This window comes from Salvelinus namaycush, chromosome 2 (genome assembly GCF_016432855.1).
Source record: "Salvelinus namaycush isolate Seneca chromosome 2, SaNama_1.0, whole genome shotgun sequence".
In the NCBI taxonomy this organism is placed as follows: Eukaryota; Metazoa; Chordata; class Actinopteri; order Salmoniformes; family Salmonidae; genus Salvelinus; species Salvelinus namaycush.
This window is the reverse complement of record NC_052308.1, coordinates 63,211,815-63,282,386: the sequence shown is the minus strand read 5'-3', so window position 1 is coordinate 63,282,386 and position 70,572 is coordinate 63,211,815. Positions and strand designations below refer to the sequence as shown.

Below are 70,572 nucleotides of genomic sequence, written 5' to 3'. Positions count from 1 at the left end.
CAAAGTGTCCCAGAGCAAGGAGCCATACGAGAGGAAGATAGAGAATGAAGAGATCAACGTACTGGACAGGGTGGGTTCATCTTCATATTATTTATCATCCAGTAACGCTGGCTCCTTCCTCTTTTGCGTTGATTACTTCAGCTCATCAAAGAAATACTGCAATGTTGAAATGACTTGACCACCATGATGTTGATTTGTGATGTGATTTAACCAGCATGCACAGGAGCTGTCGGAGCTCCGCCTGGGGGTGGAGCAGGTGACAGAGCGGGAGTTGGAAATGGCCAAGCGGCTGGAGGACGTCATTGTCCAAAGCCAAGATCAGAATGCAGTCTTGTTGGCTGAGGTTAACGAACTGCGGAATCTTCTGGCTGCCCGTGAGGAACAGCTCGCCAGTGCCACTTTCAGGTGAGACAGCGGAGTAAGAGGGACAGATCGAAATGTCATGACATTTCATTCACAACCTTTCAAATGAATGAGAGTTTATTTGGTTTGAACATGAACTAAAATGCAGTTGTTAATCGGCGTCATAGGCTGGGGGTTATCGAGGAGGAGAGGGAGGAGGATGAGAGGAAGCTGAACGTCGCCGTGGCAGCAGCTGAGCGAATGAACGTACTGGTAAGACTGGAGATATCTACCACAATCATTAAGATAAAAGATGAGTCATTACGAGTGTTTAGGCTATATATTAATTTTTGTTTCTCTTAGCTGGTAAAATGACTTGAAAAACTAAACTAAATGGAGCCGTTTGTTGCTGTGTGTTCTCAGGAGGAGCAGTTTGCAGACCTGCTGAAGGACAGGCACCAGCTTAGTGGAGACTACACCGGTGACCAGAACAACACACAGTACCCTGGGATCGGGGCCAATCATGTCAACAGCAACTGAAGTCAGACTGGCAGCACAGAGTTGTAATATAGACACATGTGTAGTTTAGTCCCCATAGCTTTCATGTTCTTCCAAATACAAAAACACCCAGAATAATGTCATTATGCCTGACGGTTGGCTTACTTTCAGAAATACAGTAAATGTATACATGAATCTTAAACGGTGTCCAATTGCAAAAACAGAAATGAACTAAAAAGTCACAGGTATGCTAAGCCTGTTTAACATAGCACTTACTGTGTACACTGTACTTGAAATATTTGTGGAATATTAGTTGATTTGACAGAAACAGACGGATCTAATGTGAGTGTAGAAACCTAAACATCAATAATAGCCTACGGTAAGAACAATTTCCCTCTCTGCAGTTTAACCAAATGAATGTAAGGATACCACACCTTGATATGTAATTAAATACATCTTTGCCCTCTTGATTCACCACTTCTCAGAATGTTGTCCATTTTCCATCCGTTCTGAATGCAGATATACAATTTCTGTTAACTTAATTTAATAAATAAAACTCAAATAAGCAATGTACCGTTCAACGTGTTTGTGTGAACTTGTGTTGTGTGTGACTAGGTGTTCTACTTGTTAAGAATGACTAAATTACTATTGCTGAATTACAAAATAAACAATGTCCATGCAAGGAGTCAGAGAATAGTTTAATTGGTTTATTTGAGAGTATATGCAGGTATACGCTGTATACCCACTTTTTTGTGGGCATTGTGTATACTCACTTCTTAATCCCCAGTGACGCATATCAAAGTAGCGTAGAGGAGGTATACGCTGTATCATTTAATAAGGCTGATGGAACATATCAGAATGTCTAGCTTAAAATGTTGATAAACTATTATTTCTTCACATTTTAATTAAGCACAGCAATGTGCACCTGGCAGTAGGCCTACGCACAAATGTTCCAAAATGTAATTGCGGGAAAAATTGTTCTATAATCATTTCATGGACAGAGACAAAATATTTGTTAGAAATGTAGAAAGAAAAGGGTTCTAAAGATGCAACAACTGTCATGGGTTGCTAATATGACTAGGATAATGCCTTTGGCAACTAGACGATTAAATAAAGTTCATTTGAAAACGCAATAGAACAGGAGAGCGCATGTGAGGAAGTCTTAAAATAAGTCTATCCACGTTTCTATGGTGAGATTTTGGCTTTAGGCTACTTTGAAGTAAGACATGCCTCATAATATGAAGAAAAAAGTACAGGTTTCAAACAATTAAGGAACAGGAAAAATATAGTGATGCTAATAATAGGTTAGGACGAATTTTTTCGTTTCGCCTGGTATAATTCTCAATCAGAGGCAGGTGTCGTTAGTTGTCTCTGATTGAGAATCATACTTAGGTAGCCTTTTTTCACCTGGGTTTCGTGGGTGGTTATTTTCCGTGTCAGTGTTTGTCCCACACGGAACTGGTTCGGTTTTAGTTCGTTCACTTTATTGTTTTGTATTTCAGTGTTCAGTTTTGTTCCATTAAATATTCATCATGAACACTTACCACGCTGCGCTTTGGTCCTCCTCTCTTTCTCCAGACGAAGATCGTTACACTGCGACCTGGCCAAGATAAAGCAAAACAGTGCAACAAAAACAACAACACAGAGTTACACATAAACAAATGTACAGTCAATAACACAAAAGAAAAGAAAGAAATCTATGTACAGTGTGTGCAAATGTAGAAGAGTAGGGAGGTAGGCAATAAATAGGCCCTAGAGGCGAAAATAACTACAATTTAGCATTAATACTGGAGTGATAGATGTGCAAGTAGAGATACTGGGGTGCAAAAGAGCAAGAGGGTAAGTAATAATATGGGGATGAGGTAGTCGGGTGTGCTGTTTACAGATTGGCTGTGTACATGTACAGTGATCGGTAAGCTGCTCAGACAGCTGATGCTTAAAGTTAGAGAGGAAGATATAGGACTCCAGCGTCAGAGATTTTAGCAATTCGTTCCAGTCATTGGCAGCAGAGAACTGTAAGGAAAGGCGGCCAAAGTAAGTGTTGGCTTTGGGGATGACCAGTGCAATGTACCTGCTGGAGCGCGTGCTACGGGTAGGTGTTGCTATGGTGACCAGAGATAAGGCAGGGCTTCACCTAGCAAAGACTTATAGATGACCTGGCGCCAGTGGGTTTGGCGACGGATATGTAGTGAGGGCCAGCCATCGAGAGCATACAGGTTGCAGTGGTGGGTAGTATATGGGGCTTTGGTGATAAAACAGATGGCACTGTGATAGACTACATCCAGTTTGTTGAGTAGAGTGTTGGGGGCTATTTTGTAAATGACATTGCCGAAGTCAAGGATCGGTAGGATAGTCAGTTTTACGAGGGTGTGTTTGGCAGCATGAGTGAAGGAGGCTTTGTTGCGAAATAGGAAGCCGATTCTAGATTGGAGATGCTTAATGTGAGTCTGGAAGGAGAGTTTACAGTCTAACCAGAAACCTTAGTATTTGTAGTTGTCCACATATTCTAGGTCAGAACCATCCAGAGTAGTGATGCTAGTCGGGCGGGAGGGTGCAGACAGCAATCGGTTGAAGAGAATGCATTTAGTTTTACTTGTATTTAAGAGCAATCGGAGGCCACGGAAGGAGAGTTGTATGGCATTGAAGCTCGTCTGGAGGTTAGTTAACACAGTGTCCAAAGAAGGGCCAGATGTATACAGAATGGTGTCGTCTGCGTAGAGGTGGATCAGAGAATCACCAGCAGCTAGAGCGACATCATTGATGTATACAGAGAAGAGAGTCGGCCCGAGAATTGAACTCTGTGGCACACCCATAGAGACTGCCAAAGGTCCGGACAACAGGCCCTCCGATTTGACACACTGAACTCTATCTGAGAAGTAGTTGGTGAACCAGGCGAGGCAGTCATTTGAGAAGCCAAGGCTATTGAGTCTGCCGATAAGAATGCAGTGATTGACAGAGTCAAAAGCCTTGGCCAGGTCGATGAAGACGGCTGCACAGACTGTCTTTTATCGATGGCGGTTATGATATCGTTTAGGACCTTGAGCGTGGCTGAGGTGCGCCCATGACCAGCTCGGAAACCAGATTGCATAGCCGGAGAAGGTACGGTGGGATTCAAAATGGTCGGTGATCTGTTTATTAACTTGGCTTTCGAAGATTTTAGAAAGGCAGGGCAGGATGGATATAGGCTTATAGCAGTTTGGGTCTAGAGTGTCTCCCCCTTTGAAGAGGGCTTTCCAATCTCTAGGGATCTCAGACGACACGAAAGAGAGGTTGAATAGGCTGGTAATAGGGGTTGCAACAATTTCAGCTGATAATTTTAGAAAGAGAGGGTCCAGATTGTCTAGCCCAGCTGATTTATAGGATCCAGATTTTTTTTTCAAGTTGCTGCAGTGGGTGCTGAGATGTTTGCCAGGGTAGGGATAGCCAGGTGGATAGAATGGCCAGCTGTGGAATAATGCTTATTGAAATTATCGATTATTGTAGATTTATCGGTGGTGACAGTGTTTCCTATCCTAGTGCAGTGGGCAGCTGGAAGGAGGTGCTCTTATTCTCCATGGACTTTACAGTGTCACAAAACTTTTTGGAATTAGTGCTACAGCAAGCAAATTTCTGTTTGAAAAAGCTAGCCTTAGCTTTCCTAACTGACTGAGTATATTGGTTTCTGACTTGCAACACTGAAAAGTTGCATATCGCGGGGGCTATTCGATGCTAATGCAGAATGCCACAGGATGTTTTTGTGCTGGTCAAGGGCAGTCAAGTCTGGGGTGAACCAAGGGCTATATCTGTTCTTAGTTCTACATTTTTTGAATGGGGCATGCTTATTTAAGATGGAGATGAAAGCACTTTTGAAGAGCAGCCAGGCATCCTCTACTGACAGGATGAGGTCAATATCCTTCCAGGATACCCGGGCCAGGTTGATTAGAAAGGCCTGCTTGCTGAAGTGTTTTTGGGAGCGTTTGATAGTGATGAGGGGTGGTCGTTTGACCGCAGACCCAGTTCGCACGCAGGCAATGAGGCAGTGATTGCTGACAGCAGAGGAGTATTTAGAGGGCAGGTTGGTCAGGATGATATCTAAGAGAGTGCCCATGGTTACGGATTTTGGGTTGTACCTGGTAGGTTCCTTGATGATTTGTGTGAGTTTGAGGGCATCTAGCTTAGATTGTAGGATGGCCGGGGTGTTAAGTATGTCCCAGTTTAAGTCACCTAACAGTACGAACTGTGAAGATAGATTGGGGGCGATCAATTCCCATATGTGTCACGTTCCTGACCTGTTTTCTGTTGTTTTGTATGTGTTTAGTTGGTCAGGGCGTGAGTTGGGGTGGGTATTCTATGTTGTGTGTCTAGTTCGTCTGTTTCTGTGTTTAGCCTAATATGGTTCTCAATCAGAGACAGCTGTCAATCGTTGTCCCTGATTGAGAATCATATATAGGTGGCTTGTTTTGTGTTGGGGATTGTGGGTGGTTGTTTCCTGTCTCTGTGTTTGTGTTCTGCACCAGATAGGACTGTCTCGGCTTTCACGTTTGTTATTTTTTTATTTGTTAATGTTCATCGTTTATTATTTAATTAAACATGTTGAACACTAACTGCGCTGCATTTTGGTCCTCTCCTTCATCCCAGGAAGAAAGCCGTTACAGAACCACCCACCAACAAAGGACCAAGCAGCGTGGCTACGGGCAGCGACAGCAGCGACAGCAGGAGCAGAGAAAGGAGAAATGGACATGGGAAGAAGTTTTGGACGGCAAGGGTTGCTACACATGGGAGGAGATCCTGGCTGGAAGGGATCGCCTCCCATGGGAACAGCTGTAGGCAGTTAGGAGAGCAGAGGCATCCGGAGAGAGGAACCGGAGTTATGAAGGTACGCGGCTAGCACGGAAACCCGAGAGGAAATCCCAAGAATTTCTTGGGGGGGGGGGGGGGCTAAAGGGTAGTGTGGCGAGGGCAGGTAGGAAACCTGCGCCCACTTCCCATGCTTACCGTGGAGAGCGGGAGTACGGGCAGACACCGTGTTATGCGGAAGAGCGCACGGTGTCTCCTGTACGGGTGCATAGCCCGGTGCGGGTTATTCCACCTCCCCGCACTGGGCGGGCTAGATTGAGCATTGAGCCAAGTGCCATGAAGCCGGCTCTACATATCTGGCCTCCAGTACGTCTCCTCGGGCCGGTGTACATGGCACCAGCCTTACGCATGGTGTCCCCGGTTCGCCAACACAGCCCAGTGCGGGTTATTCAACCTCCCCGCACTGGACGGGCTACGGGGAGCATGCAACCAGGTAAGGTTGGGCAGGCTCAGTGCTCAAGGGAGCCAGTACGCCTGCACGGTCCGGTATATCCGGCGCCACCTTCCCGCCCCAGCCCAGTACCACCAGTGCCTACACCACGCACCAGGCTTCCAGTGCGTCTCCAGAGCCCTGTTCCTCCTCCACGCACTCTCCCTGTGGTGCGTGTCTCCAGCCCAGTACCACCAGTTCCGGCACCACGCACCAAGCCTCCTGTGCGTCTCCAGAGCCCTGTACGCACTGTTCCTTCTCCCCGCACTCGCCCTGAGGTGCGTGCCCTCAGCCCGGTACCACCAGTGCCGGTACCACGCACCAGGCCTATAGTGCGCTTTGAGAGTCCAGTGTGCCCTGTTCCTGCTCCCCGCACTAGCCTTGAGGTGCGTGTCTCCAGTCCGGTACCACCAGTTCCGGCACCACGCACCAGGCCTACTGTGCGCTTCAGCAGGTCAGAGTCGGCCGTCTGCCCAACGCCGCCTGCACTGCTCGTCTGTCCAGCGCCGTCTGAGCTGCCTGCCTGCCCAGCGCCGTCTGAACTGACTGCACTGCTCGTCTGCCCAACGCCGCCTGCACTGCTCATCTGTCCAGCGCCGTCTGAGCTGCCTGCCTGCCCAGCGCCGTCTGAGCCATCCGTCTGCCCAGCGCCGTCTGAGCCATCCGTCTGCCCAGCGCCGTCTGAGCCAGCCAGTCAGGAGCTGCCAGAGCCGCCAGCCAGTCAGGAGCTGCCAGAGCCGCCAGCCAGTCAGGAGCTGCCAGAGCCGCCAGCCAGTCAGGAGCTGCCAGAGCCGCCAGCCAGTCAGGAGCTGCCAGAGCCGCCAGCCAGTCATGAGCCGCCAGCCAGTCATGAGCCGCCCTACAGTCATGAGCTGCCTTCCAGTCATGAGCTGCCTTCCAGTCATGAGCTGCCTTCCAGTCATGAGCTGCCTTCCAGTCATGAGCTGCCTTCCAGTCATGAGCTGCCTTCCAGTCATGAGCTGCCCTCCAGTCATGAGCTGCCCTCCAGTCATGAGCTGCCCTCCAGTCATGAGCTGCCATTCGTCCTGAGTTGCCCCTCTGTCCTGAGTTGCCCCTCTGTCCTGAGCTACCTCTCTGTCCTGAGCTACCTCTCTGTCCTGAGCTACCTCTCTGTCCTGAGCTACCTCCTAAATCATGTGGGGGCCTTGGGGAGGATTCTCAGGCCAAGGTCGTGGGCGAGGGTCGCCACTCAAAGGACGCTAAGGAGGGGGACAAAGACAGTGGTGGAGTGGTGTCCTCGTCCACCGCCGGAGCCGCCACCGCGGACAGATGCCCACCCAGACCCTCCCCTTGAGTTTTAGGGGTGCACCCGGAGTTCGCACCTTGAGGGGGGGGGGGGGTTCTGTCACGTTCCTGACCTGTTTTCTGTTGTTTTGTATGTGTTTAGTTGGTCAGGGCGTGAGTTGGGGTGGGTATTCTATGTTGTGTGTCTAGTTCGTCTGTTTCTGTGTTCAGCCTAATATGGTTCTCAATCAGAGACAGCTGTCAATCGTTGTCCCTGATTGAGAATCATATATAGGTGGCTTGTTTTGTGTTGGGGATTGTGGGTGGTTGTTTCCTGTCTCTGTGTTTGTGTTCTGCACCAGATAGGACTGTCTCGGCTTTCACGTTTGTTATTTTGTTATTTGTTAATGTTCATCGTTTATTATTTAATTAAACATGTTGAACACTAACTGCGCTGCATTTTGGTCCTCTCCTTCATCCCAGGAAGAAAGCCGTTACAATATGGTGTCCAGGGCCCAACTAGGGGCCGAGGGGGGTCTATAACAAGCGGCAACGGTGAGAGACTTGTTTCTGGAAAGGTGGATTTTTAAAAGTAGAAGCTCGAATTGTTTTGGCACAGACCTGGATAGTATGAGAACTCTGCAGGCTAACTCCGCCCCCTTTGGCAGGTCTATCTTGTTGGAAAATGTTATAGTTAGGGATAGAAATTTCAGGATTTTTGGTGGCCTTCCTAAGCCAGAATTCAGACACGGCTAGGACATCCGGGTTGGCGGAGTGTGCTAAAGCAGTGATTAAAACAAACTTAGGGAGGAGGCTTCTAATATTAACATGCATGAAACCAATGCTTTAACGGTTACAGAAGTCAACAAATGAGAGTGCCTGGGGAATGGGAGTGATGCTGGGGGCTGCAGGGCCTGGGTTAACCTCTACATCATCAGAGGAACAAAGGAAGAGTAGGATAAGAGTATGGCTAAATTGGCATTGTAAGAGGTTTTGTCTCTAGAGGCACTATTTAAGCCAGGTGCGGTCACCGCATGTGTGGGGGGTGGAACATAAGGGCTAGCTAAGGCATATTGAGCAGGGCTCTACAGTGAAATAAGGCAAAATTTACTAACCAAAACAGCAATAGACAAGGCATATTGACATTAGGGAGAGGCATGTGTAGCCGAGTGATCATAGGGTCCAGTGAGTAGCTAGGCGAGCTGGAGGCACAACGATTCAGACAGCTAGCAGCCCGGGGATTGCTGCAGGCTATCAGATGGGCCTCAGTGTGGGTGGGGGGTGGGTCTACATTGAGGCTCTCCAATTCTGTTTCTGGAGAGCTACTTTCCTGTAGGATTTTGCTCCATCCCTAATCTAGCACACCTGATTCTAATAATTAGCTGGTTGATAAGTTGAACCAGGTTAGTTACAACTGGGGTTGGAGTGAACCTACAGGAGGTTAGCTCTCCAGACACAGGCAGCCCAATTCTGAAATGTTTTTTCCACTAATTTGTCTTAATCACATCAGATCTTTTTCAGATCTGATTGGTCAAAAACATTTTCAGAATTGGGCTGCCTGTGTGAACACAGCCAACGTCCTTTATCCGGCTTCGGTACAGTGGCAATGGTGGGCTGGGGAAGCTGAGAATCTTTGTGCTTATGGCGATGGGCTTGACCTATCTGCAGTGAACGGCCAGCTGGATAAGACCCTGCCGAAAGTGGTGTAGGGCTTCTTAACCACCAACTGTTTGGTCCTCTTGCAGAAGATTTGCTGGTACTGCACGTCTCCTGAAAAGACATGCTTGTGGTCTTATCATTTTACACTTTTTGTGGAAGAGACGTTGGGCAACACGCCTTTGTTGGTAAAGGTGTCACCCGAATGGGACCGGAAAGCGTGTTGTTTAGGGACAATGACGGGACATTTGGAGCTGCTTTAGAGAGTGAAAGTGAATGGGCTGGGTGGCTAAAGAAGGTGTGAAAAGTCTTCGTAGGCAGTTTTTACACCGTATGAATTGTTGTGTATGGGAGATTGATGAGAAATGGCACCTCAATCGCTTTCATACACAACAATGCATTTACTGTCTAAGCACAACCAAAAACCCCTTCCTCATTTCAAAATACTGTCTGTAAACACACACCCCCCCCCCCCCCCCCCCAGCACATTGACTCAATAGGAGTCCTTTGTAGAGGAATATTCTAGACATGTCTTTGTGTTTTGAGAATCTGCAGAGAGAAGAATGAGGTGGTTGTGTCATTACTGTTGTAGTCTTGACTTAAGACCTTTCAGAGTCCCTTGCTGGTTTTTGTCCCACAATCTTGTTGTGCTCCATAACGGAAAGGTGTGTCCGCTCCCTCATGCTTGTGTCGCCAAAATGCTCCCGCTTTGGGGGATTTTTCAGCAGGGTACTGTGGAATGACTCCAGATTACCTTTTTTTGTAAAACTCAGGTTAAAATGAGAAGGTACTCTGTGGTTCTCAGGCTACCTTTAACCACCTGTAACCCCATTAAAAAAATCATACAAACACTACCCAATTCATATTTATACCATGCTTACTGTAAATTGAGATATCTTAGCCATCAGCTTGTTCATATTTTGTTCAATTTACCTTCCCCTTGTGCAAAGCTAGGGGTTGGAAGCTCATGTTGGTGGAATTAGATTCTGTACCATCTACAACAAAATACAGAACATTACACAATTTAACCACCCATTAATATTATTGATCTCCATTAGACTGGCTAGCTAAGCATACTTAACATGGACATTTCAATATTGTCAGCTTGCTGTTAGCTAACTAGCGTTACTAAATTGGCACCAAGATTGCTAGCCAGCTGAGACTGTCTGAGAACTAACCATAGACGATTTATACACCTTCATCATCGCTACCAACACAGAGTAAGTTAGCTATAGTTATAGACAATTCTATTCTTAGTAACAGAGTGTTTTCCAGACAAGGGTTTACTAGATGGCTAGTTGGTAACATTAGCTAGCTTACATTAGTTAATGTCAGTCAACGATAGAACAAAGAAACAAACGTGTTTACTCTGCTGAAGGTAGCTACCAATCTAGCAGTGACTACTTCCATGGCATAGGCAAAATTGATTGACAGTGTGTATACCAAAAGATAGCTATATGATTTAGCTGATGGCTTTCAGAGTTCAATAGAGGATGATAATATTAGCTAGCTAACTTACCTAGCAAGCTAGCTAATGTCAGGTTACCTCTAACGGGAGAATCTTCCGTTTTGTTGTAAAAAATAATTAATAAAAATGGTATTGCATCACTTCTGGATTCCCCATCAATTTAGCCTGAAAATCCCTCTGATAATCTTTGGTCACGGCATCATTCTTCATAGCCGCAAGCCATTGGCAGAATCTCTGGTAGGTAGAATGGTGAAAGATACTGTAACAAATTTTCACGCTTGTTCGTAATTAGCACAGCCAGGCCCAGAATATCACATGAGCATGATTATTGAAAAAAAAATGTTAAAAAAATAAAATCTTGCCTAGAGAAGTTCTGAGATTACTGTGTGTTACTGGTCGTTTGAAGTAAACAACGCCATTATTCAATATTGTGAGCACGCCCCCTTTACCTGGCAGGCGGTATCAGCATTCGTTATGAATGCCAGACTTTGTGGTTCACTATGAGCAGAAGAATACACATGGAGTCGAAATTAAAATGTGATAGTTCTAGCTTGTGGTTTGGATAACTTAATGTTTTTAATATTGTAATGACTATATTCCGTGGCAGAGCCAGGGTGAAATTCCCCTTTAACTAGCTACAAAGTAGCCTACGTCTACTTGTTCGAATGAAATCATGATTATTTGCATCAATCCAATGGCCATTTAATTCTCCACCTCATGTCTACTTTCTTGGGGACCTGAATATTGACTGGTTTTCATCAGGCTGTCCGCTCAAGAGGAAGCTTCTTACTGTAACCGCTGCCTGTAATCTGGTTCAGGTTATTAATCAACCTACCAGGGTGTTTACAAACACTACAGGAACAAGATCATCCACATGTATCGATCATATTTTTACTAATACTGTAGAACTTTGTTCTAAAGTTGTATCCGTACCCATTGGATGCAGTGCTCACAATATAGTGGCTATATCCAGGAAAGCCAAATTTCCAACAGCTGGGCCTAAAATAGTGTATAAGAGATCATACAAAATATTTTGTTGTGACTCCTACGTGGATGATGTTAAAAATATTTGTTGGTCTGATGTGATTAATGAGGAGCATCCAGATGCTGCACTTGATGAATTTATGAAATTGTTTCTTCTAATTATTGATGAACATGCACCTGTTAAAAACTGATTGTTAGAACTGTTAAGGCTCCATGGATTAATGAGGAATTGAAAAACTGTATGGTTGAAAGAGATGGGGCAAAAGGAGTGGCTAATAAGTCTGGCTGCACGTCTGACTGGCTTACTTACTGCAAATTGAGAAATTGTGTGTAAACTCAACAAAAAGAAACTGTATCATGAAGCCAAGATCAATTAAGTAAATAATGAAATTATGGGCAGAAAGACAAATTCAACTCCATCTTTGTCACGTTCCTGACCTGTTTTCCTTTGTTATGTATTTGTTTTAGTTGGTTAGGGCGTGAATTGGGTGGGTTGGTCTAGGTTTCTATTTCTATGTGGGGTTTTGTGTTCGGCCTGGTATGATTCTCAATCAGAGACAGGTGTGTATCGTTTGTCTCTGATTGAGAGTCATACTAAGGCAGCCAGGGTTTCACTGGTGGTTTGTGGGTGTTTGTTCCTGTGTCAGCGTTTGGGCCACACAGGACTGTTGCAGGTTAGTCACGTTTGTTATTTTGTTAATTTGTAGTGTTTGTTGGTTTGCCATTAAATAATGAACACTTACCAATCCGCATCTTGGTCCGATCCATGCTCCTCCTCGTCTGAGGAGGAGAACGACATTGACAGCCGTTACAATCTTTCATCGAATCAGATGGCTTATTCATCACAAAACCATTTGATGTTGCCAATTATTTTAATGATTATTTCATTGGCAAAGTGGGCAAACTTATGCAGGAAATTCCAACAACGAACAGTGAGCAATTGTATTCATGCATAAAAAAAAACAAAATGAAAGAAAAGCATTGCAAGTTAGAATTTTGTAAAGTTAGTGTGGGAGAGGTGGAAAAATTATTTATCGATCAATAATGACAAACCTCCTGGCATTGACAACTTAGATGGAAAGCTACTGAGGATGGTAGCTGACTCTATAGCCACTCCTATCTGTCATATTTTTTTAATCTGTGCCTAGAGGAAAATCTTTGTCCTCAGGCTTGGAGGGAAGCCAAAGAAATTCCGCTACCCAAGAGCGGTAAAGCAGCCTTTACTGGTTCTAACAGCAGACGTATAAGCTTGCTGCCAACTCTTAGCAAACTGTTGGAAAAAATTGTGTTTGACCAAATACAATGCTATTTCTCTGTAAACAAATTACCAACAGACTTTTAGCATGCTTATAGAGAAGCGCACTCAACATGTAATGCACTGGCACAAATTACTGATGATTGGTTGAAAGAAATTGATAATAAGAAGATTGTGGGAGCTGTACTGTTAGATTTCAGTGCAGCCTTTGATATTATTGACCATAACCTGTTGTTGAAAAAACATAAGTGCTATGGCTTTTCAACCTCTGCTATATCGTGGATTCAGAGCCATCTATCTAGTAGAACTCAAAGGGTTTTCTTTAATGGAAGCTTCTCTAATGTCAAACATGTAAAGTGTGGTGTATCGCAGGGCAGCTCTCTAGGCCCTCTACTCTTTTCTATGTTTACCATTGACCTGCCACTGGCATTAAACAAAGCTTGTGTGTCCATGTCTGCTGATGATTCAACCATATACGCATCAGCAACCACAGCTAATGAAGTCACTGAAACCCTTAACTGTCACGCCCTGATCCGTTTCACCTGTCTTTGTGATTGTCTCCACCCACCTCCAGTAGTCACCTGTTTTCCCCATTAGTCCCCGGGTACTTATTCCCGTGTTCCATGTTTCTCTTGCCAGTTTGTCTTGCCAAGTCAACCAGTGTTTTTTCCTGTGCTCCTGCTTTTTCCTTATCTCAGTTTTGCTAGTCCTCCCGGTTTTGACCCTTGCCTGCCTTGACTCTGAACCCGCCCGCCTGACCATATTGCCTGCCCTGATCCCGAGCCTGCCTGCCACTGTATCTCCTGGACTCTGACCTAGTTTATGATCTTTTGCCTGTCCACGACCACTCTTGCCTGCCCCTTGGATTAAAATAAAGAGACTAACCATCTGCCTCCCATGTCAGCATCTGATTCTCGCCCTGTGCCTTTATATTAACAAAGAGTTGCAGTCTGTTTTGGAATGGGTATCTAGTAATAAACTGGTCCTGAACATCTCTAAAACTAAGAGCATTGTATTTGGTACAAATCATTCCTTAAGTTCTAGACCTCAGCTGAATCTGGTAATGAATGGTGTGGCTGTTGAATAGGTTGAGACTAAATTACTTAGCGTTACTTTAGATTGTCATGGTCAAAACATATAGATTCAGTGGTTGTAAAGATGGGGAGAGGTCTGGTTGTAATAAAGAGATGCTCTGCTTTTTTGACACCACACTCCAAAAAGCAAGTTCTGCAGGCTCTAGTTTTGTCTAATCTTGATTATTGTCCAGTCGTGTGGTCCAGTGCTGCAAGGAAAGACCTAGTTAAGCTGCAGCTGGCCCAGAACAGAGCGGCACGTTTTGCTCTTAATTGTAATCAGAGGGCTGATAAATACTATGCATGCCAGTCTCTATTGGCTAAGAGTTGAGACTGACTGCATCACTTCTTTTTATAAAAACCATTAATGTGTTGAAATTCCCAAATTGTTTGCATAGTCAACTTACACACAGCTGACACACACACTTATCCCACCAGACATGCCACCAGGGGTCTTTTCATAGTCCCCAAATCCAGAACAAATTCAAGAAAGCGTACAGTATTATATAGAGCCCTAATTGCATGGAACTTCCTTCCATCTCATATTGATCAAATAAACAGAACCTGGTTTCAAAAAACAGATAAACACCTCGTGGCACAACGCCTCTCCCCTATTTGACCTAGATAGTTTGTGTGTATTCATTGATATGTAGGCTACATGTGTCTTTAAAAAATTTATGTAGTTCTGTCTTTTAGCTGTTCTTGTCTATTGATGTTCTAGTGTCATTCTGTATTATATTTCATGTTTTGTGTGGACCCCAGGAAGAGTAGCTGCTGCTTTTGCAACAGCTAATGGGGAACCTAATAAAATACCAAATGTGTGCTACAGAAACACCTCTAACCAAACAGTGCTAGGTGCCTGCATTAAAAAGTATATTTTTTTATTTGATTATTCCCAGCCTTCAAGTGGTCCCGATGTGGTTTAAGAATTATTGTGGAGTAAAACATCCAATTCTGTTTGTCTATTTTTTTAAAAGTGTGATTTTCAGAGCGAAAACTAGATTTTTAAAATCTGAAACCTTTGAATTTCTGACTCAGTTGACAGCCTCATTTATCAATTTCAATAGTAGGCCTACTATTAGCCTACTTGCACAGTACAGCTTGGGTTGGCGTGACTGAAAGACCAATATGGGATTGATCATGTTAGGTCATTCAGAGTGTGTCACTGTTTGTCATAGAATTTCTCGCACATGGCGCCTTTCCTTCCGCAGGTCGAGCCAGTTGGGATTCAAACTTTTTTTTATATAATCACTTCTCCAGGCACCATTACACCACTGGGACACCCTATTTCATTGAGGTCATGTGACTATCCATGATTTCACTATCAAAACACAACTGAATCAAAAAAATTATATTTCACCTTTTTTTAACCAGGTAGGCCAGTTGAGAATAAGTTCTCATTTACTGTGACCTGGCCAAGATAAAGCAAAGCAGTGTGACAAAAAACAGAGTTATACATGGGATAAACAAACATTCAGTCAATAACACAGTAGAAAAATCTATGTACAGTGTGTGCAGATGTAGTAAGGTTAGGGAGGTAAGGCAATAAATAGGCCAACATTCCATTGAAAGCCGCTCAGAACAAGGGACAGTCAAGCCATAACCTAACTTAGCAGGTGTTAGACGCCTGAAACTAGAGCCCATACATCACGTGTCAAACTCATCCCACAGATGGCCTCTGTATGCACTCCACTCATAGCGGCTGTCGTGACTTTACTTTCATTAATCTGATGACTGTTATTTACCTAATCAAATAACTCATTAGGATTTGGGGCACCACGAGAGCGGTTCTTTAAAGAGTTACCATCTTCCGAATTAAACTCTAAAAAGGACTTCACCTATCACATCCATAAACAGTCAACTTATTAATCATAACCTCATATCATATCTGAACAGTCGTAACCTCCTGCATCTGCAAAAAACCCAGCCTTAGTTATGATTCAGTACTACACAAATTGGTTTAATTATATATTTACTAGCCAACTAAATGGTAACACAGGATAAACATACACACTTAATACATTAGAACAGGCCTGGGAAATTATTTTCCATGGAGGGCCACATCAGAATCATATTACAGTATTCTACATCATGTGTTGACAGATATCTACTGTAAATCACATCCAGATATGCTACTTTTAACTTTTTTAACATGCACAGAACTAAACCACATCCCATGTTCTCCTTTTATTTAGGTATTTTCATTATTAAACATGCAATTAACTACACGGAGGGAAAACTACTCTGTGCATTCAGCACCACGGACAGAACTCTTGTTAATGGGTATGCACAAAACACAAGAAAGAGAGAGCTCAACATTACATTTAAAACTACTCAATCAGTGTGAGGAGTGAAGTCTCTGATGGGCATTGACTAGAGCAGTGAAGTCAGGTATAGTTTCGGACGTCGCTATGCGCAGGATTGCTGAGAGTCAGTAAGAGATGATCTGTGCCTTGACTTGTTATATTTCATCACTGAAAATGTCTGTTCACATACATAGGTTGACCCAAACAGTACAAACATCTTCTGAGCATGACTCCTAATCTTTGGAAAGTTTTGTTCATTGAGAGATGCATAGAACCTCGTCAGTTACACTGGAGAACTATTCAAAACAGTCACTGCATCAGACTGAAGAGCGATAAGCTCAAGTTGCAGGTCAGTGGGAGCGTTATCCACGTTGAAGGTGAGAGGAAACCAACAGCATGTCATTTTCCAACATTTTGAAATCCTCAAAACGACGAGAAAACTCACCGTTCAAATTAAGCAGCAGCGATGTATACCTCTCCTGCTGGTACTCTGATAGGGAACATTCTAGTAGTGTCGGAAGGTGGGTGGGATTGTTGGCTTCTACTTGGCGGGTCAATAGGAGTAATTTTCCCTTGAAGGCTATGACAAGGCTGTAGCTGATGTGCAAAAAGGCCCTTCCCTTGGATTTTGGAATTCAGTTAATTCATCAGGGCCATGATGTCCATGGTGAATTTAAAAAAAACTACATTCATTTTCTACTTTCCTTTTCGTGCAATATCTAGCTAGCTACTATCTGTAACTGTGACGTGTGTCAGCCTGTCTGTCACGCCCTGACCCTAGAGAGCTTTTTATGTCTCTATTTTGGTTTGGTCAGGGTGTGATTTGGGTGTGCGTTCTATGTTCATTTTTCTATGTGTTGTATTTCTTTGTTTTGGCCGGGTATGGTTCTCAATCAGGGACAGCTGTCTGTTGTTGTCTCTGATTGGGAACCATACTTAGGTAGCATTTTCCCACCTGTGTTTTGTGGGTAGTTATTTTCTGTTTAGTGTTTTCTGCACCTGACAGGACTGTTTCGGTTTCGTTTTGCACTTTGTAATTTTATTCTAGTGTTCAGTTTAAATAAAAGTCATGAACACTTACCACGCTGCGCTTTGGACTGATTCTTCCTCTTCAGACGACGACACTCGTTACACTGTCAGTCACTGTCTGTCCTTGTGCAGTTATTTATACGTGCCTTCAAAATAAATGTCCCACAAGCGGTGGGAGTTAAATCATTACACAAAGGTGAGTATTCATTGGTCTTTTAATTTGAATAACAAATAGGTTTTTCACAACTTTACTATCGCAAATTATTTATGTGATCTGAGCATGATTCCGCGGGCCGGCCTTTGTCTAGGCCTGAATGACATTGTTTGCAACTGATGTGACACGTATTAATGCCAAAATAACAAAAACCAAGCAAGCCCCACCCAACAACAAAAAAAGCCCCACCTGCCCTGAATGATGGGTTGCCACTGGTCATTAGGCCTGTAGCCTGAATTGATGCGTCCATGCGCGCCTCTGTCTCGGCCACTCATCTCTGCCTTGACAAAAATGCAAGTGTTCTCCTCAAACCACAACGAGCATATACCACCCAGTTTCCAGTCAATTCACTAATGTTTCATGTGGCTGACATGCAGTACTGTTAAATAATGGTGCAATAGCCTATAGTTTTTTGGGGGGGATGTTGTATTAATACTTTCACCCGAGTCAGTCTTCTTCAAGGTTTTATGATAATCAAACCGAAACTGAATCAACATTCCACACAAAGCAATGATATTTACTCTCAGGTATGGCCGGGTCTCAGGTATTGCGAATTTAAGGGAAATTATGAAACACAGAAACAAAATGAATGTCATTTTTTTTATTGGTCAATTATTTTTGAGAAACCTGGCTTCCCTTGGCATCCATGAATACAGGGACATGGGGCATCTCATCCTGTGAAAGGCATTTTACAGGCATGCTGGGAACACGAGCGAGGACAGAACACGATCTTTGGGTGGGTAATACCCATGCGAGGGAGATGGGACTGTAGGGAAGAGAGTTTAGTTCAACGGTAGCTATTCTTGTGAACCCACCATGGCTACTCCCACCTCTTGTTGTTGATCTAGAAGTGATGGAGAGATTACAGAAAGATGAGGAAAGTGATGATCCATCTGATTTGTTTAATTAATAGACATCTGGATACTGTGTATCAGCATTGTGGCCATTTACAGATGGTTCAAAAGCTCCACGGACAGGACGTACTGGGTCAGCATTTGTAGTACAGGAATTTGGGGTGGCAGTCAGGAAACGTATTACAGATCATCTGGCGGTATATACGGCAGAGCTGATGGCCATACTGGCCTTGCGGCGGGTGGAGGAAGTCAAGCCAGACAGTAGTTATTTACTCTGATTCATGTGCAGTGTTTGAGTCTGCAGTCCTTTAGTACACGTAACAGACAATACCGGCTTTATGCCGTTCTACAAACCCATGGTAGGGTTAGACAGATGGGTATACAGACAAGATTGACTTGGGTCCCAGCCCATGTGTGGGTGAAGGGGAACAATGCAGTTGATGTACTGCCTAAACAAGAACTTAGTAGTGGGGATGTTGATGTTTAGCTTTCAAATGAGCAAGGCAGAGGCAAAAAGCCTGATGTGGACAGTGGTGGTGCAGAGATGGCAGGAGCAGTGGAATAGAGATACTAAGGGTAGACATTTATTCTAAGTACAGAGGAATGTCGGGAAGGGGAGGACGGCAGGAAGAGACAGAAGAGAGGGGGCTATTTTTTACAAGATTAGGGGTGGGACGCAGCCGGTTAAATAAGACTTTATGGGAAAGCATCCAACAGGAAAGTATGATTATTGCCAGGAAAAAGAAACAGTGGAGCTTGTATTGACATAGTGTGGGCAGTATGAGTGGGGAAGAGGCTGAGATCCAGTATGAGGGAGAAGTGGATACAGGAAATTAGTTTAAAGAGTATACTAAGTAGAACGTCATAATATACAGTCTACATTTTTTGTTGTCTTTTTTAAGAGAAACGGGCTGACAGGTGGAATTTTGTTTCACCCAGTCTCTGGCCCACACTCCAGTACAGTAGGCGGCGGTAATGCACCATAACGTTGGTAGCCAACTGCCGATAACCCCCCACCGAAGAAGATTCCATATGAACGCTCAGCAGAACTCGGATAAATCAGGGGACATACGTAGACTAGTACGGTTGTCAGCTGTCAGTGCACTTTACAGCCTGGTAAGTTTGATTCCTTTGGCTACTTTACTTAAAATATCATGGTTCGGGTACATTTTATTTTAAAAACACTAAAATCATGAAGGCCTAATTGTTCACTCAAGCTTTTCAAAAGGGGAAACGGTAAGGTTAGATTGAAAATAAAGTAGATAATGACTGCGCAAAGATAGTATCTTCAAAACCCATATTCCATAGCTGCACCACGGAAGCAAAGATTATCAATACGTTTCGTTTTGCTAATGCATTTTGTTTCGCCAGAGTGACGCACTGAAACTAGATTACCGTTGTACTAGCAGCAGATGTTTTTCAAAATAAGAGTCTACCTGCAAAGACATGGAAAGCTTTGACTATCCTTTTGTTTAACACTAGTTACGTACAACTGTTTTTCAAAGCATTGCAACCACCTTGGACAAATAACCTATTTTTTATATTTTATACCAGCATTTCATTTGAAAGTTCACACAAATACTGCTATGTTAATACAGTGTTGCTGGCCTTTTACTCCACCCATTCCATTGGCCACAATGCAATTTTTAATGTTCTTTAAAAAAATAATTGAACCTTTATTTAACTAGGCAAGTCAGTTAAGAACAAATTCTTATTTACAGTGACGGCCTACACTATATGAATTACATACTGGTTTATAGAGAAAAAAACCCATTTGTGCCGATGTTCCCATTTGTGCCCGATGTTCACAGTCATTGTAAAGCCCTAGTTGTTGCTTTTGTTAACCTGTGTGAAATGGCTGGGTAGTTAGTCGTTGCTCGCTAGTAGTGTTTCAAATCAGTGACCTCACTCCCTCAGACCTTGAAGTAGTTATTTCCCTTGCTCTGCAAGGGCCGCAGCTTTTATGGAGCGATTGGAGAGGGGCGGAAGCAATACTGTTACACTGACAGTAATTTCTGAAGATTAAATAATGTGATTAGAGACTAATTTAAGGAATTAAACATCTGTCCAAGATTTAAAGGTCACACTATTACGTTAACTAAACTCATTTTAATATGGTGAAGCTATTCCTGGAAAAGTTTTAATTGGACATTAATAGTCAAATCAGTGTAAAAGCAGGTGAGCTGGTTCTACTCTTTTTGGCCATTTTCTTGTGCTTTGTGGCGGGAAACTGAGCGGGTCAAGAACAACATTTCAAACCTGCTACTTTATTTACAGTCAACCCTGCTACTTTATGTACGGTCAACCCTGCTACTTTATGTACGGTCAACCCTGCTACTTATTTGTCACCCCAAAAAATATTGAAGGGATTGGGAAAACTCTTTTTTTAAATTAGGTTGAACACGTGCGTTTTGACATGTTGAAATTCAGCTAAATAAACTTTCCCCCACAAAGTTGCACTACTCCTAAGGCACCTAATTGGTGGAGTTACGCCAGTATTGTGAGCATACCAATAGCTATACCAAGTGGTCTTAATTTTTTTACTTTTTTTACAAAACAAAAAAGACCTTGCATATAAGCACCATGTAAATAGCAATTGATTACAATTTAATATCTTTAGAATGAGTTATCAACATTGCAATGTTTTGAAATGTGGGCTTTTATTTTGAAGGTTTCCATACAACGGTGATGTCATTTCTGCTGTTGTCAGAATAGTCGTTTGAACAGAATACTTACAGACAACACAGCAGCAGACAGTTGTAGTTCCATCATGGCCGACGATATGTTTTCCCTCATGAGCCTCGAAGACGAACTGAGCTGTAGCATCTGCCTATGTCCTTTCGTCTGTCCGGTGACAATTCCATGTGGACACAACTTTTGCCAAGAGTGTCTCCTAGAAACATGGAAAGACAACTACAGCTGTCCACAATGCCGGACCCACTTCACCACCAAACCAGAGCTGAAGAAGAACACCGTCCTCAGCACTGTTGTGGAAACGTTCAAAATGAAATCGAATAAAAGCGACCTCCCCAATGAGATGGGCGACTTAATCATGTGGGATGCGGTCAAGATGGAGCCCAAAGAGGTGGTTATCTTGTGCGACACCTGTATGGAAGCCAAAGCATTCAAGACCTGCCTCACCTGTATGGCGTCGTTCTGCCTTGAGCACGTGAGGCCTCATCATGAGAACCCAGTGTTTGGCGCGCATCAGCTGAACGAGCCTCTGGGCGACCTGCGCGACCGTATCTGCCCCGACCACCACAAGCTGATGGAGTTCTACTGTGTCCAACATGGCCGCTGTATCTGTGGTGTCTGTCTGCAGCAGGTGCATAAAGGCTGTACCTTCTCCAACCCTGATGAACAACGGGCACTGCAAGAGGTAAGTTTACAATACATTTTAATACACCCCATCCACGGTCAGGCATACAGTAGTGTTGTGCCAGCCCATTGCACCCATGTAGTGCATTACAATCTCTGTCTAGAGGTCTGAACCTTTTTATGAGGGAAAGGGGATATACCAGAGCCTGTCGGTTCAATGGGAGCAAATTAATCATAGTGGGCAGACCAAGCAAGGAGGTGGGCAGAGCCAAGCACGAGCTAGTGAGATCCTATTGGCTCGTTCTAGCATTTATTTGCATATTTCCGTTATGGAACGCCTACTCTGAAGTGTGTGTGTACACTAACTCAATTCGCCCTTGTACTCCTTAACGCAGTTAAGAAACTGTGGCAAAAGTTAGTCTACAACACCCAGTCCACTCTTACAGATTCTAGTTTTGTAAATGGATAAGTGAATGTTGGCCAAAATACTTCTACCACTGGGCTTCCTCTCCTCACCATATTTGGTAGTGAGTGGAAACTAACCAGATGCTTCACATTTATACATCTGGTAAAATACCTAGCATACTGTTCTGTGGGGATACCTAGTAAGTTGCTTGCACAACTGAATGCGTTCAACCAAAATGTATCTTCCGCATTTAACCCAACCCCTCTGAATCGGAAAGGTGCGGGTGGCTGCCTTAATCGATGTCCATGTCATCAGCACCCGGGGAGCAGTTGTTAGGGATTAACTGCCTTGCTCAAGGGCAGAACGGCAGATTTTTCCACCTTTCCGGCTCGGGATTCAAACCACCTTTCGGTTACTGGCCCAACGCTCTTAACCGCTAGGCTACAGGTGTACGGTCACAGGTTCAAGCCTCACGACTGACCGTTTACCCTATTTTGCTACAGAAGTCATGTGATTGATCAAATCACTAATCCTAAAAGAAAACGAATTATCCCATCTTAAGAGTTAGAAATGTTTGATTTATTTGGTTGAAGATAATATTCATTCATGTCTCATTCAGTCTGATTTGAGGGGCAAGTTGAGTCTGCTGGATGGAAAGATTGACAAGAACCAGATGGTCATCTCTCAGATGAGTGACCAGCAGAGCAAGTTGAAGGTAAGCGATCACTTTTTAAACAAATGACTCAAGAAATTGTCTTGACTACTGTATTCAGTATATAAAGCAGTTTGTAAGCTTTGAGCACCTGGAAAAACTAAATATCGAACAGTCACCGTAAGAGCAGTGTGAGATGCTGTGAGAAATATCAATTTGAGAACTCCACGTATACTTTGTCCACCTCCTCCAGGACTCTGCAGCCAGCAGGAAGAGAGCACTAGAGGATGACTACCGTCAAATCCGGGAGCTGCTGGACCGTGACGAGCGTGAGGCTCTGAACACCGTGGACCGCGAGCAGGAGAGCGGTCAGACCAAACTCCAGAACCTCATAAAGAAGTTCAACCAGAACATTGTGAAGCTTAGCGCAGCAAAAGATGGCGTCAACAGCCTGCTCAGTCAGACTCAGACCGTGGCTTTCCTACAGGTGAGTCCAGTGTAGCGGGTTGGCTTCGGTGAACTGCTCTCACTCAGGTGATGAGCAACCTCACCTGGAATCAGAAGACTTGTGTCAGCTCCCGACCTTAGCTCAGTGGGCTAACAGTCTTGAAATTACGATAGACTATAATGTATCTTATTGTTGGTTTTTACATTTCCTTTGTGACAGGCCTCAGTTGACATGCCGGCAGTGGTGGCCTTTGACCCCTATACCCCGAAGGTGAACCTGGACTCTAAGGCCGTGGCAGCCTGGCATGCCTACTCTGCAGTCCTGAGGGAGCATCTCACACATGTACTGAAACAGCCGGTAGAGGCCAGACTGCAGATACTCAAACCAGGTGTGTGTGTGTATACAAGTATATAAAACATGCTTATGGGTGGCATTTGTATGATGCCTTGTGATATTTAATTCCAAAACTTTGCATGGACATGTTCAACAATGGTGATTTTTATATTGGAGAGCAATAAGGGATCAAACAATGAGTCCAATCAATAATTCACAATCCAACATCTTATCCCTCAAATTGGTTAGCAATCTGGTGGTTTGAGGCGTTTGCTTTCCAGATTCCAATTATTATACTTAGGTATTCTAAGTGAAATAGTCACCACTAGCCGGCCTCCACCCAGTACCCTGCCCTGAACTTTAGTCACTGTTACTACACGGCTACCACCCAGTACTCAACCCTGCACCTTAGAGACTGCCGTCCTATTTACATAGTCATTGATCACCTGTCACTTTAATAATGATTACATACCGTTTTACCCACTTCATATGTATATACTATAAGGCCTATCCTATTTACCTACGGCTTTAAATACAATTTCTATTCATAATGTGTATGCACGCCATCATATATAGTGTACAAACCATTTAAAAACACCTGTTTTTTTCCATGACATGGACTGACCAGGTGAATCCAGATGAAAGCTATGATCCCTTATTGATGTCACTTGTTAAATCCACTTCAATCAGTGTAGATGAAGAGGAGACATGTAAAAAAATATATAAAAAAAATATGTTGAAGCCTTGACAATTGTGGCTTGTGTATGTGTGCCATTCAGAGGGTGAATGGGCAAGACAAAATATTTGTTCTTTTGGTAGTAGGTGCCAGGTGCACCAATTTTAGTGTCAAGAACTGCAATGCTGCTGGGTTTTTCACAGGCAGCAGTTTCCCATGTGTATCAAGAATGGTCCACCACCCAAAGGACATCCAGCCAACTTGAAACAACAACTGTGGGAAGCGTCAGCGTCAACATGGGCCAGGATCCCTGTGGAACGCTTGACACCTTGTAGAGTGGGGATGGGCATGACATCAAATCTATTATTTTTTTTAAATTTTAAATACTGTGCTACAAAGTACCAGGCACATCTTTCTCCATGGCGGCAGACAGCAGGTAGCCTAGTGGTTAGAGCGTTGGACTTGTAACCGAAAGGTTGCAAGATTGAATCCTAGAGCTGACAAGGTAAAAATGTGTCGTTCTGCCCCTGAACAAGGCAGTTAACCCACTGTTCCTAATAATTTCTTAACTGACTTGCCTAGTTAAATAAATAAAAATGCTCACTCTCCCACCAATTCATACGTATTAATTGATTTCATGGTGTGAATAGCCAAGTTTGGTTAGAGTAGCCTAGCTGTCTAGGCGCCAGCCGAACTGAAGCATGCTGACGCCTTAACATAGCCCATAGTTTCCGTTAATGATTCTCAAATAGCAATCTAGGAATTAGAATGTGTCTAATGGTTATGATCAATTATTCATGGTTGCGCACTGTTGGCATATAGATAAATGCACACATTGTCCAGTGTATTTTAATGATTATAATTTTTTCATTAGAGCCCTCAAATTATGCGAGTACTCATAACAGTGGAAAAATGTCAAATGCCCATCTCTATTGTAGAGTCCATGCCCCGACGAATTGAGGCTGTTCTGAGGGCAAAGGGGGAGTGCAACTCAATATTAGGAAGGTGTTCTTCATGTTTTGTACACTCAGTGTATTCATTTATATTCCGGACTCTGACATCGCTCGTTATTAATTCCGTTTTATTGTATTGTTATAACTGCACTGTTGGAGCTAAGAAAATAAGCCTTTCGCTACACCCGCAATAACATATGCTAAATATGTGTAAATAACCAATAAAATGTGATTTCTTCCCAACAGCTGAGAGGTTTGCTCCTCCTCTGCTGCCAAACTTCTATGAAATGGGTGAGTGCCGTTATGCCCCCTTCTTTATAACTACATAACTCCTGCTGGCATACAGTAACGGTTGTAACTTTCCAGAAACATATGGCTTTTGTATGGTTAAAAATTGTACAGCCATAATAATTTGTGAAATCAGTAATAGACTTGTTGTGGTGGTCACTCATAGCCTAATCACAACCGTGGGCACTGTATTTACTTTGATACAGTGTGACACTAAGTTTCATCTGGTCTTTGTTTCAGGAGGCATGCCACCACAAGGTCATCCGAGAATGCCTAGATCCCACAGCCCAGGAGCTCCCCTCAGGGCAAACCAGAAGAAGCCTCCACAAGATTCAAACCGAGAGAGAAGTAGGCTATTACAAGATGGGTTCGTTGTGACCGAGAGAGAAGTAGGCTATTACAAGATGGGTTCGTTGTGACCGAGAGAGAAGTAGGCTATTACAAGATGGGGTCGTTGTGACCGAGAGAGAAGTAGGCTATTACAAGATGGGTTCGCTGTGACCGAGAGAGAAGTAGGCTATTACAAGATGGGTTCGTTGTGACCGAGAGAGAAGTAGGCTATTACAAGATGGGTTCGTTGTGACCGAGAGAGAAGTAGGCTATTACAAGATGGGTTCGTTGTGACCGAGAGAGAAGTAGGCTATTACAAGATGGGGTCGTTGTGACCGAGAGAGAAGTAGGCTATTACAAGATGGGTTCGTTGTGACCGAGAGAGAAGTAGGCTATTACAAGATGGGGTCGTTGTGACCGAGAGAGAAGTAGGCTATTACAAGATGGGTTCGTTGTGACCGAGAGAGAAGTAGGCTATTACAAGATGGGGTCGTTGTGACCGAGAGAGAAGTAGGCTATTACAAGATGGGGTCGTTGTGACCGAGAGAGAAGTAGGCTATTACAAGATGGGTTCGTTGTGACCGAGAGAGAAGTAGGCTATTACAAGATGGGTTCGTTGTGACCGAGAGAGAAGTAGGCTATTACAAGATGGGGTCGTTGTGACCGAGAGAGAAGTAGGCTATTACAAGATGGGGTCGTTGTGACCGAGAGAGAAGTAGGCTATTACAAGATGGGTTCGTTGTGACCGAGAGAGAAGTAGGCTATTACAAGATGGGTTCGTTGTGACCGAGAGAGAAGTAGGCTATTACAAGATGGGTTCGTTGTGACCGAGAGAGAAGTAGGCTATTACAAGATGGGTTCGTTGTGACCGAGAGAGAAGTAGGCTATTACAAGATGGGTTCGTTGTGACCGAGAGAGAAGTAGGCTATTACAAGATGGGTTCGTTGTGGCCTTGTAGCCTGATAAAGATTCCCTTTTTAGTGTGTCTAGGTACATTTTACCAAGACACTACATAGAATACGATACACCGACTAGGTTTTTCCGTTTCCTTATCAGAGCAGAAAAAAACAGGACAAATACAGCTTGTTCTCGTCAGTCAGAAACATCTGTGACATGAATGGTTCATAAACCAGATAGCAGACTGTTATACTGTCAGTAAAGACTTACTGCCAATTCTACCACTCTATTTACACCTCGAAAGGATCAACTATGACCCTCAGTTACTTTTTTGATCCTACATCTCTCAACCATTTCTCCCTTTCAGAGTCAGACAAACGAGATCACAAGGAATGGAAAGAACATAAGGCTGACAGTGAGAACTGATTTTTCGGTGTTTTTCTGTGTGTTTACTTCAATAACTGCCAAGCTCAGATAACAGGTGTGCTGTGCATGGCATGTGTCAAGTAACATCACAAGTTAAAATGTTATTCGTTTATGATCTAGTTTAACAGGCTTATGGCGGGTTCAGTCTGTTCTGCAAACCTTAGTTGGAGAGAGCGCTTAAAGGGATATTTCGACATTGTCAAATAAGCCAATTTTGGCTAGATGCTCCCATAGACTTCGTCATTGCGCTACTACCAGTTAGTAATCGCATCAGAAACTACCTTCAACTTCCTTCAAACTGCACGCAGAGACAAAAATGGTATCAATGAGTTCATCGGACTCTGAGTAAGTAAAACAATTTTTTAAAAAGGGGCTTAATTGTCAGTCTATCCCTTTAACCTACATAGTGTAACGACCCTGGGTTTATAAGCGCAGAAATCGACTCTGCCCCTCGAGCATACTTTTGGGGCACAGTCGATACCGCGCTGGACTTCGGGCTAGAAGGTCGAGGGTTCGAGACCTGCTCCCTGCCTGTTTCATTACATTTAGGCAGCAGCTGACTCATACAATATTGTGTAAAAGAACTGCCTGCCATCATTGGATATGAAAATATATTGTAAATGAATTGTTTGTCTTCCATCAGAAAATCCCCAAAAGCCACCTAATGCTCGCAGAGAGTCCGCCACTCCTGTTCCACACACACCAAGGGACCACCTCAGAGGACAATCAGCAGAACCCAGACCCAGGAACAGGGAGGACCCAGGTAAATGTTGCTTAAAATTATATTTTCTGCTCATGCAGCTGAATACCATAAGTGAGCCTCCAATGACAAATTTGAATGCAATTCTGGATACTTGTCACAACTGGGGGGTAATTCTAGCAAGATGGTTTAACATATTTAGGATTCCCTGAACATATCCAGCTTCTCTTAACCAGATGAGGGAGTCTGATTTCTTGGTTCCAGAACGTCTGCTTCTCGTTTAAGTAATTGTGCTAAGCGAATTGCAGATTGGTTGATCCGACAACTGGCGCGTGCACGCAACATTCAAAAAGGGCCTCATGTCGATGACCGAAATAAACTACAATTATGGAGTCAAGACACAGTCCAATATTTCACAAGTCCAGAACAAGAAACTATTGTAACATACAATGAATATATTCGCATATTTACCAAAAATGTAATAGAGGCGCGGGTGCAAAAGCCAGAGAGGTTGCCGGGCAGATAATTGCAGACCGAGTAAATGCTTAAGTGAAGTGGCACAATTCCAATATCCTAATAGGCCTAGCTTACACACATGGGTGATTAGTAATGATGCTTTCACTTCAGAGAGCACTGTTATTGCAACGCTGGTGATATTCATGTCAAGGCTATGGCCTATGTGAGTTGTAGTAGCCTATGTCACAATTGCAATGGTAGGCCCATTCCATAGCCTATGTAGGATGAATAATAATTTGAGTGCTTTTCGTGACAGTGTGTTTGTTCTAAGTCGTAACGCCAATGATGTTTGCAAAATCTGCGCTATTTTAATTAGGCTATTTATCATGTTGCTTAGGTTTATTCATTTGAGATTAGCAAAGCATCGCAGCCTACTGTACCTGCAATTCTGTAAAAGACCTCCTTGATTATACAGCTTGATGGGCGGGGAATGCAACAAAGACAACAACAAAATCTCTAATGCAAGGCAGACTCTTCTTACGGCTCTACGCACAGTTGCCTTGCCAAATCGGTCAGCGTCGCCCTCATTGTACAGGAAACTTCCAGTGGCCAAAAAATTGCTACGTAATGCAGAGTTTGTAGGCCTATAGCAGTAAAGACGAAACCACGTTGGATTACATTGCCTATGTACAGGTTGAGTAAGTTGGCCAGATATGAATGATTGTGCGGAAAAACGATAACGTTCCAAAAGACAATCTTCTGAATGATTTAAAGGATATAGTCAAGGTCCAATCCTTTGTTCCCTTTGTAATGCACGGCAAACAACGAAGGCTCTGATGTCAATTGGATTTTCCGCAAAGGGACAGGCCATAGCCGACGGACAACAATCTTATTGGCGGAGAAGCCCCGTCTTTATTCACCAGGACAGGCGAAGATTCGTTGCTATGGTTGATCAGGCTACAGGTCGAGCGCTCTTTCTGGAACCGGAAATTCGCTCAAATTCTAGTTTGACAGATCTCGCCAACTCACTAATCTGGCTTTCAGGAATACCCCTCTGGTTTATCAAAGTCACCTATGCACTATACTAAACTAATGGCATGGTATTTTTCTTACAGGACAAGCAAGTGTTCCCCCAAGTATCACCTCTGCAGTAAAACGAAATGACCTTCTACAATGTAAGTTCACAAGTGTTACGAAACCACGTAGCAAACCGGCTCGATCTAGGGAAGCTAGGAAGTTTGCCAGAAGATACTGACCCTACCGTTACACTTGTTTGCACTGGGGGTCGGAGCTCAATCATGGTTACGTTAAGACACCGTGGAGCCGGCGTGAGATATGGGACGGAAAACATACCTTGATGCAGGAATGGGATATGCCACTGTACTCCAAATTGTACTTTTCATCCACACTGCTCCATCGGAATCTTCTGGCAAGTCTGTAACCTGAGTGTGCGTTCAACATAAGTCAACAGGGTGTTGTAAGTGTCTCTAGGGGAGACGGCTCATGTTGGTTATTGATGTTCATATGATGACAAGTATAACCATATACAAAAAGGCATGCCAAACAAAAAAGATTCAAACACTCAGCAGGAAATCCCCATTGGCTTGGGATGCTGCTCTTGATCAGCTTCTAAGATTGTTACAGTAATTGCCACCCAATCACTCACACCTGTGAGCAATTACTCAACCCTTAACCCTGCTGGTAGTCCTAGCACCTGGTCTGGCAGCTGCTGCCAGCAGTGGAGGGATGTCTGTAGTGGAAATAGACTGTCTGTGGTCTAACCACTTATCTACCTGTATTCCCAACACTAGCTTGAAAACAAGTACAGCATTCTGAAGGAACTTTTATAAAAGTGTGTGCATGGGTGTGTTTGTGAGAGAGAATCTTACCTCCTGTCTCTCCCTCACCAGATGGCACGGTTCTCACCCTTGACCCCAAAACGGCCCACAAGCGCATCTCCCTCACAGAGAACCTGACCATGGCCTCTGTGTCAGACGAGCCCACCCCTTACCCCGATGGCCCCGCCCGCTTCTCTGTCTGCAGCCAGGTGCTCACTTCCAAGGGCTTCTCCCGCGGCCGTCACTACTGGGAGGTCAAGATGAGCAGCAACAACTTCACCGGCATCGGCCTGGCCTACAACAGCATCGACCGGAAGGGTCCGGCTAGCCGGCTGGGGCGTAACGCCCAGTCCTGGTGCGTCGAGTGGTTCAACGTCAAGCTGTCAGCCTGGCACGCCAGCAGTGAGACTGTACTGCAGAACCCGAATCCAACCCGCGTCGGCGTGCTGTTGGATTGCGAGGAGGGAACGGCCACTTTCTATAACGTTCAGGACCGGGCATACCCTTTCCATACGTTTGTGTTCCAGTTCGCCGAGGCAGTGTACCCGGCGTTCTGGCTCTTCTCCAGCGGCTCGTCTGTTAGCCTGTGCAAGCTGCAGTCTTAAGAAGTTAACACAACACACACACACACACCACACACACATTGTTCTCCCTCACAAATAATTATAATGTACAGCATCTGGGTCAATAAATGACTTAATCATACTGACATTGGGAACTTATATTGGAAATGTACCTTAAAGGTTATTATTTGGTTGTAGTCACTAACTTTAGTAATAATGCAGTGTAGGTCATATCATTTTGGACTTTGGTCTCTTGTAACTACAGCAACCTCTAAACAGGCAGCATTTGTTAATCAGTAACTAATGAAAACTAAGCACTTGGATACAGGTAAAGAAACATTACAAATGATTATACAATATAATTGTATTGTCAAAAGCATGATGACATCCTTACTACTTTTGTTTTACCGCTGTTGTGATGTCAGCAGCATGCCGTAAAGGATTTTAAGTTGATTTATTCCTTAATGGTTACTCTGACATAGCGAGTTCCATTGGCTGGATAGAAGGAATTATCTGACATTGTGATCATTCATGTCTGATTCGCAAATGGTTACGTGTTATAGGCAAACACGGCTACTAAGTGGTATTTGAACCAGGCAAATGAGTTCTTTCTCCTGTTCTGTAGTCCTGGCTTAATGTCTTGATCATCCAGTTTATTTACAGATACATTTAAGTGGTCTGTGGGTAGCTGTTTCTAGCCTGTTTTATCAGAGCTTATGATCTCTTGGCGTGGGTCTTGGTAGTACACAGTAATCACATATAATATACACAAAACAACACGAATAAACGTGTCTAACATGTATGTTATCTACTGTATATGAACAGTACCACACCGTTCAGAAGGCCATGTACTGGCACACCTATGCAATGCTTTTGCTGGTGTCAGGCATTCCGCATTAGGGAATGTCATATCCAATAACACCACTGGATATAGAGACGCAATGAATAGAAGAGAAAAGCATCCACAATATGCTTGATACCCCCAAAGGAAAAGTGGGTATCGTTCACTTTTTTTCTTGATCTAATACATTTTCGCTACAGTGTCTCACACAGAGCCTGTAAGTGAAGGGGGTTTCTGCATGGTGCAGTGGGAGGATGTGCTGAAAGCACTTCCTGACACTGCTACTACAGGCTTGATAGAACCTAGCCTGGTTGCCAGATCTGCATTTGGTTTAGAATTACAGTGAACAGGGCAGAGGATTTGGTTGATCTGGCAACCAGGCTAGATAGACCCAGCCTGGCCCATAAGAACAAGCAGAGGTCATTTAGACCCTGTGAACAGGAGTTTTTCCAACTCTGGGTTTTGTAAATAGTGATGATTTAGGGCTGGTGTTTTGCCTGTCCATGTGACCAGACAAAGGAAAAACCCTGGGCCCAAGCTATAGCTAATGTAGCTATAGCCCATACCTAGGGCCTTCTCATGTCCTAGAAGGGTACATATGTCTGTTGGTGTTAGTTTGGACATCTGTGGGTGTCACATTGCCTGTGACGTGACTGCATGCTTCTCATAATGTCTCTATTGTTGATTGGATCTTTTCCATTTATGGATATACAGCCATCGCTACGATCGGAGAGCAAGTTGAGAATTGCACGTGATAGATTCATTTTACTTTGCAAAGCCTCATGCCAAATGAATAGTTGGTGTCATTGCCTTCTCCCTCTATAGAAACACTAGTTTTCCTGATTTAACGGATTTCTACTGTTAGTGAAATGAAGGCAAGCTGATATTTAAAGGCAAAGATTAATTCATTTGCCAGATTTAAGCCATTATTGCCACTTGCTTTTTAAGAGATCTCGAAAGGTTTGGACAAAGTTTGAACGACTCGCGTACACAACGCCAGATAAAGCGCAAAGATCAGAGGGCCATAGTCATGGTCCTTGTGTGTTAGCATGTTATCCTCTCTGTCCATTCCTTCCATCTAATTAGCATGGTTCTTAATTAATGTGCTAATGGTGTAATTCGTGTTGGTTTGGTTTACTGACTTTCAGTTTGATTGGGTCTTGTGTTTAACTGAAACCAAGATATTTGAAATTGTTGATTGTGTTTTAAAGGGTAAGGTATTGATTCTGTTTGTGTATAAGGGGTTTAATCTTATTAAAGACAACTTGATAATGTCCCCTCGTGATTTACTATTATAAGCTATCTGTGCTGATATATTCCTCCAAAAATGTATCACATACAAATACATATAGTTAATGAGGTGTTTGTGGCTTATTTGTTCCTCATATCGACACACACATAGCTATATATATATATATATACACATACATACTGCATTTGGTATTCATATTACTTCAAACTGCTCAGGAGTAGACTTATTGCAATATTATATACTTGCAAAACTAACAATGAAATAATATGTACTTATTAGAAAACAATGAAATTCAAAATTCATAATACATATGAAAATATTTATTATGGGTGTTTTCAAAATTCTAATTTACATTGCTTATTACATTCAGTGAAATTTTCCGTTTCAACATCTGTAGTAGCAAATTCAGTAAAGCCAATTATTTTCATATTTGTCTGTTTTTAATTGCTTTAAAGTGATTAATTGTTTGCTTACAATAGTCTTATTTTATCCATCTCTCTATCCATCTTTTCTTTTTAAATGGCCAGGAAGATGGTAAATTTCGTACCATTAGATGGAGACTAAAATGGAGTCATATGCGTTCCATTACATTACATCAGTAAAGCGCTGTTATGACTAACTGTTTTCTTTGACACTTTCCACAGCAATCTTGTGCATTTATGTACAGTGGTTTGACTGCAAAAACTAAATGTGTAGCTAAATATATTTCCAAATATACTGTTCCTCATGGTACGCTGTAAATTTCACTCAAAACTTTACAGGAAAATGTATCAGCAATAGACTATCACACGGTCTCCTTCCATCGTTAAGTGTAGACATAAACTACCAAGACTAAGATTATCCATTACCATTCAATATCTGAAGACAATCTAGTTGAGAACAATCGGTGGCATACAGTACATGCTCTTCTCCAGCAATGCAGTTACATTTCTATAAAACCTTACAGCCAATAGAGTACCACAGTATGAGTCATAATACCCATAAAACCTAGCGGTCAAATCCCATAGGGGATTTTAGAAACACTTAAAATAAGGGTTGTGTTTCGTGTAGACTTACCCTGGCGTGATGTTTTGATAACCATGTAAATCTCTCTAGGAAAAGGTGACCTTTATAAATATATTTGCCTGTATTTACCCCCCCAAAATGAAATGTTAATTAGCTGTTAATGTGGCTATCATAAAGAACTACAAATGCCATGATCTGGACGAGACTGTCGAATTGAAGGACATGTAAGAATCTCTGGATTCATTTATCTAATTTTAGTTAAATGTAGTAATGAGTAAATTGGCAGAATATATTTAAATTGACAGTTCTGTGAACGGTCTTGTGCAAGTTTTAAATTGACACAATACCTGTTAGCAAAGGTGTCAGCTAGAGATGCCGTGCAGGAGCTTGCAGGGATTTGTAGTTTTGCATGTCTACTTTGACTCTAATTAGCATTTTCGAATCTGAGAGTAAATGGAGCTGAATATATTGATGTCACCTTGCCCGAGAGAGATTTACATGATTATCAAAACGTCACGCCTGGGTTAGCCTACAGGAAACACAGCTCTTAAGTGTTTCTAAAATAGCAAAAATGAATGGTGGAAAAACAATTGGAACCATTTCCCTATTTGACCACTAGGTTTTATGGGTATTATGATGCCTCCAGTGTGGGGCTCTATACCCCTTAAACTCAACTCTGGACTTTGAAGCCAGTTCAACTGCATTTTTTCATTGTTCCCCTCTAATCAGGGACTGATTTAGACCTGGGACACCAGGTGTGTGCAATTCATTATCAGGTAGAACAGAAAACCAGCAAGCTCCGGACCTCGTAGGGTAAGAGTTGAATACCCCTGACCTATACAGTTTGAAATAACATTTCTGTCCACAGTTAAGATGCTCAGACCTGTTTCTAGAACATTCAGGTTTGTTGTAAACACAGTAGAAGCGCAGATACACATAAAATGGGTGTCCTCAAGCAACGAGACGATTACCCAACGGCTTAACACACACAAAGGGAATGTAAGCACTTGTATATCACAAGCATTGGCATTATATTAATAACTATGGACCTCCGAAGCTTTAGATGAACATTGACAATCCTCCTGTTATATAGTTGGTTCTGGCTTAATCTCTTAAGCACCGAGACTTTTAGGAGACGTTCCAGGTCATATTTTTTTGCAGTCACGCTGCACAGATGATTAGGAGTGCTGATCTAGGATCACTTTTCCCTTATAGATCACAATGAATAAGAGTATGTGGACAGGGGTAGGGGGGGGGGGGCTAATAACCTGGTGGAACCAATCTGATTGCTGTGTTTACCATTCTGTTCTACTGCACGTGATTTGAAATAGAATGGCAAACGCAGTGATCAGACTGGTTCCACAAGCCTAGGGACCTGCAGAAGTGCTTAGGGACAGGTGCGCAGGGTGACTACATAACAGACAACCTGGAACGCCACCTATAACTTTATATTATGGCTGTAACAAACCTTCTGATATCTCAACTTTGACCTCACTAAAATGACATAACAGCAAGACATTATTCCTGAAAGGTGACGGAGATGCAGAAAAACCCCAACCACAGATCATTAAAACATTCAGTGGTAACAAACATTACGACAGTTGACACACCATAGAAATAGAATGGCTAGATGCTAATCTATTTCTAAGTGACAAACATAGGGTGTCACCTAGCGGTTTGTCTAGTGCTAAGCAGCATGAAGACAAAGTGTTTGAAATAAACAATCTTTCCATAGTAGACAACAAACAAAATAGATACTGACAGAGTAATATCATAACCATACTTATGAACACTTTGAGCAGTCGGTTTTGAGGGACGGTACAATTCTAACTACGTCCTACGGAGTAATTCCTACAGTGCAACTAAGTGCCCAACACAAAGAGAGGTCTAATCAAGAAAGGGACAAAATATTGCAAAAAAAAAAAGTAGGAGTACGTTAACAGACTGAGTGGATTATCGTGGTAGACATTTTGTCTCCAAAAATTACAAGGTCGAAATGATCAAACCTGTGAATAAATCCTTCATAAGCAACAGATATTTCACTAGGAACGGTTAACTAGGAGTCCTAATAAACTCATTTTAAGAAATATAGTCAAGTAACATTTTCTTAAGACTTAATAACCACTAACTAGTCTGTCCAACATGGCAATAACAGTGCATCATCATGAAATAGAGTAAACAAAACAAACGTTCAGCGATTGACTTGCTAATATAAATATATATTCTATCGTAGGAGTTGGAGTGTCGAGGTCAATGCTTCCTCCTGAGTCAGGGACACACGGGGTCCATGTTGGGAAACACTGCCAAACTATTAAAACTATAGAACTGTTATAACTATAGAACAAGGGATCAGTGCAAATATACAGCCCATCCTCCACTGAAACATCTCCCTCCCTCCCTTCCTTTACCACGAGGCGGGAATATGCCTGAGCTCTGGCTTATATCATCATCTGGGGAGTGTGCAAGCGTGGCATTATGTCATCAGCATTTACTACAACGAACAAAGGAGGGGTATGGTTGAAACATTGAGGTGGTGGAACTTGGGGGCTCAGGCACGAGCAGAGGCGGGACCTGCTGGCTTGGGAGAGTCATGGGGGGCGGAGCTCTCAGCCTCGGAGGTGCTGGATTCGTCGTCGTCGTCCGTCTGCTCGGCGCTGTGGTAGAGCATGAAGGCCTGGGTCTTGTGGGTGATGGTGATGGTGCACGGGCCCTGGGCCCACGGCTCCCCGTCCACCTGCATTGGCATCCGGGACGTCTTCAGCACCAGCTACAGAGAGATAGGAAGGGAGAGGTGGTGAGAGATGGGCGGAGAAAAGCGAAGAAGGAAAGAGAGAAGGTTCATTAAAAAAAAAAACTTTGGAAGAGCTGAACAGTGATGAGCAGAGTAAAAACATATTTTAAGTACATTGACATTTACTGTACATGAACTAACCACTTTTAAAAAGACAAAACTAGCAAATGACCCCGTTACTTATAAAAGATGGCCATTCAAACCGGTACTGTATCTATTCAGCTAAGGTCAAAATGACAGAACCAGGATGGACACACAGAGTGTGTCCAGTACACCACTGCGGTCCTCTCACACTGTGGAGATAAACAGCAAGTGGTGGTGATGGTGCTGTAACCTCACCCTGACTGTGTGGGCCTGGCCCAGCCGCACCGGGTTGGCCATCTTGACTTGGATCTGAGCACAGTGGAAGGAGCCATACACACCCACCACCTCCAGCAGCCCGTCATCCAGCCTGGGAGAGAGGACAGGAGAAAGAAAAACACTTAGAAAACAACACCTTAGAAAAGCTTTATAGAGCATTCATAAAGGCTTCATAAGGCCTAGATATATGCTTCACCAATCACCCTTTAGATCGCATGACATTAGCTTATGAATGATTTCTGAAGCATCTCTAAAAGGTCTAATATAGAGTATATGAAGGCGTCACAAAAAAGGACAATGTGATCTTGAGTTATGCTTTCAGTGATAATACACAAACAACTTTTCAATGGACATCGTCCGTCTGATGGTAGGGCTTTCGAAGCCTTTATTGTCTCCATTTCTGTATTGTCTAAAGTCCTGTGTGAGCCAGTGGTGCTCACCGCGTAGGGGGGTAGGGCTCGTCTCCCATGCCCTCCCACAGACGACAGCCTCCGCCCCAGTAGCCGATGTTACACACGATGATGCCCTCCAGACTGGGCAGGGCCACTCTCTCTCCATCCAACTCCAACTGTGGGAGCACACACACAATATTACTAACTTATAGGAGTATCTGCTAGTTCAAGGAGGCATCCAAGGATTATACAACGCACAAAGAATGCTTGAGTTCATTTTAAGTTTGTGACATTTACCAAGGCAACGGAACATTCTATTAAATTCTTCCAGAGGCATAGAGGTGAAAGAGTGCACAATAGACATGAGAGTCGTTGCCTGAGGCCACTGTGTGTGTCTGCCTGTGTGTTATTTGTGTGTGTCTTTGTGCACACCTTACCTCAATCCTCTTATCCAGGTCTTTGCATTCTTGAACTAAGCAATCTTTGGTGCCATACATGAAATATACAGCCTAGAAGGAAAGGCAACAGTTTGACCGTTATAAAGGGGAAAGTAATATGGACAAAGGACACGCGTTATCAAAAGCAGGTCATGTTTGAACGAATTCAAATATTTATTACATTTTCACCCAAATAACCACTCCTAGACTATTCTGAATCAGCCATTTATAGAACAACTAACCACATAATTAATATTCAGTAAGTACATTTACATTACATTTAAGTCATTTAGCAGACGCTCTTATCCAGAGCGACTTACAAATTGGAAAGTTCATACATATTCATCCTGGTCCCCCCGTGGGAAATGAACCCACAACCCTGGCGTTGCAAGCGCCATGCTCTACCAACTGAGCCACACGGGACCTAAGTAAAAGCATTTCCAAATTTATTTGACTAAGAGAGAAAAGTAGCATTAAAGAATTCTTTCCAAATTGATGTGTCGACCATTACACTCAAGCAACCACCCTGTATATTTCCTCTCATACTGTATGTAAATTCAACCACGTGAAGACATTTGCATATGTTTGTGAATATTTTCAGACGCGTCTTTGGCCGACTGACCTTGTTGATGATGCGGCTGGAGAAGAAGGAGGGAGTCTTCTCACGGTGGGTGTGGAAGTTGAGAGCCATCAGGGCATCCGGGCCCACTGAGAAATAGTTATTCATGGACAGGACCTGATGAGAATAGGACACACGAGTTAGGAGGTCCTTTAGTGAGCAAATCAAGGGTATAAACAGTGAATAATCAATCACGTAGGCTATTCCAGTAAGCAGGATTATTAAGTCAACCAGCTAACGTTTGATAAACAACCATAGAACTTGTTTTTCTGGTTAATTAAAAAACGCTGAATTTGTATATTGGTTGTTGTTTGTCGAGTCAATTATACCTCGTCAATTTTAAGTCCTTTTTCATAAAAATAAGTTGTTTCAAGCAATTTTGGACAGTTAGCTGGTTTACTCATTGATACAGCTTTCTGGAACAGCCCCATGATCGCAATGGATCACTTGGTTGCAGCATGGTTCTGGCAGTGGCAACACCAGAGTTATAGGTGTGATTCCTGTATGGTCCACACACTGAATATAGTATGTGTTGCTGAATTATATCAAAATGCAAGGCAAGTGGACAAGATCAAAAGAGGGTCTTAGAGAGGGTGAAATGCAACTCACCTTTGGCTTACGAAAGTAGAGCCCCTTTGAGGCTACCTGAACTTTCCACCTGTTAGGACATGTGGAGATAAAAATGTCATACTGGATCATTTACAACCATGTTACAACACAAATGGAACTAGGGATATTGAGCTCTGCAGCATTAGCACAGAAGGCTACGTTACATGAGCTTCGTAGCATTAGCACAGCAGGCTACATGACTTGAGCTTCGTAGCATTAGCACAGCAGGCTACATGACTTGAGCTTCGTAGCATTAGCACAGAAGGCTACGTTACATGAGCTTCGTAGCATTAGCACAGCAGGCTACATGACTTGAGCTTCATAGCGTTAGCACTGCAGGCCACATTACTTAAGCTTCGTAGCATTAGCACAGCAGGCTACATTACTTCCTCTGGCTCGCCACTGACCTGTCCATCTTGACCACCTCTGCTTCCAGGACGTTCCGGAGCACCTGCTCCACAGGGATCTCCCCGGCGTAGCCAGACCCCCAGCCCAGGGAGTTGGACAGGTCATTCCCCGTACCCAGGGGCAGGATCATCACCCTGGGGATGAACTGATCTTGGCCCTGGAGACCAATACACACATGTGAAACATGGTGCTGCTAAAATATCTTCCTCCGCTGTCCCTGTCCCCATAACGGGATCAAACCAGTGATCCTATTTCGCCTCTATGGCCTATTTATTGCCTTACCTCCCAACTCTTCTACATTTGCACACGCTGTACATAGATTTTTCTATTGTGTTCTTGACTGTACGTTTGTTTATGTGTAACTCTGTGTTGTTGTTTTTGCTTTATCTTGGCCAGGTCGCAGTTGTAAATGAGAACTTGTTCTCAACTGGCCTACCTGGTTAAATAAAGGTAAATAAATAAATAAAAATCCTCTGCTCACAAACACACGTGACAGCCCTCCTTCACAACGTACCAACCGTTTGAGCTATCAAAAAATATCTAATGCGAGATAGCTCCATCGGAAACATTTCAAGCTAGCTGAAAATGTTAAAACAGGCACGCCATCTACAGACGTCTTATTCAATAATAACCAACAACAACAGTAGGTACGACGGTCTGGCATAGAGCTGCACGACTCTCATCTGCTCCTGCCACTGTCCTGTTACACACACACAGCTTTACCTTGAGCTTCATGGTGTCGATGGCATCCAGCACCCAGCCCACAGTTCCGTCCCCCCCACACACCAGCACCCTAACACTACCTGGAGGCAGCAGGGTGCACAGCTGCAGGGCCTTGGAGGGAGGCAGCTCCGACAGGTCAAACACCTGAGAGAGGAGGGGAGGAGAAAGGAAAGGAGACGAGTAGAGGAGAGAGGAAAGGAGAGGAGAGAAGAAAGGAGAGGATAGCAGACAGAAAAGGGATGATATGGGAGGAAACAAAGTGGAAAAGGTGGACGGGAGGGAGATGTTTATGCATCCCACCATCACCGCACCACCTCCACAATCACTTTAACTCAAAAGATTGCCTACTGTGCACCAGTTCAATTTGACCTAGACATCTTAATAATTCCATAATATGCTCCTACAGGATGCTACACAGAGGACTGACTGACCTGGACAGGGTTGAGGATGGTGCGGAACTCTCCAAGCAGAGCCTCCCCCATGTTGTTCCCACTGCGAGTGTTGGCCAGGACCAGCACTGGAGTCCAGCTGCTCCCGCAGGCAGACGCCAGCTAGACACACAGTTACATTTGTTTAATTTAACCTTTATTTAACTAGGCAAGTCAGTTAAGAACAAATTCGTATTTACAATGACGGCCTACCGGGGAACAGTGGGTTAACTGCTTGTTCAGGGGCAGAACGACATATTTTTACCTTGTCAGCTCAGGGATTCGATCCAGCAACCTTTCAGTTAAAATTAAAGTAAACGAAACCTGTTTCAAGCCACAGCCCAGTCTTCTAACCTGACTCAAGAGGGACTGGTAGTCGCTAGTAATGCAACCAAACAGTCGGTCCCGATCCACCATTCGTGACACCCTAACCCCAGACACTGACCCCTCCCTGGGTGTGACCTATGACCTTGCTGTACTCATCGGGGTGCCTGCGGCGGAGCTTGTTGACTTGGTGGAGGTAGTGAGGGGGGATGATGAGGCTGCGGAACTCGCCCAGCTCACAACGCTCCCCGTCCGGCAGGCTGGCCTTGCAGTCGTCGTGCACCATTGTCTGACACCACACACACCTGCCAAGGGACAAACACACACCCATCAGTGGATCAAGCACAATTTATGTGGAGCTCACTGTAATGTCAAGGCAAAAGGTGGACAGAGAGCTGGTTAAGAATTGTACGTGAAAGGAAAAGGACATGATATTAATTCCTGTCAATTTGTAAATAAAGCAATTTCAGCTTCCCCATGATTGAAACATTACAAATAGCACCCTCTCCGTCTTTCGTGCCAAAACCAGACAAAAGTTAACGCCTTCGCATCCCGCTGGGCTTCACTTTGGTTAATGTGGCAGACATTAACTCGCACACAAAAACGACAGCCTAGAAGCAAAATAATATTACCTAAAGTCACACAGCTTCGGTTGGTTCCCACATTGCTCCTTGCAGACCGCACAGACACTGCAGAGAGGGACGTTTCCCCGGACCCAGCGGTGCTCTAGTGTCCCATCCGTTTGGGACGGAGCCATAATCTCTTTGCAAACAAGGCTCCGGTCGGCCCGACGCAGGCATGTCTCGTCGGCGCACACTCCGCAGCAGTCACAGAACGCCCCTTGTAGAATGTGTTGTTGGCATACACTGCAGTAGATGGGCTTGTTGAACAGGTCGGTGCAGTGCCAACCGTGCTTGCTCTTGCGGAAGAAGTCTTTCATGTGTATTTTCCGTTTGGAGCGTTGGACACTGCACCACAATGTTATGATCACGGGCACTACGACAGCGAGAGAGGTCCAAAACAGGAGTGTCCACTCTTCCCGTGACGATTGGTCACGGTTTCCCTCGTCCCCCTCCATAGACATCCGAGGAAGAGTGGTTGGTATTAACGTGAATAAACTAATCAAATCATAGAATATCACGAGAATTCACCGATATAAACATTGTGCGCAGGGCGCGCGCATCATGATGTCCATGCAATAGCTACGAGAAAATGACAACCTTCTCGTGTTGCGAAATAACGCACAAAATAAGGCTCGAGCGAGATTGTAAACAATGACTGCCGTGATTTTTTTGTGTACAAAAGACGTAGCTAGACGACGACCACCAACATTTGAATGATTAGCTTACCGTTGTTGTTATCAGAAGCTATGCTAGATATAGTTACTGGGCACCTGATGTGCTCCGCACCTCTCCAGCAATGACTACATTAAAAGCTAATAATCCAGTCTGTAAAAAAATAAATAATAATAATAATATTAAACACCGAAACGCATGCACAGGCATTTATAATATTAAAGGTTGCATTGACGTGACAGCTTCATTACTATATCAATAACACGACTAAACAATAGATTCGTCGATAAAACATATGTCCAATTGCAAACAGTGGCCTTCCCACCTAATCGCAGTGTTCAAGCGCGTCAAAACCGTGTTGTATCATGGGTACATTTTGACTGACTGATCTGCAAACAATATTGAGCAGTTATTTACATAGAGATAGATATAGGACTCAAATTTGTATCTGTGCTATTATAGCGTCTGTGCCAACATGGGCAGCGCCATTGAGGCTATCTCCATTTTGAAGTAGTCCATTTTCTTCTTCCCGATTGGCTGATCCCCCCCTGATGACCCGGTTGGACATAACTCCAAAAGGGTCACTAGGAGGGATGAGCCAATTAAGTCCCACCCACTTGACTACATTAAAATGGTGGAAGCCCTCAATGGCGCTGCCCATGCTAATAGCTCTTTGCCCACTAGAAGCCTATATCATTCTCTATGGTTATTTATGATGCAATGTGATTTGTAGATCAGTCAGTATCGAGTCGTCTGTAAAGCGGGCTGCAATGTCGAACGCGCCGATTATTAATAGTGTCGTCCGTTTTAATTGGCCAATATGCTAACGTAAACCATGACGTACGTTTTTACGTAGTGCTCAGCTGACTCTGGCAACTGAATAAGAAAAACAGTTTGTTGAGGGGAAAGATTTACAGCTTTTCTTTTTTTTCTTCTTTTTTTGATTTAGAGCTTTTTGTTCAGTATATTAAAATAGTATTACTAACATTTGCCTTAAAGGCATCAAGACACATCTACATAAAATATTTATATTATAAACGCAGACAGAGCTTCACATTCACTGATAGTCCTATTAGGCCTATAGGATGTTACCCGTCAATTCTTAAATCTTAAAATTTAGGAAAAGTAGACACGTTATTTGGGCATTTCTACATGATGATAGAAAGAAGTTGAACAATAACTTTATTACATTACATTTGGCTGGAATGACTGTTAAAAACTAGGTAAACTGTCATAAAATCTTGCAATCCAAACAGTGATAAGGCCAAAACACTATTTTCACGGCACTTCGATACTGAAGCAGGTTTGGATAATTTACGAAGGAGGTTAGGATACTGAGGTTAAGGTTGGGAAAGGGTTATGGTTAGCGAAAATGCTATTCTAACCTGCTACGGAAATCACTTTGTATTGAAGGCACATGGCCTAGTTTCCGAAAAACCAAGGACAAAACAGAAAACAGCCTTTAAAAAACCACTGCCTTGCGAAAAACACATCCATTAATCCTTGACAAGTTATCTCTGTATAAAATGAGTTTTGCGCGCCATCTAGTGGATAGAATCAGCATTGCAAATTTGAAATCATGACGCTAAAACTGCAACGATACAGATGTCATGCTAAAAGAAAAATCTATTTGAGTACGGTATCAAAGTTCAAACTGATGAAAAACAAGAACATTGCATGCTATAATCACCACCAAATAAATATACAAATAAATAAATGTCTCATGCCAGAACAGCAGGCACAGTGACACTCAACAGATGTTTTCTCAGTTATGTGACCCAGTTTTGTAATATTTGGATTGGGGAGGTGATCGGTGACGTAGAGGAGAATTTACCCCCTCATCTCCTACGGACTGGGGTCTCAGTGCAGAAGTAGCCGGGCAGGTGAGCTGAGACCAAGATGAAGAAGTTTGTGGCATTTTCCCTCTGTCTGGTCCTCTTGACCATCTACACAGCAGGTAGGCTCATTTTGAAGAGGTAAATTGCCTTTAGAAAAATGTATTCATTAACCTATTGGTGGCTTGTGAGTCTTTTAGAGGTCTCTGATAAAAGTTTATTTTTGCATTTGTCCCTCAATTTTAATGCAATAGAAATGTTGTTTTAAGAAAATATGAATATGCAGTTGTTATGTAGTAATTAATGCTGTGATTTATATGCTCAAATAATTACATGCATAAAGAAAAGTAATTACTGCATAATTAAACTCACAAAATAAAAATGCAATTCAGTCATGCACAGAAAAGCAAATATTGTGTTGTGTCATTGTAACTAGTAAATATTAAACTAAATACATTTCTGTTGTACGAAGACATTGCATGAAAATATGTAAATAAGCTAAACAAATAATTGTGCATGTAAAACCAAACAAATATGACATCATTGTTTTAACTGCATGCACATAGCTCATTTAAATACTGTATTGATCTGCCCCCTATTACAATATCATGTACTTCCGTTTTTAAGCTATTATCAATGCAGTTTCAAAATCATCGCAATGAGCCCTGGGTGGTGCTTTGCCACGTCGCTGTGTGTGCCTGGCGCTGTTGACAGAGCCAGCCAGGTTCATTTTAATACCCCCTCGCAGGTTGGCCTTTGGGGGTCACGTGCTCCATGGGCTGGCCTGGCTCTCTGGAGAGTGGGGGAAATGAATGGGTACTTTGTTGCTCCACCAAAAAACAGCCTCCTAATGATATTCTGCTGCTGCTGGGGGACAGACAGAGACAGAGCTCTATGAGACTAGGTCTGCATCTCAAATGGCACCCTATTCCCTATATAGTGCACTACTTTTGACCAGGGCCCAGTGCACTATATAGGGAATAGGGTGCCATTTGGTTGATCTGCATCCTCAGCCTGGTACATTAGAGAGTACACGGCTCAACATGTACTAGCCAAACAAACAGCAGCTTCTCCCCTATATCCTGCACACGCTGGGTGTGTGATGAGGGGGTTGTTGTTGACTGTTCGAAATCGAATGCAAGTTTTTCTTCCTGTTTAATGGCTGCAACTGAAATGGCAAGTCTGGAAATGTAGGTTAATGTTGTGTTTTGAGTTATAAAAGTCAAGAGCAACCAGATAGATACAGGAGGAAAGACTGGGTGACAAATAATGACTGATTTCAGGAAAATGACAAGAATATTGTTTTTGGTATATTGTGCACAAAGTACCCTATGTCACTGATGGTTGCAATATTTTCGTTTGAGATAGATGTAGCCAAATGAAGGTTGACGCTCATTGTCATGAATCTTGCCCTGGAGGCAGAACTGAGCAATTTTCTGCTAGATGGACCAGCTGCTAAGTCAAAATTGGCTTTAAAGTTAGGGTTAGCGGTGTGGTTAAGGTTATGGTTAAGGTTATGTTTAAAATCCAATTTTGGGGGGTATTTGGAATTTATTAGGATCCCCATTAGCCGCTGTAAAAGCATCAGCTACTCTTCCTGGGGTCCACATGAAACATGACATTATACATAGTACAGAACATTATTCGTCAAGGACTGAAATACATACATTTAAAATGTCACACATAGCCTACACATAGCACTGTATGTGCCTTTGGAAAGTATTCAGACCCCTTGACTTTTTCCACATCCAGAGATGTTTGATCGGGTTCAAGTCCGGGCTCTGGCTGGGCCACTCAAAGACATTCAGAGACTTGCCCCGAAGCCATTTCTGCGTTGTCTTGGCTGTGTGCTTATGGTTGTTGTCCTGTTGTAAGGCGAACCTTCGCCCTAGTCTGAGAAACTGAGCACTCTGGAGCAGGTTTTCATCAAGGATCTCTCTGTACTTTTCTCCGTTCATCTATGCCTCGATCCTGACTGCTGCCACCACCATGCTTCACCGTAGGGATAGTGCCAGGTTTTCTCCAGACGTGACGCTTGGCATTCAGGCAAAAGAGTTCAATCTTGGTTTCATCAGACCAGAGAATCTTGTTTCTCATGGTCTGAGAGTCTTTAGGTGCCTTTTGGCAAACTCCAAGCGGGCTGTCTTGTGCCTTTTACTAAGGAGTAAATTTTTTGGTACCCTTCCCCAGATCTGTGCCTCGACACAATCCTGTCTCTGAGCTCTAGGGACAATTCCTTCGACCTCATGGCTTGGTTTTTGCTCTGACAACTGTGAGACATTATATAGACAAACATTTCTAAAAACATGTTTTTGCTTTGTCATTATGTGGTATGGTGTGTAGATTGCTGTGGAAAAAAATATTTGATCAACTTTAGAATAAGGCTGTAACGTAACAAAATGTGGAGAAAGTCAAGGGGTCTGAAAACTTTCTGAATGCACTGTATCAGTACATACACACAATATCTAGGTCTAATAAATAGTACAGTGCAAATTACAATACAATATATATAAAATGACTGTGTCGATTCACAGTTCCCTTTGTGGAGTAAGGAGTCCTTTTATCTGTTTTTTGAAACGGGTTTATTGCCAGCTTGATTTACCTGGGGTGGCAGAGAGATCCGTGTAGTCATGGCTCTATTTAATACTGTGTGTTTCCCAGCCTCTGTTCTGGACCTGGGGACCGTGAAGAGACCTCTGGTTGCATGACTTGTGTTGTACCAATGGGTGTTCGAACTGTGTGCCAACTGCTTGAACAGACAGCTCAGTACCTTCAACACATCAATATCTCGCACAAAGACCAATAGTGATGCAGTCAATCTCTCCTCAACTTTGAGCCAGGAGAGACTGACATGCATGATACTGACACTTTCCCTCCGTGTACATCTAAGTGCGATACGTGCTGCTTTGTTCTGGACCAACTGCAATTTACCTTTGTCCTTCTTTGCCGCACATGACCACAAAACCATGACTTTGTATGACTTTGTGGCTCTGCCAGCTAGTGACCACTTTGCAGAGCTACCTCCAGGGCAAAACGTATGACAATAAATGCCAACCTGCGTAGGCAAACAGTGATGCTGCACAGTCAGCTCTATGAAAACGAAGGGATATGGATGTCTTGAAATGCTTTCTCTCTCTATCGCCAGATGCAAACCCAATCATCAAAGAGAGCTATGCTAAGCAACTTCTGCGGACCAAGAGGCAGAAGCCCGGCCACCCCGATGAGCCAATGAGGGTAAAGTTCAAAGTGGAAAGGGCACAATTAGAAACCTGCAGCGGTGTGCTCATCCTTCTAAGAATCCATAAAAAATAGTTCACTTAACGGTTACCCTGTAATTTCTTCTGTTTTGATATGATAATGAGAGCTGCTTATGGCTTGATAAATGAACGTCTCTCTCTCTCTCTCTCCCCCCCCCCCCCCCCCCCCCCCCCTCTCTCTCTCTCTCTCTCTCTCTCTCTCTCTCTCTCTCTCTCTCTCTCTCTCTCTCTCTCTCTCTCTCCCTCTCCCTCTCCCTCTCCCTGTATAGGAGCACTTGCTCCACATGCAGGTTCTGGATCAGAGGGCCCAGGAGACCAACCTGGAACACTGGCTGAACCCCCACTGCTACCCCCGCTGTGACAGGAACTACGGACACCCTGTCTAACCCCCAGTGACCTCGCCTTGACTCCTCACAGCCCAGGTCACTGTCTGTCCGGCACAACCATAAAACATGCCTGCTTGGGTCCCCCGAGTCATGTTCAGTAGGGAACAGAGTAGCAAAATGCTGTGTAACAAAAAAAGTACTAGAAAGTACATAATATCACTACATTTCGGACAATATTCTGTTTCCTGCCTATTGAACACAATGTACATCACCCATAATTAGCCTATAGGATGAAGTTGCCTTTTGACGCTGATCAGTTTTGTATTTCCTCCTGATTGGTTATAGTTAGAATTGGGATTAGGGTAAACTGATTCTAGATACATTTTTTTTGTCTACAGGAGAACAACTTGTGGCGGAGGGCGCTGACGGCAAGAATGATGTCGACAATGATGATGATGATATGAGGGTGAAGCTCGGAGTGTAACTCTATCACATGCATTTCATGATGAAGCCTCAGCAGGGAACATTAGTGTCCATCAGTAGAGATGTCCACAGCTTATTCCAGCAACATTAGCGTATAGGAAATGTATTAAATGATGTTAACATCATAGAGGATACATGATCCGTTTATATGTTGATACAGTTATGAGACATTATACATTGTATTATGTAAAACAATGTTTAAATAACAATAATTGAATAAATAATCTAATCAAATTTTTAAAATGCTGGAAACGTGGTGTGTTTTTCTTTCTTCAGTTTTGAAGCAGGACTTCAGTTGGACTTCTTTAGATAAAATAAAAACTAAGAAAGAGGAACTGTGAACTGGTCATGTGGGTTGACCCCGCTGCTGACCCGGGGTTACTATCGTAGTTTACTGATGTTTGGGCAATTTAAGACAGTGCCCTTCCCTCGAGTTCACTGTGTGACTCTGCACTGTGCTGTTACTTTCTCGCGCAGGAGGCTCTACAGATGAACGGCATGCTATTGACCACAATGAATAACAACTTGTGAAAGGAAAGAGGGGAATTATTTGATACAAAGTATTCAACGCTTTATCGCAGCTAAACTGAATAACCCGGAGCACTAGGCTAAATCCTACGCAGTTTTGGACGTGTGAAGGGAGTAAATATATCCAGACAATAACAAATCCAGTTATTCTCCGAAGTGAATGTCGTACAAATTATTTTTAACATTGCGTAATATATCATTAAGCTGATAATATATATGGCGGTATGCGACTGAACCCGCACACATTTTACCCGCAATTTAAGAAATGTGCTATTGATGTTTAGGCTGATTGATTGTCAAAAATATCGAACAATTATTGATGCATTTGGTCAAATTTGTTGGAAACTTTTATTTTATTGTATTATGTCCCCATGATTCAATGACAACATCTAACACCCGACGTGTGTTTCATCTGGAGAAATTGCACTGTAGCCTATCAATAGTCAGATTGTTCAATTACTATCTGCATGTGGCATGCGAGCATCATCGAATGATTCTGCAAAACGAATGCACCGATAGGCGTACAAATAGGCCACTGGAACCAACCAAGTCAAATAAACAGAGTAAGCACGCAACAGTCATGCAAATTGATCATACAATTAAGCCATCGCCTATACAGAAATGACCAGAGTCTTTTGTCAGGCAGATGCTTTCCTGTCAGACATAAGGGTAATAGCAGGTTATAACACATTATATATTTCGTAGGCAATCTATTATAGTTCTGATGACATGTTTGGTAACACAGGCCTACCTACCTTGTGACCCCACACAACCAGCGTGTCCATTCCGCAGATACCGATGGGCGCTCGATTGCATTGGTTTACGATTTGAGAAAAGTTGAAGGCCAATATAATTTTGCAAAAGAACAATTAAAATTTTCCTGTAGGCCCAATGTCAACCACTTAAAATAATTGTAGGCTGCGATTGTTTCTGTGGAAAGCTTACAGGACGACCTCTGAGGACAGCACAATTACATTTAAATAGAATTCAATAAAAAAAAACTCTTATTAAAATGCTTTATCAGCTGTCTCTGAGTCCCAACTACCCTATTCGTTTAGCAATCTTTGTCATTTTAATAAAAATAAGACAGTGAAGTTAGTATTGTATTTTTAATGAACGCAGATAGGGCTATAGATTTGAGTTGCGTCCTGATATGTTTTGGAACTATCTGAATCATTACAAAATATATAAATCAAGGTCTAGGCCTTTGTGGACCGTTGCCAAAACACACTAATCTCAATGAAAAATAGGACCTATTTCTCTGCTATAATTGACACTACCATATTGCTAAGAAAATGTCATTACGAACCACGGCAAAGCCTATTCCTGCAGTTGGCCTATAAATCAGAAATATGGTCAAAGTTATTCTTTACACTATTTGAAATTAAGACAACGGAAACATGCAAACTAAAGCAACTTCTTAAATCAAAAAATCCCATGTCACCAAAAGATCTCTGAAACCTGTAATTCCATTAAAGCACATTTGCAATTACCATCAGTCCTTTTCACAGCCAAGGCAAACCATGAATCTGAAAATCGGAAGGAAGAAATCATGACAACCGGAAACAGAGACAATATCAACGAGTTTACTGGAAAGCATCTCAAAAGCAAACTGTGACATCAGGTTGTGATCATCCTGTTACATTGAAAGCACTTCATGTACATGTCCAACACAGATGTCAACAGAAAGACCGTATGTATAATATGTCAATATACGTTCTTCGACCAAAGACGGCGTCATAAACATCAAGCACCTTTCCCATTTTTATTAACAGCTTATCAAATCTGGAAACAAGACCCGACATCTGCTGGCCTATAGCATTGTAAAGGCTCTATAGACTCTTATAGAGGACATGTAGGTCAACAAGACATAGATTTGATTCACTTTTTATTAAACCTTCCAAAGAAGTGCTTGATAAACGTTTGAAATGAATAGGGTAGAGCTACACCTCAAAATGAAATGGCATGACCTGGAACTAATAGTTCACACTATAAATGGCCTAGGATTTCCCCATATTTATTTGTTCGTCATTGGACATGTGAAATCGAATGACAAATGCGCCCACATTATACCTCTAACATTTAAAAAGGTACTAGCTTGACATAAATATAGCCTGTCTGACAACGTATACTGTTAGTTCAAAAGTGGATCGTTGAAAACTGAAAGCTATTTGTAAACAAGTAAATGCTGTACACAAGGCATGCAACTCTTTCAAATAGCCTATGGGTGGTGATTAGCTTCAATGGACTTCCTTTATTTTGGTCGTTACTTTTAATAGACTTCCAACTATATTATATTTATACACATCTGCACATACAATCCCGCAATTTTCTTTTATACATTACATAAAAAATCTGACTGATAAATGACACTATAAAGTCTGGACTTTTCCAAATAATTTGATAGAAGATTGACAGAGAGAGACAGCTGAAGACAATTAAAATCAGAGCCAATCATCTTTTATCTTTGAAGAATCCTTGATCTGTGCTACTCTCCCGGATAGTCACTGTCAAAAAGTTTGTGGTCACATCAGTCACCAGAACCTTCTCCGCGTTGTTCATGCAAGGCTTCCAAGTCACTTCGTCTGTTTGGCCCAGGATCCGTGACACAGGGATTTTGGCGATGAGTGAAGGCTTCCCCCTCTGTGGAAGCTCTTCGCTGGGTTGATGCACATTCTTTTTGGATAGGTGCTTTAGGTGTGGAGGGGATAAGTAATTTGAGGGGCATTCTTTAGTCCTGCAGGCCTGGGAGTCAGAGCCTATTCTGTGTGAGTGCAACAAGCCCCTGTCTGGGCCGTAGTGCTGCTGTGTGCTCCCACTAGCCACGGGCCTCATCTGCTTGTGGGGATAACCACCCAGCTCCACCTGGTGCCTGTGGGCTAGTTTAATCCCCCTCATCTCAGACCCCCTCTCTTCACCACCAGACAGGCCCAGCTTGGCCAGTTTGAGTGGGCCGTATGTCGCCTGCTCCTCTGCCCTCCTCTTGTGGGGCTCTGTGGCGGCAGAAGTAGCATTGAAGGGATTGTCCTTAAATCGCAGCTTGGGTTTGGGCCCTCTCTTCTTGGGGACAATCACAAAGCCATCGGGGCCTGGGGGCCTCTGGAGGACTGGTTGACGGTGCTCTCGGACTGGTTCTGGGGGCCTGACCCGCACACTCTCACCCCTGTTGACGGTGCTGGGTGGAAAGATGGTGGGGACCACGGCCCTCAGCCCCTCTCGGGCTCTGGGGGTGATGACAGGCTCTGGGGTCGGGTAGGTGATGCGTATCCCCCGGACCGCATCGCTCCTGAACTCGTATGATTTGGCTTTAGCTTTAGCTTGAGCCTAAATGGGGAAGGAAACCAGAGAATAACCACTTTTGAATTGGGGAAAATCTTATCAAGAACAAAGATGGAAAATTGAAAGTAGGCTATTGCTGATGGCAATATGGGCAATGTTTTTCCACTGCTCCAATTTCAGTGGGTATAATGTTCTCTTTCATAAGGACAGATTTAAAATGCCAGTTGAGGATACTCTTTATTTGTCATTATAGATATATAATACGAGTATGCCAGCAGCTTTATAATGGCTTAATAAATAATGTGCACTTGCAATTAGCAAAACAATGTTATAACAAAGAGTATAATTGTAACAATACATGTATACAATTATAAATGAAGACAGTAGACAAAAGACAAAATCTTCACTTGGCATAATATCCCCTGAAGAATTTACATGCTACATCAGTTTGTTAGCATTTTTACATTTTCACAATAATTACTTGTTATAAATGTCTTTTCAGCTCAGTTTGAAAACAGCTATTTACAGGCCTGGGAGAGAACCTGCACTCTAAATAAGATGCTGGTATTAAGTAATTTTCATAGTCGGCTCTCGGTAAAGCCTGGTGCATTCGTTTGATGACGTCTTCAGAGTTTAAGATTTCATTCAAAACCAATCTCATACAAACGTTTGGTATTAGCTATAACGATTGCTTTACTGATTATTACACGTCAAAACGTAATAACTTTTAACCGTGCCGAATAATCGATGCACGCCTGAATAGATGAACCCTCGCTTTTATAAGCACATTTTATGTGCCACACGTGTAGGCCTACATTGAGTTCATTTCGAAATATAAACAATTAACCTGGCATGTTTATTGATCAATTTGGCTACATGTCAATCCAAAACAATTTACCATGATTGGGTTCAATTAGGGTAAAACAAAATCGAGGTCCATTAGCACCAGCTTAACTAACTAATTTCCCTAAATACACATTCACACCTCCACAAATACACATCCAGCACTAAATATGATTTTGCCTTAATACCAGTACACAAAAGGTGATTCTCATGGGAAAACGTGACATGTGGATCCTTCAAACTTGCACATTCACGTGTCAGTGCAACAACAGCTATTTATTAATTAACCAGATGAAGACCCTGTGGATACATAGTGGGTGGAGACTGGTATGTTTACATGCCACATGCTAGAAATCGTGTCCAATCATGCAGCCATAAATTCAGTAGATTTCATTGCGTGTTGGATGGATTATTTTCAACAATGCATGCATATCAACATAGCTACCTTTAACAGGAATGTCTTCGGTTTCGGGCCTCTCTTTTTGGGCCCAAAGAGTTCCCTTTCGCGCTCTCTGAAACAGCAAGACACCCATTTTGAGTATCAAGAGAGCGAAGTGCAATAGGCGACTTGCGTGACGGATGCATTTTATTTTGCTGTGCTGCTAACATTGCATGCAATGAATGTACAACATGAACAGGCCCATATCCATACAATTTACCTCTCTTCGAAAGCGACGAAGAGGCGGGAGTCCAAGATATTTTCCTCCGGTTCCCAAGTGCTGAATCTATGGAGAAAAATACAATTGACAGGGGTTAGTTTTCCACCACATTGGGAAAGCAAGCATAGATACGGGCTAACGTTAGCTAGCTTGCTAACACTGCAAGCGTGCTGCGCTGACTTTGTCACTAGCATATGGCACCTAGCTAGCAAGCGAACGCTACAGCTAGCAGCCAGCAACATCCATGTAGAAGCAAGATTCTCTAGCATTAAATTCAACGCAACTTACTTCGGTGACCAGCCCTTCCATTTCACAAGGTATTCCATTCGACCCTGCGTGTCATCAGAAATATAGAAAATAACGCTTCGTTATGGAACAGCAGTCAAAATAGATTATGCAAGTTAGGAAAATGTGTTTCACATACTCTCCTTATTCGGCGTTTGATGATAGATTCGGCTGCGAAAACCCGTTCCCCAACTGCAGACAGCTCCATGTTTACTTCAATCCAGCTACCGTTAACTAAAGCTTGGTGGTGAACGCTAGATATTTTTCTCCGCTGTCTCGCAGAGTGAATTCCAGACAGCCCATAATACTCCTGCACAGAAAAGACGTCATCAAAGAAATCATGCGTTGCCTAGGAACCGCAGTCAGTGGAACCATTTAGAGAAAGCCCATTGGGTTAGCCGTTGCTACGTACCCGCGGTTGCTAGGTGAGTAGGAGGAGCGTCCACTTCTGAAAATTCTTGAGGGGAAAATGGTGGCTTTAGCGCGGTGGATCAATTACTCGGATTATTCGGTCTTTAAAAACATATGTCGCCAGATATTAAACGCAGAACATGTGCAGAATGAAAATAAATGAACAATGGGAGCAACGTTCCTCAAATGTAATACGCCAAAGAGGTGAAGGAAAGCAGATTGGATGTGTGCACGTTTCAGTTATCAGCTGATCTGTCATACAATATTTCAGTGTTAAAGTGCTCTTAATCAATAGCCTAAAGTCATGGTAAGGTAAATTGTATGAGGAGACTAGGAGACAATACAGGCCTAAAGGAAATGTCCTATGTCTAAATAGAACATAGGCTATAGATCACATTCATGTGCAATAGTTTATCCTAGTTCTCTTGATCCCTACAGCATCATGTACGCTTGTTTATTCCATGTGTAACTCTGTGTTGTTGTTTGTGTCGCACCGCTTTGCTTTATCTTGGCCAGGTCTCAGTTGTAAATGAGAACTTGTTCTCAACTAGCTTACCTGGTTAAATAAAGGTGAAATAAATACAAAATAAATTACAAATGGCTGTTTTAGTTTTGTATTTATTTCTCTTGAAATAAATGGTGTCAATTATAGTCTCCATTTAGTAGGCTATTCGTTCAAACCTAAGCTACAGTTTCCATACACGTTTGACTTCATTTAACGAACACAGTCGAAGATGTCTGAATCTGGGGATCAGAGAACACATTGCACCGTTAGCCTAGTCATAAGTATTTACCTAATTTATAGCCTTTAAAGTGTTTGAGTAGGCGATTGCCATCAAATTGTTAGGTAGGACCTCAAATAAAATGAATTAACCTGAACATGAACTTTATACTAATCGGAAAATAATGTAATTATAGCCAACCAAAAAGTTGAGCAAAACCGAAATTGACCTATTGTTTAAGTTAGGGTATGGAAGTAGGCCTATGTAGTCTAATTCATTGAGTAGGGCTAGGCTTCATATAGAAAAATAGAAGTTTAGAATAGAGCTTATAGGCCTATGCATGGGCCTCAATTAATCAACATATTTTCATATTTTCAACACTCAACAAGGGATATATTTAGGTCTATAATTTCCACGAGTCTGTCACTTAAAACTAACCGTAAAATATTGTCCTTTGTGGTCTCTAATCATTCAGTCTCGGAAAATGTGGTCGCTGACTTGAAATAGGTGCTTTAAATAATTAGCTTACTTTCATTACGATCTGCTCAAATAATTAGACACGTGTAATAAATCACGCCATCCTGTTGTTTACACATGCAGCATAAATCAGTCAGCTAGGCCTAATGCGTTTATCCACGTTACAGCAACTGAAGGGGTATGTGGAAAATATAGGCCATTTGTAAAAGCAAGAGGTTTGTCAGACCAAAATAGATAAAATAATAATACTAATATCCTTGTATTTATCATTATTGTTAATTGGATAGGCCTACATATTTATTGTAATTATTTATTTAATTATTAATAATAATAATAATTATCATATCATTATTATTGTTATTATCTGTATTATCATTACTATGCCAATATTATTTCTCTAAAATAAAATGTATATGGCATTATAGGACAGATTCAAATGAACAGCATACAAAGACTTGTCGGATCAGAAAAAGGTCAATTTCAATAATGTCCCGCGTGTTGGACTATTGTCAAACTTTCCATTCGATTTTTTTTTTGTCAGAGCATTAATTTGTCTATACATGAATTTGCAATGCATTCAACTAAAGGTTAAACTCACAACACCAATTGATTGGCGGCAGGTAGGTAGCCTAGCGGTTAGAGGCGAGCAAGCAACTGGAGGGTTGCCAGTTAGAATCCCGGGTCTGGAGGGGAGTGAGCTAGCAACCGTAGGGTTGCTGGTAGGCCTATCAAATCCTAGATTATATTACCTGCTGTTGTGTCCTTGAGCAAGGTACTTAACCCCCCACAACAACAGCTCCCCGGGCGCCCAGTGTGGCAGTCCCCTGCACCTCTCCACAAAACCTGAAGGCCTATATGAAGGGTTTGGGTTAAAAGCAGAAGTCACATTTCGGTTGCACCTTGTTTGCGATTGACCGATAAACTGATCTTCTTAATCTGACAGCTATTTGGCTGATCACACATCTACAAATCATTCGCAAATATATTTAATTGAGGATTAACAATAAGATAACCATATCCTCTTGAAACGTCATATTAATTCAGACCTCGTCGCCAAGTTCCCTTAAAGAAAACAAATTCCAAAAGTTAAGATTGATTACCCAAAACGTTTATAGGCCTACATTATGAACTAAATTACACGAACAAAAAGGCATTCATTTAACACAAACATCCTTCCATTTAAGAATATAGGCTTAAATGAATGATGAGGTCCTAATTAGGTTGATTTATGCCCATTCACATAAATAAAGCTATATCAGATAGGATAATCAATCGGATAATATTGCTGTTAAGGCCAACACATGAGTTGAGATGGACGCACAACTATTTGACAAAAAGTATATTGATTAAAATATATCTCAGATCTCGGCCTTTATTAGGGTCAAAGTGTATTTGCACATGTGAGGAGCGACAACGTTTCCTACAACTTTGGTATTGGCATTGTCTCATTTCAATACGTTTACATTGTCAAAGCTTGCAAAGATCACGAAAGCCTTCATCTTATACTTCTAGACTATAGGCTTTTACTCCCTGGGATCATTTGGTCCTCGTGAGCAACTAGTTTAGGAGAAAACTCATATAGGCCTATTATAACATTGTTTCCCTGATAGACCCAGCCATAATCTATTTCAAATCACAGATCTTGACTAATAAACAATACTTAAATACCCTTTTCCGATTGCTCGACAGGAAGGGAGAGAAGAGGTAGGCCTAACGTATAATTGAACAACCTAACTGAGACAGCCTAATGGTTGTTTCAGCGTAGCATGCATGTCAATTTTAATTCATAGCGGACCACCCTAAAGCATAGAGACATGCAGGTCCATGCAGCCAGTAACACAAAGCAAATCTCTAATGCGGACTGCATGCCTAAACCACGGAACAGACTCCTCATTGCTTAATTAGACGCCTATAGGTCCATCCTGATCCATTGGGAATGACAATAGGCTAATGGCAATATTGCGCTGACAGGCTGCAATGGATAAGCTGCAATGGATATGGTTGAAACAAAGGACCCCCTCTTTGCCAATCAATGCATGTTATTGCATTGTTTGTTATGATATCAATTAGGCCCATGACGGCATCCATGCAAACACATCAACATCTAGTCAATTACAAGCCATGTCCTAATGTAAATGCTCTCAAAATCCCCGTTGGGATAGAAGCAGTACAGGACAAAGACATGCAGAAAATAGGCTAGATGGGCTATTGAACCGTCCCTCGTGTTATTATTCGTCATATACATTAATATTAGGTTTTCATTTTGTCTCTTGTTTTTTTTCCACAGGCAAACATGATGCCAGGAATGGTTTTTGTGCATCGCTTTACGGGAGGAAAACGGGTTGCGGGACTCTATAGGGTAAGCATTGGTATCCGCGCGACTGGAGTGCAGCAGTGGTTGCAGCCATATATGGGTGCATGGTCGACCTGTTAGAAGATTATTGGTTCGCTCGTATCTGGGCAACCGCCATTACCCGGCGCTCTGCAAAGCTGAAAAAACGAACATCATGCAAAGGCAAGGACATCATGTACAAGGGGAAGAACGAATCTTAATTTCTCATCTTCTATGCAGACACGCGAACACATACTTGCCACAAGCGCACACGCACACACGCACTCTTTCTCTCTGTCTCTCTCTGTCTCTCTCTCTCTCTCTCTCTCTCTCTCTCTCTCTCTCTCTCTCACACACACAAACACACACACCATCACACACAGGTATCATGCATTTCAAGTCCTCTGCGCGTATCAACTATTTTTGTGAGATTTGCATAACAACACAACTTCTTGGGGCTAGTTGTCTAAAAGCTTGGCCAACAGCTGTCACATTTAGCATCGGACATAATTAAAATGTCACCTTTATTTTCGTCCGGTTGGTCATTAAAGGACGTCACATCTATAACCAAGACCTTCAAGCTATTTTCATTAGGCCTTTAACCGAGATCACATTTCCGTCCACACAATTGTGCCAACACAAAAGTTCAATGTTACACTTTTTGCTGATAAGGAGGAGGGATGTGGAATGTGTGCGCAGAGGGAGGGAACGAGGCATAGGCAACTTCTGTTTGTTTCGATAGAGCTTAATTGTATAAATTACAAGGCCAGCCAGGGTATCTGTGAAAATAATCAATGGTACAAAATGTCACTGAGTTTCATTTGATTTACAAACACATTAAATCCACAAGACCCAGCGCGTTACCATAGACTAGCATATTCACAATGTCAATCCTTTCCAAACATAATTTAGAACAATATAATTCCCATAGGAACAATTTACAGAGAATGGAATGTATACGCCTAAATTAAGTAACATTGGTTGCAGAAAAACAACACCATGTGTGAACATTTTGAGATGACTGAAATAGACCGCCAAAAGTGATCACCGCTCTCGCGGATAGGGGTGTGGAATTAGAACACTATTATAAAATATATCTATATCTCTATGGTTGAAGGCAACAAGAACATAATTTATCTAATAATGTAATATAATAAAGCAAACGTTCATAGTTTTGTTATATTGCCACATAGCCAACACTTGACAAAATGGGTTGGGTTTGTTCCGTTGGCAGGCTGGTAACATTTTTTACTTTATGGTCTCCAGACAGTTAGGCTACAGATATTAACCTCATAACATTAAGCTATCTCGTTTATTTAATTGACATCCGTTTCGGTGCTGTCACATGCGCCCATTTTAAAACCTCGATAAAAAAATAAGATGGATAGACTAAAAGAGACAGCCATTTTCTCTCTCGTTCTCCGTGCGTTAAGGTGTCGAAAGCAGTTTTTTTTATTCGGGGGCTCCGCGGCAATGGAATGAAATAAAATGGTCGAGAATAAAGACTTCTGCACTGCGGTTGTGGTTTATCAAGCCGATGGGTTTTTGCGACACATCATCCCTGAAGTTTCGCAATGAGGCGTAGGGGCTAAGGGCAACTTTTGCTCTCGACTGTGCATCTGCGACGACTCTATTTACAGTCAGTCCGCCATGTTGATGATAATTTAACTTGAATTCTTCACACTCTTTATACTGTCCCTAGTTGCGTTTGTAAATCTACTATCTAAAAAAAACTGCATGACAAATAGGGGAAGACGGATGATAAATCGGCCACAGGAAGAGCTCATTTGTCATATTTTCCCACATAAATTAGCTTAGCATTGTGGCAAATGCAGGGCATAGCCTATATAGGCTACCATATAAGCCAAAATGTCAACATTTGTTTGCCAACACTGACAAATATGTAGGGTACACAGAAACATTGGCTTTATAGACAAAACAATTACATTTGAATCATGCATGAACAAACAACCAGGAAATACACAGCAACAGCTGATGGATTTATGAATTAGAAAACTTTCAGTGCCATTGTAAAATAACAAACAAATATCATCACTCCAATCCAGTACGGAAAATGCTTCTATAATAAATAGATTTCCTGTCAATCTGCAATTTAGCGTGTGTGTGTGTGTGTGTGTGTGTGTGAGAGAGAGAGAGTGTGTGTGTGTGTGTGTGTGTGTGTGTGTGTGTGCAGGGTGTGCAGGGTGTGCAGGTTAGAGAGAGGACATGCTTTACTTCAAACAAATTGGACCAAAAAGTATACCGAACTTTTTTTTAAATAGACCTAAGGGCAGGGACCCACGTTTTCCTTTTCTGGAGAAATGAATGTCAAAGGTGCATGCGAAGTAATTGCAGCAATCTCTGTAATTCGGAAAAATGATTAGACTTACAAAACATGCCATAAAACCTGGTTTTGCAGGTCACTTTGTAGCTAGATACCCTGCTTTTTACAATTTGTTACCACATTGTCCATGTAACATCAAAAGGTTTCAAAATCATTTATGAGAATGGATTGGCAGGGGGGAAGAGTTGGCATGAGGAGGCAGATCAAGTTGGTTAGTTGAAGACCGAGATAGTTGCAACTGTATAATTGTTTCACCCTATTCATTCCCATTATTGTGGGCAATGACTGATTTATGAGGATTGGGATTTTTCAGGGTCATATAGCCTTCTTAGGCCTACGTCTGATCAGCTAAACATTGCGTCACCCCCACTTACAAGGTATAATCTATTTGAGCGTAGCCTATAGATCTAATTGTATCTGCATAGTTTCCAAGGTTAAATTAATTTATGAGGAATTATAGGAGGAGTATAAATGTCTTCCTTCAATAGAAATGGTTCAATGACGCACCATGGTAAATCATCTCGATGGAAATAGGCCTGCAGCCTATAATTATATAGCAATTTTAATACTTCAATAATGCCATCCATTGAATGTTGTTTTTTGGATTATTGTGCCAACTTCTGCAAGTAGGCTACAAGCCCATGGAGCCACCTGATTGCAACAAAACTAATGAATATGCTTGCAAATTAGCCTACATAAGCGACAAAGGCCTCATTGGCCTTACGTGTGTTGATAAATAGGCTTTCTTTCTTCAGTTGCAAATAGACAAACCGTTTTGTTGGACAGCTTCATCCATGTTGTGAATGAAACCATATGCATCCAAGGTGAATTTCATAGGCCTAGGCTAGAAACTCAGTAATTTACTCACATGTGAACAACAACCATGGATTATGGGGTTGTACCCTGTAAGAAGGTAGCTGACTAAACTCAACTCCATGGTGAAGGAAGTCTCTGATTAACTCCAGCAACAGAGTTGAGTAGAGACCAGGCTTTGTGGAATTCAGCTCTGACTACTTCCATTTGCCCAAGGTCAATACAACACTTTTGCAAATGTATAAAACGCTTCCCTTGTACCTATGTTCGTCATCTGTAGTTGCATGCCTTTTTTTTGTTTGCTGAACTCCATACTTTTTCAATAAACATTAATCATATACAACTGCAGACTTTTTGCTCATTGCTGTTGCTCTAAGATGGGACCTCAGCACAAATGTGCATGTGCCAATTGAATCCCAACAAGGAAACAGTCCGTGGTTGTATTTGATTAATGTTTTATTCAAAAGTATTGATTTCAGCAAACAAAGAAAGGCATGCAACTACAGATGACAAACATATGTACAAGGTAAGTGTTTCATAATTTAAAAATGTTGAAGTATTGACCTTGGGTGAATAGGTGGAGTTGGTGGATTTCATCAGAAACAACCTTCACCGTAGAGTTGAGTTTCGTCAGCTTGGAATAAGGAATTAGATAAGATACTGTCCTTCAACATTTACTGTATATACACTACCGTTCAAAAGTTTGAGGTCACTTAGAAACGTCCTTGTTTTTGAAAGAAAGAAGAAAAAAAAAATTGTCCAGTATTCTTGTCCAGTTTCTTGTGAAACTCGTCAGTCTATTCTTGTTCTGAGAAATGAAGGCTATTCCATATGAGAAATTGCCAAGAAACTGAAGATCTCGTACAACGCTGTGTACTACTCCCTTCACAGAACAGCGCAAACTGGCTCTAACCGGAATAGAAAGATGGGTGGGAGGCCCCGTTGCACAACTGAGCAAGAGAACAAGTACATTAGAGTGTCTAGTTTGAGAAACAGACACCTCACAAGTCCTCAACTGGCAGCTTCATTAAATAGTACCCGCAAAACATCAGTCTCAACGTCAACAGTGAAGAGGTGACTCCAAGATGCTGGCCTTCTAGGCAGATTTGCAAAGAAAAAGCCATATCTCAGACTGGCCAATAAAAACATCACGCAATCATGCATACAATAGTCATTTACAACATTAAAAACTTATTCGGGATTGGTGTCCCTTCCACGGGACGGTTGAGCTAACGTAGGCTAATGCGATTAGCATAAGGTTGTAAGTAACAATAATGTTTTCCAGGACATAGACATATCTGATATTGGCAGAAAGCTTAAATTCTTGTTAATCTAACTGCTCTGTCCAATTTACAGTAGTTATTACAGTGAATGAATACCATGCTGTTGTTTGAGGAGAGTGCACAATTTTCAACATGAAAAGTTATTTTAATAAACAAATTAGGTACATTTGGGCAGTCTTGATACAAAAGTGAACAGAAATGCAATGGTTCATTGGATCAGTCTAAAACTTTGCACATACACTGATGCCATCTAGTAGCCAAAATCTAAATTGCAGCTGGGCTGGAATAATACATTATGGCCTTTCTCTTGCATTTCAAAGATGATGGTACAAAAAAAATACAGACAGTTGGTTTTTTCTTTGTATCATCTTTAACCAGATCTGATGTGTTACATTCGACTACATTTCTTTCACATTTCCATAAACTTCAAAGTGTTTCCTTTCAAATGGTACCAAGAATATGCATATCCTTGCTTCAGGGCCTGAGCTACAGGCAGTTAGATTTGGGTATGTCATTTTAGGCAAAAATTGAAAAAAAGGGACCAATCCTTAAGAGTAATGTCTACACTGTATTTCTGATCAATTTGATGTCATTTTAATGGACCAAAAACGTGTTTTTCTTTCAAAGACAAGGACATTTCTAATTGACCCCCAACTTTTGAACGGCAGTGTATCTATTTGAAACTGACCATGGATGAGATGTCATCTGAAACTAGGAGAGCTTATTGTAAAAGAGCATGAAGTTAGGTTACTGTGATTGTTCTTAGGCCTATATGCATTTGCCCCAACGCCTTTGACAGAACTTAAAGCACTATTGTATAATGAGTGTGACCAACACATATGTCTACAGAGTTCTCTAGCCTGCTGCTAACCTTTGTGCATCAAGAAAGAATCTCAACTCAGCAGGCAGGGCCGGCCCTAGGCATAAGCGACCCCCCCCCCCCCCCCCCCCCATACCTCCCCAATTTTTTGTTTGTTTGGTGAATTAGTCTAGGCCATGTATCTAAACTTGTAGTAACCATGGTTGAATTACTGACCAGGCATGCAGGGCACGTGCCCAGGGGACCTGACTTCCAGGGGGCCCCCATTTCTATAGTTATTCACAGTGGTGGAAAAAGTACCCAATTGTCATACTTGAGTAAAAGTAAAGATACCTTAATAGAAAATGATTGAAGTAAAAGTGAAAGTCACTCAGTAAAATGCTACTTGAGTAAAAGTCTAAAAGTATTTAGTTTGAAACATACTTAAGTATCAAAAGTAAATGTAATTGCTAAAATATACTTAAGTGTCAAAAGTAAAAGTATGAATAATTTCATATTAATTATATGAAGCAAACCAGACGGCATCATTTTCTTGTTTATTTTAATTTACGGATAGCCAGGGCCATGCTCCAAACAAAGCATGTATTTTGTGAGTCCGTCAGATCAGAGGCAGTAGCAGGGATGTTCTCTTGATAAGTGTATGAATTTAACGATTTTCCTGTCCTGCTATGCATTCAAAATGTAACAAGTACTTTTGGGTGTCCTGGAAAATGTATGAAGTAAAAAGTATATCATTTTCTTTATGAATGTATGAAGTAAAAGTAAAAGTTGTCAAAAATATAAATAGTCAAGTAAAGTACAGATACCCCAAAAAACTACTTAAGTAGTACTTTCAAGTATTTTTACTTAAGTACTTTAAACCACTGGTTAGTCACTCACTCTCACTCACCAAATTACATTGGAATAAGACATGGCAATAAGCCACAAAAATGTTTTGCCCGCAAAGTGGAGGGGGCCCAACAAAATGTTGCTTGGGGTTCCCAAAAGGCTAGGGCCAGCCCTGCAGCAGGCCAGGAAGCGAGGTTAGTACTGCATCTATTTTAACCTCCAGTGCAAGAAGCAAGTCATGCGGTTTCTACAAGATTGTGTTGCAAGACCGCAGTTCATCGTCTTTTGCTCACCCGAAGACACCCTCGAAACAATGTAGATCTGCATCACCCTAACATCTGATCATGCATAGTCACGTAGCCCAAAAAGAAGAGATTCGCCCCATAACTTTCTTACAATTTTATTCTCGCAAAAACACATCAAAAGAAGCCTTTTCAGTTTAGTCTGCTCACATAAACAACAAAGTCCCTCTTAAAAGCAGTTACAATGCATATTTAAAGAACCATGTGCTGAAAGGGGTTTCAAACAGAACACTGAGAAGGTCCCATTAATTCATGTTTTTTGATGATACCAGAATAGGCTACAGACTAGCCTAGGGTACCATATACCATGCCCTTGAAATGAAAACACTGAATGCAATTGAAATATTAACAGTGTTATAAAACTGTTATAGGCTCAAGTTAACAGTGTTATAAGCCCACAAAAGGCCATAGGCCTATCAAACTCATGAGCATTAGAGTGCAGGCTATGAGAACACCGTTCACAATTACTTCTGTACTTCTAGTCATGACGGAGAATGAAGAAAACGGTGTGAACAAAAGAATAGCCGGACATTTCCTTAAATGCATTGAACATTAAAGACCACCTGTGTTAACTGTAATGTTGATTTAATCACCCATAGTTTACATTCTGAATATGACATGTAGGTGAATTCATCATTACTTCAACAAAATGTCAATGGGATTGTTAGTTGATGTGCAAGACCTTCTAAAGTTAATACGATATAGATCATTTCCAACTTCCCTTCATGTTTCTCATTAATGGTGAATAGCTACAATAAATAGGATCAATTATAAACATAGCATTATTTTTTTTATTAATAATATCCATGTTATGGGTCTTGAAGAAAGAACTAGGCCAATGGGACTTGAATTGATATTTAAAATGCCACATTGTTACAGCACTACAGGGAATGAATGATATTAGTGGGTATTTCACATATTTACAATAATTGAAACCAGTAATATCTATCTTCCTAAACGTTAACCTCAGATAAGAGGCTAAGGCCACCCCCTTCGCAGCAGCCATTCACCCCCCTCAGCCAGCCTACAACAGTGCAAAGTACATGTTAACTCTAAGCTCCTTCATTGACTTGTGCAGTTTGACCCGGGAGGCCCTGTTTGTTTGGCTCTCCTGATCTGTCCAAGCAATGGACTTCTATCTTCCTTGTTTGAATATGTCCATCTTGCAAACACACACATACAGTACCAGTCAAAAGTTTGGACACACCTATTTATTCCAGGGTTTTTCTTTATTTTTCTCTATTTTCTACATTGTAGAATAATAGTGAAGTCATCAAAACTATGAAACAACACATATGGAATCATGTAGTAACCAAAAAAGTGTTAAACAAATCGAAATATATTTTATATTTGAGATTCTTCAGAGTAGCCACCATTTGCCTCGATGACAGCTTTGCACACTCTTGGCAGTCTCTCAACAAGCTTCATGAGGTAGCCACCTGGAATGCATTTCAATTAACAGGTGTGCCTTGTTAAAAGTTAATTTGTGGAACTTTTTTCCTTCTTAATGCGTTTGAGCCAATCAATTGTGTTGTGACAAGGTAGGGTTGGTTTACAGAAGATAGCCCTATTTGGTAAAAGACTAAGTCCATATTATGGCAAGAATAGCTCAAATAAGCAAAGAGAAATGACAGTCCATCATTACTTTAAGACATGGAGCTCAGTCAATGCAGAAACGTTTAAAGTTTCTTCAAGTGCAGTCGTAAAAACCATCAAGCACTATGATGAAACTAGCTCTCATGAGGACCGTCACAGGAAAGGAAGATTCAGAGTTACCTCTGCTGTAGAGGATAGGTTCATTAGTTACCAGCTTCAGAAATTGCAGCACAAAAAAAAACTTCACAGAGTTCAAGTAACAGACAGATCTCAACATCAACTGTTCAGAGGAGACTGTGTGAATCAGGCCTTCATGGTCAAATTTCTGCAAAGAAACCACTACTAAAGGACACCAATAATAAGAAGAGACTTGCTTGGGCCAAGAAACACGAGCAATGGACATTAGACCGGTGGAAATCTATCCTTTGGTCTGATGAGTCCAAATTTGAGATGTTTAGTTTCTACCACCATGTCTTTGTGAGATGCAGAGTAGGTGAACGGATGATCTCCGCATGTGTGGTTCCCACTGTGAAGCATGGAGGAGGAGGTGTGATGGTGTGGGGGTGCTTTGCTGGTGACACTGTCAGTGATTTATTTAGAATTCATGGCACACTTAACCAGTATGGCTACCACAGCATTCTGCAGCGATACGCCAACCCATCTGGTTTGCGCTTAGTGGGACTACCATTTGCTTTTGAACAGGACAATGACCCAAAAAACACACCTCCAGGCTGTGTAAGGGCTATTTGACCAAGAAGGAGAGTGCTGCATCAGATGACCTGGCCTCCACAATCACCAGACCTCAACCCAATTGAGATGGGTTGGGATGCGTTGGACCCCAGAGTCGAAGAAAAGCTCAGCATATGTGGGAACTCCTTCAAGACTGTTGGAAAATCATTCCTCATGAAGCTGGTTGAGAGAATGCCATGAGTGTGCAAAGCTGTCATCAAGGCAAAGGGTGGCTACTTTGAATAATCTAAAATCTAAAACACTTTTTTGGTTACTACATGATTCAATATGTGCTATTTCATAGTGTTGATGTCTTCACTATTACTCCACAATGTAGAAAATAGTAAAAATAAAGAAAAACCCTTGAATGAGTAGTTGTGTCCAAATTTTGACTAGTAGTGCACATGCGCACACACGGCCCATCATTTTGCAACCTCGCTACACATGTACGCACAGACACACACACGTATTCACTTGCGTGCACAAACACCACACACAGGCAAATAAACCAAAAGAGGGTGTCATTTACCAATAATCAATATATAGACTTTTTCTTTCTCAATATATAGACCTTAAACAAAGACTGTAAAGCAAAACGGATATAAAGCCTCTATAAAAAGTAAATAATTATTTACAAGAGTAAGTGCTTTTTCACTGAGCCCTGATACCATTTGTCAAATAGCATATACTAAAGTAGTTTGTAACTCAATTAGAAGCTTACATCATCAAGTATGACAAGAACTCGGGGGCTCATTTAGAGAATGATAGCCAAAGCTACGTACATACAAATTATAGAAGGGTTAGGAAGCCGAAACAAAATGAATCTCAACCCCACTAAATGCAAACTGTAAGGGCTCTTATTTACATTCAAACATCTGAAAATACCAATATGTTCCAACACACATTTGTACATATTCACACATTTGCTATTAGTCCCTCGTCCTCAGATCGTCTTTTTCAGCTTCGTTACACTGTAACGTATTCCTTAAATGTCACCGTGAGACAGTTTGTTGTAATATCCGTGATGACTATATTCCCAAGGAAAGGCTTGAATGAAGCAAAAGGCTCCTCCTCCACAGTATGTTCTGTTGTGATAGCCAATGGCGGTTTTGTCTGTTCTGCAGTCTTCTCCTCCTCAGCAGAAGGAGCCACCTGTGTCTCTGTGGGAACTGGAGCCTCCCCTCTGGACCTCACACAGCTGAGGTCCATGGGCTCGTCCTGGTTAGACTCCAGGAAGTCATAGTCCTGGTGGCCATTGTGGCTATGGTGGCCATTTTGGTCCATGGAGTTGCTCTGAGGCGGTGAGGACACAGTGCAGGGTGCACTGATACTCCGGGAGTTTAGAAACCGTTTACAGCCACCCCGGTCCTCGCCCTTGTCTTCCTCTGAAAGGTGACGTTTCAGGGCTGGAGAGGAGCCGTTTACTGGCTGGGTCCTTCTATGAACTCCCATCTCAAAGGGCCAAGGGGCAAGGTTAGGTTTGGTGGTCAGCCTCAGGGGCTGCTCTGTCGCACTAAGCTCCATTTTGGGTGAGTCGAACTTCTCAGCAGGACACTTAAATACGTTAGATCTGTTAGATCCTGAGTTGAGGACGTGTAACTTAACGTCTTTGTTGCAGTCTTTCGCGAATCCGTTGGTGAGACCCAGTTTCTGGACGAGCCTCATCTTTTCAAGTTGATTTTCTGCAGCATCATCATCATTGTCCGGCTGCGGTTCGTCAAGGGTTTCCACATCTCCGTTTTTAATCCTTGCCGCCTGCATGCCGTTCTCCATGTACTTGCTCATGACAATGACGATGCGTCCATTCTTGTTTTTGTTCTTGACAATCTTCAGCTTGCTGTCGCTGACATCGTTGGCCTTCAACAGCGGTGCGTCCTCTTTGGCCGTGGCCTTGCTCTGCTCCGATTCGCCACTGTGGTCGTTGAGGTGAGCCGGAAGCTTCTTTAGCTCCATGGTGATATCCTTGACTTTGCTCAGGCAGCCAGAGTCCTTGTCCCGGACCCACTTCTGCTGCAGCGCAGGAGGCAGGTTCCAGCTGTGGTTGGTGGGCAGTTCTGGAGCTTTGGTGGCCTCCCTGGGCTTCATGCACTGGGTGCTGTCATACATCTTGGGGTCAGGCTGGTAGTGGTGATGTTTCTTGCTGTTGAGCTGGTAGTAGAGCTTCTTCTTTCCGTTGGCCTGCTGCTCGGCCTCCCTCTCCTTGGCCAGCAGGGGCTGGTACTGGTGGTGCTTCTTGCTGTTCAACTGGTACTGCTGGGTCTGCGAGCGCAGTGTCTGGATGGGGTCCACTTTCTGCCGGTTGTCCTCGTCCAGGGTGGTCTCCTGAAGGCCTGAGAGAACGCTGGATCTCCGGGCAAAGGACGGGACCTGAGAAAAACACAGCTGTTAGTTAACTGATAGAGCGGACTTGTTGACATGACTATCTGACTGACTTTCTCTCTGTAATGAAGGTTAGAAAAATGCCATCATCAAATGGTGCCCTCTAGATGACCTTTGAGTGAGTCCTGAGCCCTAAACTTGTGTTTAGTTCTAAACTTGTGTTTAGTTCTGTGAGAGCCTTTCATACATATTTTGTCAGCCCTCCCACCCTCCTGGCCACCAGAGTTACATTTCAGAGTGGCTCCTATAGCCGCTCTGACCTCAGCTCTGATGAATGCCATAGACTGCTTTGTGCCCCATCACTGACTTCCTCCTATGTGTTACCACCAACACCGCCCTGAGAGGAAAAAACACTACCTAGAGGGGGTTCCTTTTGCTCTTTCGATTTGTGATTGATGTCTAGATGTACTTTTCAGTCACTGCTTTAAGATTGAAGAGATTTTGGAGACCTAATCTACCCAGTCTATCAACAGCATGTGCCCCTAATCTATGTGACAGTCATTCAGATTTTAACACCTATTCTGTAGTCTTATAAAGGACTTAGAATTCTTATAAAGCCCGTCTCAATTAAAGAATGTGTTGGTCTTAGTGCTGGATGGCAAAGATTTACTCGTAATCTCTTACAGTAACATTAATAGTAACATGTATTTGATCAAATGTATAGTAATCAAGGAGTTAATTGTCACCCTCCAAAATATGTGAAGACTCACCTGGCCGATCAGGTGCTTTGGCTTTGGCCCTCTTTTGCGATATCCCATAAGCTGCTCGTATCTCTCCCTGTGAAAGACAGAAAACACCAGCATGTCACTCAAACCATCCACAATAATACATGATTTAGTAGTTAACAACATAATGTAACAGAGTTAGGCAGCAGGGGGGGGGGTTTCATTGATATTTCAAATCTTATTGGAATTTAAACTGTATTTAGGTCAGAATCCAGTACTTTAACTACAAAATGGGGACTACACACACAATAAAGTACTTTCATTGCTAATGCAATGATGATGTACTAACAATAATGAAATACAGTAATGCAATGCAGTAATTTATGGGAAAATCGCATGCACAATTTAATCCTAATTGGTGACATGAAACATCAGTGGAATACCCCTCAGTCATATCCCCATGTTTACCACTAGATCCTCTAACTGAACCCATGAGACACGAATTACAAATATCATACTTAATGTAGTGTAGCGTCTACAGGCATATAACCTTATTACTTGTTTACCAAGCGTTGCTGCATATCAAAGTCCTTCTCATGTCAAGTAATGTATGGTTTAGGCCGGACTAAATCTGCATTACTCCAAAAATAATTTCCACATGGAATGAATAGTTTTCCAGTTCAACATTCAATCCATATAAGGATGGAATAGATTCAGGGTCTGAATGAACTACACATCTATAGACTATGTAACTGGTGGATAGGATACTTTTCCTATAGTCCACTGTTTTCCATGCTTTCTCAAGAGCAGTAATTCAATACCCAATGAGTACTGCTGTCAACCCACCCCCCCTTCCTCCTCGAGCACATCTAATTACCGTGGCGACTCAGTATATTTTCATAGCCTGGTACTCTGCCCGGTGAGGCCCCTGGAGAGTCACGTAATTAGCTACAATAAAAACTCCCCCGTTCAGAGACAGAGATAATGGCGAAAACAGACACCGCCCTCCGTCAACATTTTCCCTACTGAGTGACCGGTCTCTGTTAAAAGCTGGTGTGCGCACACAACGGGAGAGAATGACAGCAATCCCGACGACAGGCCGAGTCACTGCATGGTTTTTGCGCCATAGTGCAGTTGTAGTTGTGTGTTCACGTCCAGAAAACCCCCCACGGGAGGTTTAGCAATTACCGGTTAACAGTAACGCCTGTCCAGCAAACAAGGCATCTTGAAAAGGCACAACGGCGATTTCAAGCGGATGCTTCTACGGTTGTTACAGGAATATCGCCTATAATTAGAAGCCTAGGGCGCTTTTTTGTCTAATGTTGTTCTCAGTGCCTTCCTCATCCAATACATGGTGAGATGAAGCGGGGATGGGGGACAAGACAAAGCATGCTGTCAAGGAATATTTGGCCCTGGTG

The 70,572-nt window shown here is 42.5% G+C and overlaps 6 protein-coding genes across 8 annotated transcripts in view; 3 read left to right on the top strand and 3 right to left on the bottom strand.

The window, feature by feature from the left end:
* Nucleotides 1-1,409, top strand: part of LOC120065741 (RAS protein activator like-3-like) — an 11,585-nt gene extending 10,176 nt beyond the window's left edge. The window contains exons 15-18 of the mRNA XM_039016832.1: nt 1-70; nt 215-405; nt 531-615; nt 766-1,409. The exon at nt 1-70 is cut by the window's left edge and continues 41 nt beyond it. Of these exons, the coding sequence (XP_038872760.1) occupies nt 1-70; nt 215-405; nt 531-615; nt 766-882 (463 nt within the window). The 3' untranslated portion in view covers nt 883-1,409. The remainder of the gene's footprint in view (nt 71-214; nt 406-530; nt 616-765) is intronic.
* Nucleotides 1,410-19,193: 17,784 nt separating this feature from the next.
* On the top strand, nt 19,194-32,591 carry LOC120065725 (E3 ubiquitin/ISG15 ligase TRIM25-like). Of its 2 annotated transcripts, none has more exons than XM_039016824.1 (10): nt 19,194-19,306; nt 20,862-21,569; nt 22,534-22,629; nt 22,820-23,053; nt 23,234-23,402; nt 25,223-25,267; nt 25,508-25,612; nt 27,561-27,680; nt 29,189-29,248; nt 29,984-32,591. In XM_039016824.1, exons 2-10 carry the CDS (start codon nt 20,961-20,963, stop codon nt 30,514-30,516), a joined length of 1,971 nt encoding a protein of 656 aa, XP_038872752.1. In that variant the 5' UTR covers nt 19,194-19,306; nt 20,862-20,960; the 3' UTR covers nt 30,517-32,591. The 2 variants fall into 2 exon arrangements, with proteins under 2 accessions (XP_038872752.1, XP_038872745.1); XM_039016817.1 differs by having other exon boundaries at nt 25,505-25,612.
* Nucleotides 32,592-33,713: 1,122 nt separating this feature from the next.
* On the bottom strand, nt 33,714-42,483 carry LOC120065694 (diacylglycerol kinase epsilon-like). The gene is made up of 11 exons (XM_039016773.1): nt 41,296-42,483; nt 40,809-40,968; nt 40,343-40,462; nt 39,912-40,055; nt 39,188-39,345; nt 38,781-38,829; nt 38,175-38,288; nt 37,553-37,624; nt 37,164-37,291; nt 36,703-36,814; nt 33,714-36,339 (listed from the first exon to the last, which is right to left on the bottom strand). Exons 1-11 carry the CDS (start codon nt 41,745-41,747, stop codon nt 36,121-36,123), a joined length of 1,728 nt encoding a protein of 575 aa, XP_038872701.1. The 5' UTR covers nt 41,748-42,483; the 3' UTR covers nt 33,714-36,120.
* On the top strand, nt 41,521-48,076 carry LOC120065716 (uncharacterized protein C17orf67 homolog). Its single transcript, XM_039016805.1, has 5 exons — nt 41,521-41,760; nt 43,765-43,915; nt 46,939-47,027; nt 47,320-47,472; nt 47,775-48,076. The coding sequence occupies exons 2-4, from the start codon at nt 43,858-43,860 to the stop codon at nt 47,434-47,436; spliced, it is 264 nt and encodes an 87-aa protein (XP_038872733.1). The 5' UTR covers nt 41,521-41,760; nt 43,765-43,857; the 3' UTR covers nt 47,437-47,472; nt 47,775-48,076.
* Nucleotides 48,077-49,960: 1,884 nt separating this feature from the next.
* LOC120065702 (chromobox protein homolog 8-like) lies at nt 49,961-53,738 on the bottom strand. Of its 2 annotated transcripts, XM_039016786.1 has the most exons (5): nt 53,593-53,738; nt 53,457-53,500; nt 53,169-53,234; nt 52,955-53,021; nt 49,961-51,711 (listed from the first exon to the last, which is right to left on the bottom strand). In XM_039016786.1, the coding sequence occupies exons 1-5, from the start codon at nt 53,659-53,661 to the stop codon at nt 50,842-50,844; spliced, it is 1,116 nt and encodes a 371-aa protein (XP_038872714.1). In that variant the 5' UTR covers nt 53,662-53,738; the 3' UTR covers nt 49,961-50,841. The 2 variants fall into 2 exon arrangements, with proteins under 2 accessions (XP_038872714.1, XP_038872720.1); XM_039016792.1 differs by lacking the exon at nt 52,955-53,021 and having other exon boundaries at nt 53,593-53,710.
* Nucleotides 53,739-66,431: 12,693 nt separating this feature from the next.
* LOC120027300 (E3 SUMO-protein ligase CBX4-like) overlaps nt 66,432-70,572 on the bottom strand; it is a 6,133-nt gene continuing 1,992 nt past the window's right edge. The window contains exons 4-5 of the mRNA XM_038972223.1: nt 69,200-69,266; nt 66,432-68,477 (exon numbers count right to left, since the gene is read on the bottom strand). Of these exons, the coding sequence (XP_038828151.1) occupies nt 67,077-68,477; nt 69,200-69,266 (1,468 nt within the window). The 3' untranslated portion in view covers nt 66,432-67,076. The remainder of the gene's footprint in view (nt 68,478-69,199; nt 69,267-70,572) is intronic.

Excerpts from the sequence above, each read along its gene's own strand:
- LOC120065725 (XM_039016817.1), top strand. The coding sequence starts at position 20,961 with ATGGCCGACGATATGTTTTCCCTCATGAGCCTCGAAGACGAACTGAGC. Across the intron at positions 23,054-23,233 it reads AGACCGTGGCTTTCCTACAG|GCCTCAGTTGACATGCCGGC; the intron begins GTGAGTCCAGTG and ends CCTTTGTGACAG. Across the intron at positions 27,681-29,188 it reads CAGGAACAGGGAGGACCCAG|GACAAGCAAGTGTTCCCCCA; the intron begins GTAAATGTTGCT and ends TTTTTCTTACAG.
- LOC120065694 (XM_039016773.1), bottom strand. The coding sequence starts at position 41,747 with ATGTCTATGGAGGGGGACGAGGGAAACCGTGACCAATCGTCACGGGAA. Across the intron at positions 40,463-40,808 it reads ACCCCGATGAGTACAGCAAG|CTGGCGTCTGCCTGCGGGAG; the intron begins GTCATAGGTCAC and ends CTGTGTGTCTAG. Across the intron at positions 38,289-38,780 it reads TCTACTTTCGTAAGCCAAAG|GTCCTGTCCATGAATAACTA; the intron begins GTGAGTTGCATT and ends TATTCTCATCAG.
- LOC120065716 (XM_039016805.1), top strand. The coding sequence starts at position 43,858 with ATGAAGAAGTTTGTGGCATTTTCCCTCTGTCTGGTCCTCTTGACCATC. Across the intron at positions 43,916-46,938 it reads CTTGACCATCTACACAGCAG|ATGCAAACCCAATCATCAAA; the intron begins GTAGGCTCATTT and ends CTCTATCGCCAG. Across the intron at positions 47,028-47,319 it reads ACCCCGATGAGCCAATGAGG|GAGCACTTGCTCCACATGCA; the intron begins GTAAAGTTCAAA and ends CTCCCTGTATAG.
- LOC120065702 (XM_039016786.1), bottom strand. The coding sequence starts at position 53,661 with ATGGAGCTGTCTGCAGTTGGGGAACGGGTTTTCGCAGCCGAATCTATC. Across the intron at positions 53,501-53,592 it reads TCAAACGCCGAATAAGGAGA|GGTCGAATGGAATACCTTGT; the intron begins GTATGTGAAACA and ends GATGACACGCAG. Across the intron at positions 51,712-52,954 it reads CGAAGACATTCCTGTTAAAG|GCTCAAGCTAAAGCTAAAGC; the intron begins GTAGCTATGTTG and ends TTCCCCATTTAG.